Source organism: Athene noctua, chromosome 1 (assembly GCF_965140245.1).
Source record: "Athene noctua chromosome 1, bAthNoc1.hap1.1, whole genome shotgun sequence".
Classification (NCBI taxonomy): Eukaryota; Metazoa; Chordata; class Aves; order Strigiformes; family Strigidae; genus Athene; species Athene noctua.
The window spans coordinates 38412104-38473051 of record NC_134037.1 but is presented as its reverse complement, the minus strand read 5'-3'; the positions used below and the strand labels follow the sequence as shown (position 1 = coordinate 38473051).

Sequence of the window (60948 nt, the reverse complement as noted above, 5' to 3'; positions counted from 1 at the left end):
CAGAGCCTTCAAAACTTTAACTCCATTTAGTCTTTGAATTTCAAGTATACATACAGGTGTTCAGGCTGAGTAATGCTATACCCATCCATAATTAAAAAAGGAAGTCACCCTTCTGCAGCTAGGCTTTTCTTAGTGTTAGCTGTTGAGTGAAGGTTCTTAGGAACACATGTATTAGATTTAAAAGTTTCCAAATCCATTTTTCAAATAAGAATTACTAAAGGGAACTTACTGAAGTGTTCTCACTTACCTTTCCACTTTTTATGTAGTTGTATTTCAATATCAGCTGATATTACTCAACATTTAAGACTAGTATTTTCTGTCCTATTATAGCATAGCTATTCTGTACTTCATACACACTTTTAAGATCCCAGCAGAATCTGAAAAGGGATGGTTGTCTGCAAAGCAAAAAAACCAATAGGAATAGTCTGAGGGCCAGTTAAGTGGCAGCTATAAAGGTAGGCAGACATCTTGTGTCATTGAGGTAGGGAAGGAGTATAAATCAATTACTCATTTGCAATGGAAAATTTTTATTTCAAAGGGATGACTGATAACAACCCACTGCCTCTCATCAACAGTCCTCTTTCATAAGCTCCCTGTCAGTTCTTTAGCAGTCACGAAATAAGAGAAAGGATTGATAAACCATAGATTACAACAGAAAAAATAAGGCACATAGCACTGCTTCTCTGCATATTCCACACTAACAAGAGAAGCAAAACAGTGAAAGTTAACAATTATAACATTAAAGTAATTATGCAGAAAGATTTCAAGATCTCTAAACTAGACAAGTATCTGGGAGATATTTCAATAACAACTCTTTGTGAAAAGGTGTTTCTGCAGAGTAAAGATTTTCTTCACAAGTTTTCCTCTGAAGAGGCTGATACTTCTCTTCCCCCTCTCCAGTTTCCCCGTCTTTCAGTTCCCATGAGATATGCAGTCTCCCAAACTGTCTAGAATATGAAAGGTGCAGAACATTAACATTTTTTCTTCAGTAGCTTCAAGCTTTATAACCTTAACGTTTATTTAACAGACAAGTGAAGTACAGTTAGCATATGTACTCATTATTCTTGAAATACAACTTCTGCAGGAGTACTAAAGTCTGGGATTAAAAAAAAAAAAAAAAAAAAAAAGAACAGGACCATTACAGGGAACAAGTCTAACTTTTTGTCCCTAGAAATATGGGATAGCTGCCCCCTGTCCCCACAGATGTCTAATTGAGACTCCATAATCTGTTTCATACAATAACAACTAGATCAACAACAAAGTTATCATTCCAAGTTTGCCCGTACAAGGGAGATGTGCTGTTCCTGCGTGTGCCCCATCACTGCAGCGAGCACATGTTCTCTGCCCCCTGCTTCAGTCCTCCTCCCAGAACAGGCTGAGGGGAGAAGGGCTGGTATTGGGAGTAGTTCCCACTCCTAATCACTCTCTCTGTGTAATCCAGAGAATCACAGCTAATCTGAAACAAAGGAGGGCAGGTGTTGAACAGACACAGGAACACCACACCCCAGAATAATTAATGCTTTTTTACAAGCACTGGCTTTGTCACAGCAGGATAGTCCTAACTGGCATATGAAGGCAGTGAGGGTTTAGTGTTTTGAAACACAGACATTAAGCAGAAGCCTGATAAAATTACAAAAATACCATTCTTCATTAAATAACTTTTAAAATTAATTATTTGAAGAATTGTTTTGCTGCCTTAAATATGAGAGAATTAAGAGCAAAGTTCAGAAGAACAAGCCACCTATCAAGGGGTGCTTTTATTATATTACCAAACTCTGAAAACCTCATTTAAAAATCAAAGCTACTAAAGTTTGGGAAAAAACTCCAATACTTCTGATTTTCATGTATCATTTGACATCCAAGTGTGTACCTTTCTTCTCTCTTGTTGTTCAGTTTTTGTAAGGCTATAAGGTAATAAAAAAAATGATAAATCAATGGCTGGAAACAGTAAGAACACATTGAAATAAAGTCCTCCAATATTGCTGTTGCAATAGGTATTTACAACTATCTCTTCTCTTTGCTATTCAGATCAAGACATTATGATAGTGCTATGAGTGACACCAATTAAGTGTGCAAAGTATGGAAAAAGGTTATGTTGTGAGCTGAAGAATCATGCAAAGTACAGCTGCCATTCTGCATCTGGATCACTGCAGAAACAGCTGCATCTTCCAGGGATAAAAGATAAGAACAAGGATAAAAGTCGTCAACAAAGAGTAATCCCCTGTAAACACTAAGGGACAGTAGAATAGAGCATACAGTACAGTATGTCTATTCCTATAAGATAAGCTTACCTAGACAAAGGGAAGATAAAGGTATCTCAGCCTTGCTAATACAGATGGTAAAGGCAGTGGGAATTCCCCTTTTATAGGGTCAAACAAAATTCTCAAGAACAATATCTGCATCCTCAGAACAAACATGACTATCCAGTATTTCATGATCCTCAAAGTAATTTGTAAGAATTCTGTAGACTCCAGCTGCATCTTCAAGGCAGCAAGTAAGTCTCCAGCAGCAAGAATGACCAGTTGTTTTATCCCCCATGACAGCTGACCCAATCAACCTGCCAGATGGCATACAGACAAAAATGCTAAGAACATGCACCTCCACCAGAGACAGAAAGAACTTCTTATGCACTTGATTTGTGCTGCAGTGCCTGGATGCATAATCATACTTCCATCAGGTAGTAAAACCTGGCAGCTTAAAATAGGCTATCTCCCTTTGTCAGAGGCTTGATGGAGATCTCACAGTACTGACACAGGTCAAGTTAACAGGTAACCAGTAGCACTGTACCACTCAGATTTTTGATCCTCTAAACCTTTCACCAGTCATGGAAATAAAAGCTACAGATATCAACTGGTAGCGAGACATCAGTGAAACTTAATGTTCCAAAATCAAAAAGTAAAAACTTAAATCCTGTGAATCCAGGCACTGTGAAGAAAAAAAAAATACTCAAGAGGGAAAAAAATATTTAAATATATGCTTACAATGAAGTACAAACCTCTCTCAACTTGGGCCTTTATTATGACATTTTTTCCCAATAGGAGTTACACAAACAACACAAAATCTATCACAGAGACTAAAATGTTTCTATGCTCTTCTGAAGGGAAGAAAACATGAAGTCAGTAATCTAACATGCAGAAATTGTCAAGGAAAGCTTCCCTCCTGCTGACCTTCAACTTTTTCCATCACTGATCAAGCAATATGTCATACTTCTAATTCATGCAGATAAACAAGCGAAGAGTCACTTCAATAATGAAGTTGGGCTATTTGTACGCAGGGCTATTATGAAGGAAAGGGAAACAGTCTAATTCAAAATGCTTGATCAAGATAGAGAGCTGACAAGCTCCATGTTTTAGAAAGTATCCAAGGACAGCATGGCAGCTGTCATGAAACTGCAGGGAAGATTTTTTTTTTTTTATTTAGAATGATTAGATTTTAACATCTTTCAATTAAGTTTAAAATTCGTACGCTTGCACCAAAAATGTAACCCAGTGAAAACAAAACCTGATCCACTAACAAGCATGTAGAAAAAAAGTCCTGCTACATCCAATACATTTTAGAGAGGGCCAATATTAATGCTTTTCAAAATCCAAATTAGCAATTTCTGACCATCATGAATCTTGATAAGTTTTCTATTATTTTGGAATTTGAAGAGCATATTGGATTTATAGGAGCATTTCTTCTACAACAGGGTTACAACATTGGTGGATAAGTTAAGAATAACTGACATCATCTACCTGGACTTGTGCAAAGCATCTGACACTGTCCCACATGACACTCTTGTCTCTAAATTGGGAAGACATGGATCTGATGGATGGACCACTCAATGTGTAAGGAATTGGCTGGATGGCTGCACTTAGAGTTGTAGTTAATGGCTCAGTGTTCAAGTAGAGAACAGTGACAAGTGCTGTTCCTCAGGGGTCAGTATTGTGACTGGTGCTGTTTACCATCTTTGCCGGAGGCATGGACAGTGGGATTGAGCGCACCCTCAGCAAGTTAGCTTGGTGGTGTCGGCAATGTGGTGCAGTTGACACGCTGGAGGGAAGGGATGTCATCCAGAGGGACCTGGACAGGCTGGAGAGGTGGGTCTGTGCAAACCTCATGAAGTTCACCAAGGCCAAGTGCAAGGTCCTGCACATGGGTCAGGGCAATCCCAAGCACAAATACAGGCTGGGGGATGAGTGCATTGAGAGCAGCTCTGTGGAGGAAGACTTGGGGGTAACTGACCATGGAAAACTGACTCTGAGCCATCAGTGTGTGCTAGCAGCTCACAAAGCCAACAGTGTCCTGGGCTAGATCAAGAGAAGTGTGGCCAGCAAGTTGAAGGAGGTGATTCACGCCCCCTGCTATCACAAGACCCCACCTGAAGCATTGTGTTCAACTCTGGGGCCCCCAATGTAAGAAGGACATGGACCTACTCAAGCAGGTCCAGAGGAGGCCATGAAGATGATCAGGGCGCTGGAGCACCTCCCCTGTGAGGACAGGCTGAGAGAGTTGGGGTTGTTCAGCCTGGAGAAGAGTAGGCTCCAGTAAGACCTTCTAGCAGCCTTCCAGTAAAGGGGGCTACAGGATAGATGCAGAGGAACTCTTTTATCAGAGAGTCTAGCAATAGGATGGGGAAGTGGGGGGTGGGGGTGTGATGGTTTTAAATTAAAAGAGGGTAGATTTAGATTAGATATAAAGAAGAAATTCTTTACTGTGAGAGTGGTGAGACCCTGGAAATCATTGTCCAGAGCACTGGTGGCTGCCCCCTCCCTGGCAGTGTTCAAGGCCAGGTTGGACGGGGCTTTGAGCAACCTGGTCTAGTGGAAGGTGTCCCTGCCCATGGCAGGGGGTTGGAACTAGATGATCTTTAGGGTCCCTTCCAACCCAAACCATGATTCTATGATTTTTAACAGAACAAAAGCATTTTATTCATATAACTTCACAACAGTCCTGATGTTTCCACTTAACCACAGCAACAGCTCAAAAACTGCGTGACATTTATAGGTATCTTCTGGTAACATAAGCCCTCTGTTTATATGTGATCAGTTATTTCCTTAGTTATGATCAAAACCGGATACAAGAGGTATTTGTTGAAAAGGACTGAAGAGCACAATATGTCATAGGAGATATTTCAAGAGATATTTGCATGTTTTTCATGTACACCAATTAGCATTTTAAGATTTTTGCTTTAGCTTCAGGTGGATAGAAGAGCTTGAAGATTCTCATGAAAGTTTTTGTACTCCAGACACTATGGTTTTTGTTACTTAGGCACCACTACGATCACCAAATAGCAATTTTCATTGTTCAATCCAAGTGGTATGCAAAGAGTAAAACAGCCCACCATGAAAAGCATTCAATGAAATTCTTTTTAATGATCTGCAAAGCATTATCAGAAGACACAAAGAACATTTAAAAATGTGAACTTTATGCTGAATGTCCTTTTAAAAGCTAGCAGCACAAAATATTTTGAACAGACCAGACATCTGATGCATCCTGAACAGTAGTACATCATTTTGTTGTCCATGATTTTTGACTCCCAACTTTTGAAAATGCTGATACATCAAGACTTTTACCACTGTTGCACTGTTCATATAAAGTCTGAAAGTTAATAAAAACACAAGTATTCAGGTGAACACAGTTGTAGCACACATGGATTCAAACTATATTTTTATAACAAACGTCATCACATGAAAGAAGTCATGACATACTGAAATATTCCAAACTCCATACTAAAATTTCTGTCTCAAATCAGAAAATAAAGATACACTTAAGACAGCTTAGTTGTACCAGGAAAGAAAAGGCTAAAAAAAAAAAAATCAAGATTACTATAATCCTTTCAACCCTTCCTGTTCAGGATGTGGAGAGATTCTGCATGCTTGCAAACAAAAGCACTACAATGTATAATGGTTTTTTTCACCTGTGGTTAAAGCTTTGATGTATTTAACTTCAGCTTTCTCTACCAAACATTCTAACCTTTGTTTGCATGAACAGGTACTACTGTACAAAATAGAAAGTTTACTCACCCTAGCAGCTCTAGAAATAGAGTTGGGAGAATTCAAGCCAACCAGCTGGCCAAGGATACGTTTCATTTCCTCTGTTGTTCCTTTTGCATGTGGAACACCTGCATAATTTGTAATTAAGCATAATTTAGCATAATTTAAGCACAATTATTTTAGCAAAAGCATTATTTAGCATAATTTTTAATTATGCTAAAGTTGTATACAACTACATATAAATTACCAGCGCAGTTTGGAAGAAGTTTAATTAAAATACCTGTCTTTTCTGAAACATAGGCACCAAACAGAACAGATTGTTACACTAGCAAATAGGAAGTACATATAAAAATTTTCTGCTTTAACGGAATTATAAATATTAAATTAAAACATACTTTAAAATAAACCTACCTGTTTGACAGTGACTTTGAATTTGAACATAGGGATGTACCAGCAACTCCGAAACAGATATTCTTTGTTTAGGATTTCTTATTAAACAATGCTGCAAATGAAAAAAGAAGAATGCTTTGCCTATAAATTAAGAATTTTTCTAAGAATTAACAGCGAGGATCGCTATAAGACCCTGTAGATGCATGTCAGAACTTCTTACTGCCAAACTACATGTTCAGAAAGATTCAACTCACAATACAGTAACTGATTAACCTAACTGCCTTCATTAGCAATTATCTTAAGAGTAAAGTTTGGTAACCTGTTTTACTTAAGCAGCAATGTTGGAGGAGATGAAGAACAGAACCTATGATATCCTTTTATACCAAACGACACAAAATGAGACAGAGATTTGAAAGTTAGGGGGATAAGTGTTTCTGGGTTTCAGTTTGTTACCTGCTGAGCAACACGAGCTAGGGCTTGAGTAAAAGCACATGCCAAGTTTCAGAAAATGGCAAATATGTACGGTGAGGGAAATGGATGGCAAGTACAAAAGCTACTGTATTTACTTGGGATTGTTCAGGCAGAGGAGTTAAGCCAGACTGCTTTAAGTATTTATTTGCTACTGAGCTGAAAGTAGACTTTTATTATGGAAACTATATGAAGCAGCTCTAGCTTAAGTATTCTTTTGGAAGAAAGCCTGTACAAGTAGCAGTAAGCATTTATTTGTGAAACAAGTTTCTCAGGCACAACTCATTCAGTTTAAGAAAATATGCTTTAAATAAAGAATTTGTCATTATTTGACTAAAAATGAATCTTAAGGAGTAGTTACCTTTAGCACATCTTGAAGATCCTTCTCAGCAATATCTGGAAATTCTATTTCATAACTAGGATCAACAATAGCATGCAGTTTATTAATTGGATTTGTTATATGTTGAAATGGAGTCCTTCCATATGTCATACAGTACAAAATGCATCCCAATGACCACACATCACTTTTGGGACTTATCTAAATAAAAACATAAAAAACCATTACTCCTCACTTAAGGAACTGTCCCTTCAGTCAGTTTATCATATGATTGTACAGTCATTTCAACTTAACAGTGTATCTATTTTACATCAGGTAACAGACCTTAATAACTAATCACACAAAATCACCTGGACAGCATGCCATTATCTGCTAAGACAGTAACGTGGCTTCATTCACTAGTATTTTGTAACAAAGCTATTTTTATTAGTAATCTTTGAAAATCAACTTATTTTAACAACTAAAGATAGTCCTTAACAAGTTGAACAGCAGGATTCTAATTTTGGATTTATGAGTAAATACAATTGAAAACATACTAAACTAATTCAATCCAGAAACCAGTCAAACATTACAGCTAATGTCCCCAAAGCGAGAAGCCATAGTTCAGTTCCTCTGCATTTAAAGGATTCAGATCCAGACTTCAACCACCACACCTGGGCTGTTCCTTACAGGAAGACTTTCCACTTCTCCTGTTAAAGCTGAAGCACTTTAAAAAAGCACATAAGTTTGGGGGAGTAGGGGAGGAGGAGGAGGGTGGGTGAAGAGGCACATAGAAAGCCCATCTCCCAGCAGCAGTGGTTAGAGTTTTGCTTAGATGAGCAGAGCTCCAGAACAAGTCTGCACTTTGTATGTAATTTTTAAAAACGTAAAAAAAGGTTAAAAGTATCATCCTTAAAAGAAATCTATAAAACATTCTATTTGGTGTTTAGAAAGACCAGACTGTGTTTCACTAAATAGTAATACTTCAATTAAACTGTTAAAAAGTCACAGTCTTCGAGTATGTATATGCACGTACATATGAATATGGTTTGTTTGGGTTTTTTTAATACCCTTCCACAAAACTGTGTACCCCTTAACTGAAGTTTGACTGCCAATGTGAAATTCCTTCACATTGGCTTCCCTTCAGTACCTTCTTCACCGTTCACATTCCATTGCCCTGGTGAAGTTATAAAAAGTTCTACAACACACAGTACCCTGTAGCATAGAGAAATGAATAGGATACACAGAACTCATACATGTGTCCTCTAAAATACTACACTTCAATATATCAATTTATAAAAGACCTTATTAGGTATCACTCCTTTTTTGCAAAACCTGCCCCTCACTTAAAATTAAAAAATGACAATGACACAAGCATTATCATACCTTGCTTTTTAAGCAAACATACTATCAGTGGTTTACATCAGAAAGCAGATTTTCTTACTTTCAGAAAAGGATTTCTAAGCCAGGGTTATTTATGCAGAATGCTAATATGTAGCTGCGTAGCAGCTAGCAGTACCATAAGAGCCCCCATCAATTTTTGGCAGAACAAAAAGGGCATAAGCAGCACAACAGGCAACCAAGAAGGGACTGAGGAATGATTCTCTCACACGACTCCATGGAATATCCTCCCAGAAACACCCCCTAAAAGCTCTAGCCTGAAGTGATTTTAGTGCAAAAGAAGACTTGTCAGGGATGCAGAGAATGGTGGACCCTTAAGATGCTCAAAAGACTTTTGTAACATTAGTTATTAATACAGTCTCTGATATGTCTGTGAAAAGGGAGCTGGACTCAGTGATCCTTATGGGTCCCTTCCATCTTGAGATAGTCTGTGATTCTATGTGAAAGGCTGTATGCATTTCACTGTACTCTATACTGCTGTTCGATACCATTCACACTGATAACAGACTGGTTTATACAGCTCCATAAAATGGATTTTTAAAAATATTTTTGCATTTATTATCAGTTTAGCTTTCATCACTATATTATCAGTTTCTCCAACACCCAAACCTGTGCATCTGTTATGGTTTCAATTTTATTCATTAATTCAGCAGTTATATTTTTCTAAATACCATCTGCAAAGTGCTTTTAGGTAGTTGAAAAGAATAAACTCTGAAAGGAATAAATCTCTGCCCACTGTCATCATGGCACAATGGATTTCTTTATGTTCTAGTTTCAGCGGAAAGTTTTGAGAAAACTAAAATCTTAAGATATATGCCTGAATTACTTTCTTCTTAAGATGAAGGGAACAGGAAAAAAAGGATATGTTACCTTAGATCGAGAATTCCCATTTTCTCCATAGGAAGACATATCTTTTATTGCTTCGGGTGGCATATAATTCATTGTGCCAACCTAGCCATAAAAACATAAAGATATTCCTTTAGTGAAGTGATAAAAAGATTTTTTTGTCTCAAAACACTGAAAAGCATCTTGAAAATTTGTTTCTATGAAGGCTGAAGGCCACTGTTACTCCATTCAGTAAAAACATGTAAAATTTTGTTTCTATGGATACTTTTATGTATATAAAACCTTTCAACATAAAATTTCAGTATTCCTTTAACTTACGCTAATCAACATAACCAGCAAGTACTATAGCACTTCACAGAAAAGTGTACATAGATTTTCCCAAAGTATTTCACCTGAGAATCTTTAATGATGCTGGTCACATCTGGCTGCATTTGGTTTGCAATGCCGAAGTCAATTAGTTTTAACATCCCATCAACTATCAGAAAGTTTGCTGGTTTCAGATCACTGTGAATAATGCCTGCAAAATAGAGTCAATCCAGGTTTAGTCAATCTAAGTTACTACTATGGCTTTTTTTATTGCTCAACGCCCAGTAATCCTTGCAGAAAGAAGATGCAGATCAGATTCACCTGGCCCAAAACAAGTATTCTTTGCAAACTTCATAAAAGTGTTTCCGTTTCTTTTTAAACAGTTAAGACCTGCATGACTTTATAGCTTGAGTTGTCACTTTTTCAAATCTGCAGGCACCCCAAAATAGCTCCAAGAGACTTGAGCTGCACAGTATCTCTCAGTTAGGGACAGGCCCTCTAGCTCTATGTGCACACGGCCATACTGAACTGCTGTTTTGGAGCAATTCAATGGCTTGTCCCCTCCTGTAGCTTTCTTTTAAATAATCAGCTAAGCAGATACTTAAGAGAAATATATTTCTTAATCTGATGTTTCCTGCTTCCTGATGTGAAAGGTACCATTCACTGAGGATTACATACAAGTGACTTCCCACAAACCCTATTTACATGATTTATTATTCATTTTGGTTATTATCCATAAAAATGAACCAATCATCATATTTTGCAAAATTGTTTGTTTGAAGGACACATCACATAGCAAGTAGGCTGTGTTTTAATAGGTTTCACTGTCTTACTATATTATTGAATGTTCTAGTGTTCTTGTGCTGTAATGAGGTCATGCTCTCTGCTGTATGTATAGGTCTCCACTTTTTTTCTTAAATAGGAAAAGGATTCAAATCTTCTCTCTCCCTCATGTTATACAGGCAAACAGAATACAGATGCATGCATTTCAATTACATAGGTAAAGATGAAAGGAAGGCCTGAAGAACTATGAGAAAAAGCTGAAACACTATGTCAAAGTAAAGATGACAGAGCTGTGTAAGAGCTCTCATTAATGTCAAAGATTATTTGGAGACAATGAGTGGCTTCATTTGCACGTAATGGAGAACAAGCAGTACAGGGAGTATACAGTGTGGTCTAATACAGAAAAGACCATTTCCTGTCTGTTGCAAGGAAATAAAAAACATTATGAAATGGTTGATACTTGAAGATCCCTTTGAATTATAAAGACAGTCTATTGCTGCATCAAGACTTACTCATCTTTTGTTTCACTAAAACTTTTTTTACAGTACAGTAAATACCCATCTTTGAACATCACTAGGCTTACACCAAAACTAAGAGCAACACCACCTCCAAAACTTAAACATATTCATATTATCTCTGTCATATAACCTATAAGTATACCATATTCATGGATTGTGTGAACAGCTTCCAGCATGTTTTTCCAATAGCTCTTTCGTTCCAATGGATCAATGTTTTTTTTCTTTTTGAGCCAGCTATTAAGATCAATATTTCCACACTCCATTACCATGTAGATATGATGATCAGTAATTTCACTAGAAATAAATAAATATACTTATGTTAAAATTTAAGACACTTTATATAAAAAGACACTGTTTAATATAATTAGTGTTTACTCACTAGCCATAAAGACGGATGATCTTATCACTATGTTGCTGCAATTTACTCAAATGAGCAATTTCATTCTTATAGCTCTCAACAGTGTGTTGATCAGCTTCCTCTAGATTCACATATTTGACAGCATACAGCTGCTTCTTCTCATTCAGTACTTGAAAGACCTGCAAAACAGTATCAGTAACTTCATTCAATTCTAGTTCTGATTTACTATGGTCCTTCATGTCACCACAGCCAGAATTTCAAAGTGTACCTTTTCAAAAGGAAAAAGCAACACTAAATTTACAAAGAAGTTCATAGAAGTCAGCATGAAGAAAAATTAAGAAAGAAGCCACCAGTTACAACAAACAACGCTCTATCAGAAGCTATCTTGGTACCACATAATATTTCACTGGGTGTATGTCATCGCAAATCTGAAGTGATTAGCATGCAAAATAACACCTCCCACAAAGCTAAGGGTTTGTCCTGCCACTCCACATCCATTCTGTCACACCAAGATGATTTGGAGGTTAGACCACATGGCACATAAGAGGCTGAGAGCACTACGTCCATTCAGTCTTAAGACAAAAAGACTGCAGGGAAGCTTATTGCTATCTTAAGCTACTTAAAGAAAACATAAGAAAAAGACTCCTCTTGAACATCAGAGTATGAGAGGCAACAGGTATAGCTAACAAGAAGGAAAATTCCAATTAGATATAGGAAAATTTCTTTCGCCACCATGTAGCTAAAGAGGAGATCAGGTTGTCCAGAGAGGCTGTGAAATCTCCATCCCTTGTGATACTCTAAATTCAGTTGCAAAAGATGATAGCAACTTGCTCTATTTTGGCCTTGCTTTAAGCAGACCATTGGACCAAGTGACATGCAGAGATCCCTTCCACCCTACTTCATCCTATGACTGTACACTGCCAGCACAAGAAGCTTTTCTTCCTGGAGTTTCCTGCTGACTGGTAGTCAGCCAATGTTATTCCAACCTGAAAGATGGATCTGAGGGAAGACAATAAACTACAGACCTGTTAGCCTAACTTCAGTTCCCAGCAAAATTACAGAGATCATACTGGATGCTATTGAAAAGCATTTAAAGGACAACACAATCATCAGGCACAGTCAACATGGGTTCACAAAGGGAAAATCCTGTTTAACTAATTCGATATCCTTCTATGATAGAGTCACTCACCTAGTCAAGGGAAGGAATTAGATGTAGGTTTCTTGTATTTTAGTAAGGCTTTTTGTACTGTCCCTCACAACATCCTTCCAGACAAGCTCTCTGACTGTGGAATGAGTGGGTTCACAATGTGCTGGGTGAAGAACTAGCTCAATGGCAGAACTCAAGGGTTGTAGCGAATAGGGCTACATCTAGCTGGTGACCAGTCACCAAGCAGTGTTCCTTAGGGTTCAGTTCTAGGGCCATTTCTGTTCATTATATTTATCAATTATCTGGATGCAGAAGTTGAACGCACTGTTAACAAGTCTGTTGATGATACCAAACTGGGAGGTGCTGTTGACTCTCTTGAAGGACCCAAGGCCTTGCTGAGGGATCTAGATATATTGGAGCATTGAGTAATCATTAATGGCATGAAATTTAACAAGAACAAATGCTGGATTCTGCACCTGGGCAGGAGTCACCCCAGACATAAGTATAAACTGGGAGAGGACTTGCTGGAGAGCAGCCCTGCAGAAAGGGGTCTGGGGCCACTGGTTGGCAGCAGGCTCAATATGAGTCAGCAGTGTGCCCTGGCAGCCAAGAGGGCAGATCGCATCCTGGGGTGCATCAAACACAGCATAACCAGCCAGTCAGAGAGGTGACTATCCTGCTGTATTCAGCCTTGGTGCAGCCTCACCTTGAGTACTCTGTGCAGTTCTGGGCACCACGATGTAAGAAGGATGTGAAGGTCCTTGAATGCATCCAGAGGAGGGCAAAGCTGGTGAAAGGGTTGGAAGGAATGTCTTTTGAGGAGCAGCTAAGTACTCTGGGTTTGTCTAGTTTGGAGAAGAGGAGTCTGAAAGGCAACCTCATTGCTCTCTACAGCTTCTGCAGGAGGGGAAGTTGAAAGGGAGGTGCTGATCTCTTCTCCCTGGTATCCAGTGACAGGATGCACAGGAATGGTTCAAAACTGCACCATGGATGTTTAGACTTCACATCAGGAAGCATTTCTTTACTCACAGGGTGGTCAAACACTGGAACAGGCTTCTTAGATAGTCAATGCCCCAAGCCTGTCAGTGTTTAAGAGGCACTTGGCCAATGCCCTTAATAACACACTTTAACTTTTGGTGAGCCCTGAAGTGGCCAGGTAGTCGGACTAGATGACTACTGTAGGTCCCTTCCAACTGAAATATTCTATTGTCATTCTATTCTGTTATTCTTTTCAATTTACTACTTTCTGGATTAACAGACTGACCAATTTTTTGTCTGTCTTCACTGGCAACCTCTCTTCCCACACCTCTCAAATGGATGGACTGCAAGACAGGGACTGGGGGAGCAAAGTCCCTCCCACTGTAAGAGAAGATCAGGTTCGTGACCACCTGAGGTAAGTCTATGGAACCTGACAAGATGCATCCCAGAGATCTGAGGTAATTGGCTGATGTAGTTACCAAACCACCCTCCATGATATTTGAAAAGTCACAGCAGCCAGGAGAAGTCCCTGGTGACTGGAATAAGGGAAACATTGCACACATTTTTAAGAAGGGTAGAAAGGAGGACCCTGGGAACTACCCACCTGTCAGCTTCACCTCTGTGCCTGGGACGATCATGGAACAGACCCTCCTAGAAGCTGTGCTAAGGCACATGGAGGACAAGGAGGTGATTCAAGACTATCTTGACAAGCTTATTCAAGGGCAAGGGCTGCCTGACCAACCTAGCGGTCTTCTCTAATGAAGTGACTACCTCAGCAGACAAGGGAAGAGCTACTGATGTCATCTATCTGGACTTCTGTAAGGCCTTTGACATGGTCCCCCATGTCAACATCCTTCCCTCTAAATTGGAGAAATATGGGTTTGATGGGTGGGCTGTAGTGGATGAGGCATTGGTTGGATGGTCGCATCCAGAGGGCAGTGGTCAACAGCTCAATGTCCAGATGGAGATCAGTGACAAGTGGCGTCCCTCAGGGGTCTGTACTAGGACCAGTGCTGTTCAGTATCTTCAACAGTGACAGGGATTGAGTTCACTCAGCAAGTTTGCTGACAACACCAAGCTGAGTGGTGCAGTTGACATGCCTGAGGGACAGGATGCCATCCAGAGGGACCTAAACAAGCTTGAGAAATGGGCCCATGTGAACCTCATGAGGTTCAATGAGGCCAAGTGCAAGGTCCTGCACATGAGTTGGGGCAACCTCTGGTATCAATACAGGCTGTGGGATGAAGTGATTGAGGAAAGCCCTGCCAAGGAGGACTTGAGGGTACTGGTGGAAGAAAAGCTGAACATGACCCAGCAACGTGCACTCGCAGCCCAGAAAGCCAACCATATCCTGGGCGGCATAAAAAGAAGCATGACCAGCAGGTTGAGAGAGGCCATACTGTCCCTCTACTCCACTTTCATGAGACTCCATCTGGAGTACTGCATCCAGCTCTGGAGTCCTCAGCACAGGAAAGACATGGACCTGTTGGAGCAGGTCCAGAGGAGGGCCACGAAAATGATCTGAGGAATGGAACACCTCTCCTATGATGAAAGGCTGAGAGAATTGCAGGTCGTTCAGCCTGGAGAAGGCTCTGGGGAGACAGTATTGAAGCCTTTCAGTACTTAAAGGGGGCCCAAAGGAAAGATGGGGACAAATGTTTTAGCAGGGCCTGTTGCAATAGGACAAGGGGTTAATGGTTTTAAACTAAAAGAGGGTAGATTTACACTAGATGTAAAGAAGACATTTTTTACAATGAGGACAGTGAAACACTAGAACAGGTTGCCCACAGAAGTGGTAGATGCCCCAATCCCTGGAAACATTCAAGGTCAGGCCGGACAGAGCTCTGACCAACCTGGTCTAGTGGAAGGTGTCCCTGCTCACTGCAGGGGGATTTGGACTAGACTTTTAACAGTCCCTTCCAACTGAAACTATTTTATGATTTTAAGATATTGCAACATTTAAAACCAATTTCCTATCTCTTAAAACACACCGAGACTGTTTCTATCACTAGAAAGCACACAGCTTGACTGTTCAGTACTACTTTGGTTTTGTCAGTTCCTGCATATGCAAACATCAAACCAAAATAAAAAACTAGGCACAAAGCATCATGAATATAAGCCAGGTCTAAATGAATATGATTAAGTGTTAAAAATTTTGAAATCTAGACATATGGGGATTTCTGAACAAAATTCTAATGCTATAAAAAGACAAGTATTACATTTTCAGTTTAAAAAATTGAAAAGCTATACAACAAGGTCAATCTTAAATACCATCTCAGGCACCTAAAGCCAGTTTGGAAAAATACATGCTTTAAAACAAAACACCAGAAGATTTAGTGGAGTGAATTTAAGGATAAGATTAGAGATACTCACTTCTAAAACTGGCTCTAATCTTTCTAGGCAATTTTTGGGAAGTCAAAAGCACACTTTAAAAAAATGTTTATTAGAAATGCTATCATTTAACTTGACTATAACTTTAACTTATCCATAAATTTATATTGCACTGCATGCCTCAGATTAACTAAAAATAACCACTTCACTTTCCATGCACTGCAGACTAAGTTCTACATAGGCTGCTAATGAAGATTAACCGAATGCATGCATGTATCAAGCTTCCCTTACAGAAATTCTTAAGACTGTCCCCGTGACTAGTAATACAGTCTTCACACACAGAAGCTTACAGGTAAAGCAAAGGTGTGGGAGACAGAAGAAAGCAGACAGAAGATAAATTTGACTCACACAAAACTGTTTATGTTGGGTTTGCTAGAATTCTTTATCTTCTGAACAAGAGGTTTGCCAAAACTGTTTCCCAAGTACCTATGACCCCAAATCGCCTTATAAAGAGCAGTTCTCTCACCACTTCAGTCAGACTTAAACTCCACTTCTCACACATGTTACTGAAGTAGTAAGGGATGGTCTGTCCACTTCAGGAACTTCCAATCAACCTTACAAGCCATGCATTTCCCAACAATGCATTTACACTGTCTTAAACAGCTTCTCAAATTAAGATGTACAGTAATACTGCAGCACACCTCTTGGAAGAGCTGATTTTATTGGGAATTTTAATACCCCAGCATAGAAATTATCTTCAAGAGCATACACAATCTGCCTTCAAGCCTTCATGCAGAAGACAAAAGGAACAGGGCTCCCATCCCTGTTTACCGATTTAAGTGAGATTTATACACTCATGAGAGTTGGGTGATCACTTCTTCCTATTTCTGTAGCTTCTGTTCAGTATTCTGACCACATCTGTTCAGAGTTTCTGTTCACTGTTTATTCTTCACTTCAACATCCCCCCTTTATCTAGACACTGCTTTTACTTTTTCTCCACTAAAGTGAACAGTACTGTGCTTAACATCCTGTAATAACTGAAGTACCATTTTTGTATTAATAATAATAATAATATATTGAATCAGTTATTACTGCAGGCTATCTGAAGACTCAGATAAAACAGCACTGTACCAAATCTAATTTGTGCACTGTGTTTCTTCTGCATCCATGAGGGATAAAGTCTAAACATAACACTAAACCAACAAATTTCTACATTATCTGGGACACGAAACACTTTGTACATGGTAGTGCTAGGCACTCCTTACTAGATGACTTCAACATGTATGTTTATAATGCAACTACTAGTAGAACTATTAGAGCATAAAAGAGCACCTTACCTTACTTGAACCTCCACTACCTATCTGCTTCAATATTGTATAAACTCTTCCTTTGATGGCAAGACATTCATGTGAAGGTATAGAAGCTGGAACCTGTGTACACAGAGAAAAAGTTAAGAAAATAACTATTGCTATACATGCAGAAGAGCTTGTTAGAAGTTTAACTTCTTAAGTCAATATGCTTTAAGTTGTCTTGGTCTTTCTGAACAAAATAAGGGTACTACAGCTAAATTTTAGATATGTTTGTCTTGAAAGCTAAAGATCCTCATTGCAAAAGTATTTGTATAAAGATATCACTTGGCATGTAAATTCATTGTACCCTTATAAAAGATACCAATGCTCTTCACACTGCAAATCAAGAAAAGGGTTTTCTTTAATAAGGCTTCTCAGACCATTAGAGACACCTCCCTCCTTACAGATAATGTTGGAAACTAGACTAAGAGAATTCCAGTTACAACAGGCAACTATCTTAGAGCTGTACTCAAATCACCTCTTTTATTTGAAGCTAACTACTAGCTAGCAGACTTCAGTGCTGTGAAGCTGAAACAGCCTATATTGCCTGTACCTGCTACAGCAAGCTGTATAACAGCCACAAACTTCAAATATTAATCCTCCAGTAGGAAGCTTAACCCTATCCTCCGATTCTATCTACAACTGGTAAGAGTCCTATCTGAAAGTGCAATCCATCTAAGGTAATCCATTTTTACATGATTCCAGGCCACTACAAATGCGTCATAATTTGTGAAATCTAACAAAATGGAGAGGAATGTAATTCATTCTTTTACCTCCCTCAGACTCTTATGTTTTTTAAACACATGCTGCTTCTCTTTATGGGTCCTCCAATGTAGTGGGTAGTACCACTATAAAAGCACAGCAGAACAAAAATAATAACTCTAGTTCTTGCCTTTGACATGAAGCACAATCTGAAAAGGCTTAGAGATCTCACACAAAGGCTTCAGGATTTTGATACAAGTAAACTGATTTTTCAAGAGCTGACTTATTTTACCTGAATTCAGACATACATGAAGAAATATTATTTTGAGAATAAGCAATACAAACTATTTTCCACTACTCATCCAGAAAGATGAACAGCAACTTTAGATTAGAAAAAAATATATACATACATGTATATATTTAACTTAGTCTGCAATGGAAAAGCATACTGAAAAATGGCAGAAGATAACCTGAAGTTGTTACCTGCAAGCCAACTTGGTTTTGAAATGGAGTCACTGGAGTATGTGATAGGAAATATGGCAGCTGGCTGTAGGGAGTAGAAATTTGACATCCTGGTAGAAAGTCATTCTTTACAACTGGCGTTCTGAAACTAAATTATGCATAATATCTGCATTTAGTTGTGTTTCTAGGATTATTCTACCAAAAGTTGAAATATTCAGTGCTTCTTTAAAACACTATTGACTAGCAAAAGCCCAAGCCTCAGTGACATTCAATAATTAGCATTAATACTTGAACTTCTTGACTTAGAAGCCCTTTAAAAGTACACTTAAGAAATATTTCTTATGTACATTATAGCTTAAAACAGTAACTAGTATCTGAAGATGGGGATTTAATTAGCTGGCACTCCCCACAAACTGGAAAATGAAAGCACCATTTAATTAGAAGAGCTGACCATAAGACAGCAAAATAGTCTGAGCCACAGTTAATTTTCTTCAGCTTATTGTTCTTCATTCAAAACCTTTTTAAATGGAAACTTTTTTTTTAACTAGGCATATTGAGACAAACAACTTCAAGGCAATCATGAGAAATTTTTTCTTTAAAAGTTTTAGCTACACTGTATATGAGCATGTGTTTAAGAAAACTAAAAATAGTAAGAAATCCTTTGGTTTTTTATTTGTTCTCTTGATGTGTCTACCATATATTTAGTTACATTACCAAATACACTTTTCTTACACAGTATTTACATAAAATGATGCTAAAATCAGAACTGAAAAGAATTTATATGCCTAGGATTTTTTCAGTAGAGAATAAAATGTCAAAAAAGCTTGAAAAAACATTCAAAACCAGTCAAAAGCATGGTTCTCATTGAACACAGAAGCACTCAATTCTGCATATTTACCATGTGCCATACATACTGTAATGAGTATTTAATTTTTGAAAGTGTTTTTATTATCAAAGTTTGAAAGAAGCAAGAACAGAATCTACTCAAGGACTACTCATACCAAGTTCCATCATGAAATAATGTGCTTCATTCACTACATATATTCTAAATTCTACAACTAGAGTCAGAGACCCTACCAACAGGGACAGTGCTTACTCATCATACAGGCTTGACCTATATAACTGATCCTAGAGACCCACGAGAATAGTAAGTCATCATATAATTGGAAAGATTTATCAACACATGCACACAGAGGTTTATGCCTAAGCACGGGGGTTTATGCCTAATTTAAGACTGCATGGATAAACAAATGCTAGCATGTCCAAACTTGAGTGCTCAATTCTGCAAGCCTCTAGATTCCTTACACTATTTTAGAAAAAAATACCCACAGACACTTGCATCATGGGAACCAGAGTGATATAGAGTTATCAATCTAAAAAGCCTGTCAGCCACAAAAAAAAAAACAAACAGGCATTGAAAAGAAAGTGTAATGCATCAAGTATCAGAGAAAGAGATAAATGATGTAACATGGACTTATTGTTTTGATGACATACTTCCAAATACTGAAAAGCTGACAGGGAAGTGGAGATAGGACCTCATTGCCCTCTACAACTATTTGGGAGTAGGAGGGTGCAGAGAGGTGGGGATGAGACTCTTGAACCAAGGAACAAGAGACAGGACAAGGGGGAATAGCCTCGAGCTGTGCCAGGGCAGGGTTAGACTGGCTTTTAGGAAGTATCTCTTTCCAGAAGGGGTTGTTGGGCATTGGAATGGGCTGCCCAGGGCAGGGGTGGAGTCCCCATCCCTAGAGGGGTTGAAGAGTCAGGTTGACCCAGCACTGAGGGATCTGGTGGAGTTGGGAATGGTCAGTGTGAGGTTAATGGTTGGACTGGGTGACCTTCAAGGTCTTTTCCAACCTTGATGATTCTGTGCTTCTGTGAAGACAGTTCTCTAAATGCAGCCTGAATCTTAAAGTCAGGCACTTGACATCAAGTGTTGGAAGCATTCTGAAACTTTGTTTGGTTTCTGAACAGAAAAGCTTAAGAAAACCTGTTAAAAACTGATAGTGTTTCCAGAGATCAACTACTATTCATGAGCATGCAGCTCAAAGAAGTGGCTTACCAGTCCATATAGTCATTATACGTGGTGCTTGGTGTTCTACAAACATATGATAGATCACTTTTCTTAGAAACAGCATCTGGCGGTGATACTCCTTTTGAAACAGGATGACCAGATTTTTCAAGGCTTGATTGTTTTCCCTACAGAGGGCAAAGCAAAATATTATTCCATACAAGGAGCCATAATTATCAACACTGAAATCCATTTTTTAGCATGTGAATGCTGCCTGCAGCTAGAAAACCACTAATTCCTGTTACTTTACCTCTCTAAGGCAGCTTTTCTGTGTCACTTCTTGAACCGGCCACTTTTTTCTGCTGCTAACACAGTTTAGTTTAATCTGATCCAACTGCTTTCTACAGCTTTCATCAGAACTAGATTGTTGCTGTTGACTTTCCAGACTCCTTAGCTCTGGTACCTTCAGCTCCTGATGCTGAACTTTATTTTCTGAAAATATCAGATTATTAAAAAGACAATATTTAGAACGTGAAACAGTTTCTGGAAGATTTATCTCAAGAGTTTCTAGAAAAAAAATTATATATCAGAATAAATGAACACAGCTGACTTGCTGGAATCAGGCATTAAAAGGCATTAATGTAATCTTCAGGATTCATATTCAGTTCAGTGTAGTAACACAGCAACTTCTTCAAAATCTTACTATAACAGTAACAGAGATCCGACTGTTCCCTTCAACACACAGAACAAGATCCTGTTCATAATTTGTAGTACATCCTGAGACACTGATCAGGTTTATAAAGCACTGAAGGTAAGCTTATCGAAATACTTCAAATTAGAGGTCTGCTGTCTGTGACAAAATCAACCTATAATGCAGTGTAATGATTGAAGCCAGAGGCATAAAGGGGCAAGGCATGATCCATCTCATGATTCCTTCTGCATAGATAACGGGACATTGAATTGGTGGAAGACTGCAGAGCAGGCTGCAAATAGCACAGCCTACAAGTGTTCCTTCACATGCTTGTTCACTTTAATTTTCAAAGGACTCGAAAGCAGTATCCCATGCTAAGCAGAAGTTGAGTGCAATTCAGCTACTGAAGGACTGAGCCACTACAACTACCATCTCATCTGTAAGCTTGCATGAAGCAAACGGGGAAAGCATGACCTGAAACCCAAACTGTTCCCAATGCAAGTCAATGGGAAAGGTTTCGTTGGGGGGTTGAGGGGACACTGAAGTTGAGAAAAACCACCATTTCCCAAATGAAATCTTGTACTTTCCCACAATAGGGTAAGTATTATATAATACTAAATCCAACTCTTGCAATATTATTAGACATTTTCACCTAATGTCTTCAACTGGAAGAGAAATCAGAAAGCTGGCTAGGGAACTATATTTCTGATGAAACACAAAAGTGGCAAGTAACTGTAAAAGATTAGTACGTGTATTCCATATTCCACAGTGTTGGTGCTAAGTCACTAGTAGTAAGTTTCTAAATTTTACCTGCCCTGAAATACTTGCTATAAATCCAAGTTATTTGTAACATTTCCCAGGAAGAAAACAACATTAGGTGGTCTCGCACCACTCCAATACTTCTGTGTCATGAGGTGACTTCACACAAACTCTATGCATTAGATAAATACTTAAGTAGAGCTTAGATTATTTCTGGAATACACCAAAAATGTCTGTTTCTAAAATAAGTTAAAAATTATTCCCAAAAAGTATGTTAATAATGCAATAACTAATCTCAGCCGTTCAAATGATAGCAAATCTTAGATTTCTTTAAAAAATAAGATTTCTAACAATTACAATACAGTTAAGGCTGAAACACCATGTTGCTTAAAGCAAGAACATTTACAGCAATCAAAAGTGTAACAATGCATTTGATCAACACTGAAATTTAATAAGCTTCTGAAGAGTACACATTTATTTAGTACAAGTTCATAAACTGGACTGCACTGAGTATATGGAAAGAATGGTGAAAATAATTCCAGCTCTTTTGCAGAACATTGGAAAAAAAAGGCAAACAATTTGCCTTTTGACAAAGTGTTTTCGTACTTTTGGAAAACCTCCCAAGAGAGTAACTAAGACACTAAAGAAACTTACTTATTCTATACTTTGCCCAAAGATTAAGCAGCATGCATATACCATGGTAAAACTCAAGCGAAGAAAACACTATATTACAACAAGAAATGCCCAGTGACGAATTTAACATTTAGAAATAAATGTTAATGTAGTAGTTGGCAGTGAAGCTGACCAAAGACAACAGATACTTAACAGATCAAACCAAGAAAGGCAAGAGAAATCTTACTGAAGTAAAAGCAAATAATTCAGATATGCAAACAACCCTAACATAAGAAATAGTTTCTAATATGTAAACAGCAGCAGAAAAAGCCACTTAGTTTCACGTACTAATGCATAAACAGGTTAGAAAGCAGTGCTGAAAGCAACAGATGACACAGGTGTGTGTTCTGCATTCAGACAACTGCAGGAGCTTTGCACTTTTTTCAAGTGAAAGACAATGTCATGGTTTCACCTTTTTCGGCTTACTTCAGCCAAATCACAGATTACAGTTCCAACAAAAGAAATTAGAATTATGGCATCTCTAGGGTAAACTAGGAACATATACAAGGAAAATCACAGGAGAAGCAAACTACTACAATTTGAGTCTGTCTCAAAAAAACGTAAACAGACTATCCCTCAAGAACATTATAATTCTTAGTTCGAATTCTCTCAGCCAACATCCACTTTTTTTTTGTATAAACTAGCACTACTATCCAACACTGACAACAGTTTTTCTACACTCAAACTGGCAAATCTTAATCTCAAACCTTACGTTGTTGCTATTTCAATGCCTGTTTATGTTACACGTATTGTTAAGAGCTAAAGACATAATGAATTAACACTATACACTAGCATTTTACTTCAAGCCCAGCACCCTGCACTTATGGACAGTGAGGATTTCTGTGGTTGGGGGTTTTTGGTTTGGTTTGTATGGTGTTTTGTTTTTTAAATTATTTTCACAGGTACCACTCCAAAGCAAACTTTAATTAAATGTCCCTCAATTCCAAGCAGACCAGCTTTGTAACTTTCTGAAGAGTATTTTATTGAGCAACCCTTTTTTTTAAAACATACAGAAATGTAAATTTTCAATGTCTATTCTATTTCAAGCCACTAAAATATCACATTAACAGTTACCTTCTCTTTTCATCACAAGACTTGTATCCATTTTGGTTTTGAGAGTTACAGTTGAATTGGCAGCCGTTTCTAAGCTGTTCTCATCCAGCATCTGCAACCATAAATTTTTTTTTTCTTGTAAGGACTAAAGAAAGCAAAAAGTATCTTAAAAAGAATCAAAGGAAATCCCAAGAATAGTGTCCAAAAAACTATTTCCTTATGGTATTTAATGACCAACACACCACAAAGCAAATATGCTTCAGAAAACAGTGCAAGGTACACAGACAAGTATTACCGACACCATTTTTAAAACTCCATCACCACTCTGAATTTCCATCATACATATAGCTTCTATAACAAAGACCAAAATACTTTCTATTCTTGAATTTTCTTTCGAGGGACAGGGACACAGACAAAAATGCAAGGCACAGCTCAAAATTAATCTCTCATCAAAAAAACATAGTTTACAGATCCATAGAGCACTTAATGAAGACCTAAAATGGACTTCATTGACTAGAGTAATTCCCATGATAAAACTCATTACTACAGTTGAAAGCTCCTGTAGTCAAGATTAAATGCTTATCTGTTCATAAGTCATATAAAACGTCTTTAACATCCCCCCATTTCTCCTGTCAGATGTAATGTTCAGAGAAAGCTCTTTCTTAAAAGCCTGATTATGCATAACAATTTTCAAATTTAAAAGCCACAACAAATGTTTTGATTCATAACTGATTAACGTAAAGGAGAATTCTACCTTATTTCTTTCTTGAATTGATTTAGGACAGCCAGGTAGAGTTCCCTATATCTATTTTAAGAAGATTTAAGTTACCTTTAAGTCTCCCAGGTCATATGAATCACCCCCACTAGATTTTGGTTCTGGTGGTGGAAAAGGTGAAACGAAGGCTGTACATTTGGAGCTGGATACTTGCCTATTGAAATAACATTGTTAGTTACATCACATGCCAACATATAATCTAGTGATCACCTTTTGTGATGAAAAAGGCAGTTGCATGAAGGTTTTTGACTACAAGTTCCAAATATACAGAACAGCAGGTCCACTGACAGCCAAGTGAGAAACAATACAAAAAAAATATGTAACAATGCCACCATCATTCTAAGAAACAACAGATGACTTAATTGGTTGTCTTCCATAGAAAATGGTAATAATCTATGGCTAGGATCCTAAACCCCAATGGTGTGTTCCAAAGTGAATTTTTAAATACTATTACATGAAATACCTTATCCCACTACTTTCACAGATTCAGAATACTGAATCTGAGAGGCTAAGTATGCAGTTTTCACTCTGGTTACGCATTTCTGACCACAGTTCCTATTTCTGCATTAATTTAACCACACATAAGAGAGGAATGAAGTTAGCATAACAGATTTGATTGGGGTGGGGGGGAAGCTTTCTCCTCTGTTTGCTTTCAAGCTATGTTACAGTCAGGTAACATGTAGCAAAGGGCTATTTTAATTGGTGGATTCTTCTACTGCTTAACAGTTATTACAATAAAATAAGCATAACCACTTAATACAATCATTGTATGGATTATGTTAAAAATAAAGATTTATTTTTAGTTTGAGAAACTGGAATACACAAAATTATTTTTAACAAACTTTTTTTCTTAGTCTCCATTTCTTTAGAGCCTACTGACTAGCTAGAATAAGAAATTGATCTTTGCATGTTTTCATACAAAGAATCTAAGTAGTAAAATAGCAAGTAGGTTATTGCAATACTTACTGCAGCTATAATGACTACTTGTCAATAATCTTTAGATCAGTTTTAACACTCTTAACACCTGACATTTCCTTTATCCAGTAAAAACACTATTGAAAAGGGTTATTATAATCTGTTGTGCTGTAGCAAACCCAATAACCATACCTTTTCAAAACACTAGCTGTAAGTGGGACATCTGTCATCTTCACATCATCACCCGCATCAGTTACTAGTTTAACAGGAACCCTCCCAAAGGGGCAGGCCTAAGAAAAGTGAAAGTTAACAGATGTGTAAAACAGAATGAAAAGTTTAAGATTTAAAAGTTTAAGATTTTGAAGCAAAATGTTACACGTTCTACCTGGTTTGATTTGCTTAGTGGTCTTAATGGATTGGGGTAACTAACAAGAGCATCAGCTTCCTGTGACTTCTCTTCCCTGAAAGCAAGAAAAAAAAAACACAATACTGTAGTGTATATTTGGTTTTAGTTCAAATGATGTTTCAAGAAATTAAATAAGAAATCAAGCCATTACCCAAGCAAAAGTCTGGTAACAGTAGAAGAACTTTCACCAGATTCGTTCCTTTTCATGCTTCTCTGATTTCCAACTATGCTCTGAAGTCCAGACTCTTGTGTACTTGACACTGTGGGCAAATTGGAATTATTCAGATAGTACTGTAGATTGTGTTTGTTTCAAAAGAAAAAAAAATGTTTTCATAAGTGAAACAAAAATACATACATTTGCAGTAATCCAGTATCAGTGACATACCGCTATTTTCTACTGACCTAGACAGACATTTTATATAATTATATAAAACATAATTCAGATGAATAGAGAAAAACCCCAAACACAGACTTACAGCCAGAAGCAGCTTTCCAGGATAAGCACAAAATGGCCTGTAACCCTTGTTAAATATATTAGCTACTTGTTTTCTACACAGCTATAGTTGTAAACTGTATTTAAACACATAAAAGGGAGATTCAAGGTAACAAAAGACTATCCAAGCAATTTAACATAATTGAAAAACCTCACTGTTAATCTTATCCTACATGCAGAAGGAGGAATACAAGCACTAAAAACATTGGTTTAAATAGTATCTTGGGTGAGCGAGGAAGATACCTATGCTTTCAGAGCAAGCTAATCACATCTACATTCTGAGATTAAACCTCCATTCCAAAATGGCATCATCTGAAGGAAGCTTGCTCCACAAGGACTCCTCAGGAGATTTAAAACTGCTTACATTTGTATTCTTTCATTGTTCATTCCAATTATTTATCAGCACACATGATGAGGATACCCACACCTAAATAACTGTAATAAATCCTAAATTAAACATCAAAACCCAGCTTATTTCAAAGGTAGTATCTCAAAGATACAACTGTAAATCCTTACAAACAACTTGCTACTGCAGAGACGGGGGATATTATCAATATTTTGGAACTGCCCTGTTCTCCTGTCCAACACTCGCTTTTCGGCTTGGACTTCATTTATGTGGTATTTTGATACAATGTTTTTGTGCTACCTCAGTTATGTTTCTGTAAATCCATCTGGAATTAAAACATTTAATGGGTGCCTGCAATTGCAAAGGCATGCAGCCTTTTCAGTTCTAGTGAAAATTATAAAGCAGCAGCAATCATAACTTAAGTAAATATTTCACAGGCATACCCTCTCCTTCAAGTTTTTCAGTACAATTTCTGGAAGGCCACATACTAAATCCCTAGGACTACCTACTACGTCAGAAGTAGAAGACGGGAATCAGGACATTAAAAATATCTATCGCCAATTAAACACTTGTTTTTCTCTCTCAGATTCTCCTTTCCCCCCCTCTCAGAAAGAGGGATACTTTAAACACAGACAGTTTTAGTCACTAAAATTCTAAGAAGCTTCACAACTTCAGTTACTGAACATGGTTTTCATACTGACAAATACTAGGCTGAAAGAAATTTCAAGGTCACCTCCAACCCTCCTGACAGGAGTTAGGTCACTGGCACATTCCCTTCTAGTCAACTCTACTAGCCAGGTGAAGAATTTACTAGCTCAGTGACTTGTTACCAAAGACCTTTTGCCAGTCCCTCCACATCACTGACCTGCCAATACAGCACTTAATGAGAGTAATCACTAAATCGTATCAGGTAAATTCAAATGAATTAGTCTAAACAATTAGTTCACTGATAGCAAATCTGAGAGTGGTCTTATAAACTGTGATCTAGTGCCAGGTCAGGGAAGATCAAGCAGGCAATAGCAAACAGCTCATTCACCAACCCCATCTAAATCCAGTAGAGAATCTTGCTCGGTTATTGAAGAGTTATATGAAGTTGTATTTTAATCTTAAATTGAAGTGTCAAGTCAACTCCCAGTCACATTATTAATGAGCTTTGTGAAAATATATATTTCGGATGCATTTTTAAGCAGAACAAGAAATCAAGTTATTTGAAAAGTCATTCTAGAACCTCAAACCCACAAATAAACAGCTCAGAACATGCTCATCATTCAAAATAATTTTGCCTAGAGGTGAAGGGAACATAATTTCTCAGAGGTGAACAAATGACCACAAGAAGTCAGAACACACCACTGCAAATACATCAACACTGCCCATGAGCACATTGTGTTTGTGTGTTACAATACAGAAAATTCTTCCTTTAGGGAACATTGTGGAGTGTGAGCTATTGTAAGAGCCTTCAGATATACACTAATCTCTTAAATACAGTTGTTTTCCTGACAAACCCTTTTTAAAATTGGAATTAATATCTGATTATTCAGACAGAATTATTCCACAAGATATTTTTTAAAAGACAATCAGACATCAAGGAACATGTATTTAAAAAAAAAAATAAAAGAGACAACTAAGAACCTATAAAATATGATCTTCTACATCACGTAAGCCTTGTTTTCCATCATATTTGCTTGACCAATAAACAGAAGAATTCATGGCTATCCACAGCCTCTCAAGAAATCAGTTTAAGGAATATACCATCTCCTAACATTTTAAAATTCTGGATCAGTTCATTAAAATTAATTTGATTTTTATTTTTAGTTTTCCCATGTCCACCTTCTACCTTCAGCCAGCAGAAGCCAGACTTCTGGCAGATGAACACTGCCCTATTAGCTACTTCTAGTCCTTAATTTTTTTTATAAACTACTTATGCCAATAGACTAAACTATCCAGTTAAATAAAAAGACAAGTGCCTCAATGTATGTAGTTCTAAGTTTAGGTTTACATAACCCTGACACTGAACATAGTTTTGAATTAGCAGTTTACCAATACAGTACCATGACCACCTCACACACCTCCCATCCTTTAATTTTTTTCCATACACACACAAATATTTTTTGCCCAAGCTTACCACTGGATTCTCACATTAAATTGGTGATCTATAATACTTTTATCCCTTCACAGTTTGAGATAGCCTATCTGCCCCTCATTCTGTTCATGACTATGGTTGGACTCTATGATCTTAAGGGTCTTTTGCAACCTAAATGATTCTAAAATGATTCTATGACCTACGTTTTTTTAAGTACTATTTTTCCCAACTAAACATGTTTTATTCTACCTGATACGTCAAATACTTTACATTGCTGTGCATGAAAGAGGGGAAAAAGAAATTTGACCAAAGGCTTCTAAATTTGTGGCACTACACTGTAACTGCATATAATTCTTGCCAAAAGCTTTCTGAACAATCTTTTGAAGCTGTGAAGAAATGCATTTACATATACAGCATTTCTGTTTTCAGGTAAAAAGGTTTCAAAAGCAGCTCTTTCAGTGGAAATAAAAAACAGATAAGACTTAAATGCCTATATATTGAAACAGTCTATTGCTCCAGGAAGACCATACAAATCCACTTAAAGCCAGCGATTTAGGCCACGTATATCCCTGAGTTGGAGATATTTCAAGTCTAGTGTTATTTGCCTTTTAAACTTGTATCTTTGAATAGCTGAATTAATACTTAGCATTTTCCAAATACCTAATGGTACAAGTTGATATAAATGAAAAGTGAAATGAGCCTACTCTCCCCGCAAATGGCAGACAGGCTTTTGCCATGTATTCTCTCACTGTTACTCCCTTGGCTTTGCAACAAGTAAAGCCAATAATATCATCTAGAACTTGTACAATCCATGAAGAATATTCCACAGGTTTTTCTCCTCTGGCACAGTATAACAGCTGTGGCACTTACAATGTCTGTATCTGAGTAATGACAAACGGAATAGGGCCAAAAATTAAAGTTTATTAAATACCATAACTGAGTATTATTACAGTTGTTGCCAAATGTTTGGGTTCCCCACCCCCACAACTAGTGTTTCACACAAAGGTTGATTCAGTAGAAGCCAGCCAAATCTCAAATCACATTCCTGAAGACATATCCTTAAGCAAATTAAATCAAACATATTTTGAACTAATTCCGTCTTTATAGAAATCAAAAATATGTGTTAGACACCACTCTTGGAAGAGTTATTTTGCATGCACTTCAATATTTAAGTTGAACCATGTTTATTGCTTAATTCCACTCCAAATTTATCTCTTGAAAACTTCATAACTGCTCCCTTATTGAAATTATATACCCAATCAGTATCAGTTATGTTTTATGATATAGCTAAGCACTTCAGTTTTGTACTGAGAAATAAGTGGGGTTTGTCCATTTGTAAAATAAAGTTGAAATGGATATTTTTCCATAGATTTGACTTTACTGAAATGACTTGACTTCACTAGCCTGTTAAAGATACACCTCAAAGTTCCCTGTATGTTTCAGTTCTAATTCTTCTCTACCACCAGCAGTTCTTACTTCACACTTCAGCTCTAAGTCCATTGCAAAGTACATATACCTAATGACAGAGAAACACACTCTGCAGAAGTAGAGAATCTACCATCCTATGGCTCCTGCAAACTACAGTCGCTGCATTCAAGATGGAACCAAGTACTGAAGGAATAAGATAATAAGAACAAATATGACTGTTTTAGACAACAGCAGATTATGAGTTCATATCTAGAAGGCACACGCATTAGACTTTTTTCTATCAAGAATTACATCACACAAATTCAATCAACATTTTAAGAAACTGAGTTACCGGCTAAGTTCTCCTTTTCCTCATTTGAAAGCAACTGCTTTTTTTGTGAATGGAAGTTTTGCAGAGCAGTTTCCAACATTTCTGGTGGAACAGCAGAGCACTCCACAGCTTTCTGAAGGAGCTGCTTACACTTCTTCACATTTCCTAAATAGCAAGGAACACAGATTTAGAAATCAAGGAAATAAAGAACAGTTACACTGGGGCAACATGGGGTTTTTTGTATAATTCCTTGAAGCCGTTAATCATTAGGCACTTCCCCACCTTAGGTATCTACTTTAAGCATACTGCCTGGAACTAGTTGCAACTGAATCACGTAAGCCAACTTTTCATATGAAGCTGAACAGCAAGTGACAAAATATGCTTTATGAACTCACAAAATTGCATTATCAGGTTTTGTTTAGTGTTATAGGAACTGTAAGGAAATACATCACAAATTCTAAAATGTAGAGGTTTTTCTGTAGTATCAGCAAGCAAAGATGACCTTTATGGACTTTCATTTAGATCTGTCCAGATACAAACCTTATTATGTATGCCATCATAAAACATCGTTAGTGCACTTAATAGAAACCAAAGTTAAAAGCAGCTGTTAAATCAAACATCACTATTCCAGACAGCACTACAGTTAGGAAAAGAGAAGTGAAAAGGAAGGATGTTGTTTCATTAGTTTTATGCATAACTAAATGACATAATCAGAGACTGAAGAGAACTGTGGGGCAAAAGGGGATGTTTTTAACAAAATATTGCAAGCAGTCAGTTTACACATACACCTATAAAAAAAAATACAAGAGTCAAGTAAGGAAAGTAGAGTTCTGCAGCCAAAAAAAAGAAATCTTTTTCTTGGTTTAGAAAGCATCAGGGCAAAAATGATGCAATGTTTTGTTACAGCTGTTAACACCCCTGAAGTCCCAAATGCCCTTCTTCCTCAGTTCCAAAGCAGCAAGATATAAACCACTTTGTTCTTAGAGGTGCCACAAACACATATAATTATTTCTTATACTATGTAATAGCATATTTCAGAGCTACACGATGTCTCCAGCACTCAAAAAGTCCACTGATAACTGAAGTTAGATGTCAATGTTGCCTGAAGTTCAGACTGGGGGGAGGGGGGTGTACGCATTAGGAACTTCTGCTTAAGTAATTTTAAGAACATTAAATGAGTGATGTTGGACACTGAAGCAAGGAAACGCCAGAGTAAGTTTAGCTATGATTGAACTTAAAGCTATTTTGTGCATATATGTTACGACTTGGTTTTTAACCATATAATCAAATACTATATTTCTCCCAAATCCTTAGTAAGTGGATAGGTTTAGTATTTCTTTTTAAGAATGATTAATCAGCATTCTACCTTTGGCTACATTTAGTAACCACACATTCCTTCAACAAGACCTGCTACTCAAAAGCAACTCCTAGTACTATGTACATCACTAAGAAACAACATGACACCAAAACACCTATGTGAAAAATTAACTGCTCCATCCCCCTTAACAGATGAGAAACCAAGGCACAAAAGTAAATCCAGCACTACCTGTGAGTTTCAATCAGTCCACTTCAATGCATACAAAAAGTCCAAATGATTCACCTAGCACAACATTTTATATACCTAGAAGTAGTTTTATTTATGGTCATGAGTTCCAAGCAATTCACAGCAAGTCTTGCTTCAAGTACACCACCCAAGGCACACCAAAATTAAGGAGGAGACAGCTCCTCACCTGACCTATTTAAGTGAAGTTGTATTCAGCATTTCAATAAAATCAAAATGGTACCTTTGTTGTGTCAGCCCATTTTCAGGTCATGAATATTCAATTTATAAGGAAATCAGTATCAATTTGCCAACCATAATTTCAGAATTTTGACTTGAGCTATAGCTCACAATTTTGCTCAAGATGGGGAAGTGAACATATAATTAACTTTCTTCTTAATGTAAAGGGAAATCACATTAATCCAGAAGCAATTGGCAAGTGCACCAAAGCACTGCTGAAATCACCAGGATAAGGAGGTAACAGGGCACTACCCTCATCCTCCTTCCTTCCCTCTAGCCTAAACTGGACACACACAGTGAAAGAGGAACAGCACTCAAAATAACGATGTGCAACTCACACGTTACATTAATCCTCTGTGAAGCACCCAGCAGGTACACCATAGTGTCATACACTACCAAATGTCAAATAGAGCAGCTCAAGCATAACTGATACAAATCAGAGAACACAGTGGAGATAAAACAAAGGCAGTCATAAATGGTTTATTCCTTTGGGATTAGGAATTCATTTTAGGTTGACTACTTGCTGTCAAAGGGAACCTACTGCATGAACACATCCCACAGCTATGGGATAATTAAATTTACAACTGACTGTGCAAGAAGGATGAATTTAGTCATTGATAACCAGTAGGAACATTTCTACACTTAAATTACACACCTGGGGTTTTTTTATTACAATTATTTGACAGTATCTTTTATTGCAGTATTACCATTTTATTATCTTTTTTAATAAGCATACAATGTTCACTTAAATTACTATCTGCTTTTTGCCACTGTTTATAAATTCAATACCACTTTATATAAGAACAAGAACAGTCAAATAATTGACTCATCTGAAACAGAAAAACCATGGAATTTCAAGTCACAAATACACAGACTTTTGTCTTCTCCCCCATCCTGCGGAGAAGTCATATTCAGCATCCTTCCTCAATCCATTATTTACATGGCATGTATTTCTGAGAGGGATTTCCACATCCTGTCCTACTCCATTACAAATAAACTTACTAGTTAAGAAGAGCTGGGAAATCTGAGAAGACAAATGCTTATTTACTTATTGATTTTAATAAAATGGCTCTGCTTCATAGGACATAGAGTTAAATGGGAAATACAGTTAAAAGCAAGTACTGGACCAAGTCTTTTTTCCACTTGCAGTGGTTTTGTCTATAAACAGAAGTAAACATAAGGAGAAGTATCTAGTAAAATGTATTCACAGTCCAGAGTGTAGAATAGACAGTTTAGTCTCCTTTACTTATTTACAGTAGTTAGTTTGGGGGAGAATTTCTCATACTAGGCAGTATACTACAACTTGCATACTGACAAAAGCCATGAAGAAAAACAAACCACAAAAAACTCAGTATATTCACCAAGGCTGCTTCTTTCAAAGAAGGAAACAGCTTTAATTGAATGTGCTTGTATTTCTAGATAGAGCAAGCTGTTAAAGGGAACAGATAAATAGGGTAACAGATTACTGCTCAAATCACCCACAGAAAGATGATTTAAAACAGACACCCAAAAATATCAGTCTGTGGGTTGGCAGCACTACCCTGCTACCAAGTACCAGAGCCACCTTCCCTACATACCATAGGAAAGAATTGACGTAAGCCCAGGTGAACTTTGTGGACTACTGGCCTGAATTATTGAAGACCTATTGTTCTAGATATATTAAAGCATAATCTGTATAGTCTATAATAGTCTAAAGGGAGAACTGGAAGAACAAAAGAAAAAAATTCAAAGAGTTTAATAAGTGAAAGAAAAAGGGAAAAAAAAAAGTGATGCCAAGGCAATCATTTCATCATCTCCCACCAGCAGACCAATGCCCAGCCAGTCTCCAAGCATCTGCTACTTTGGAAAGGCAGTTTTTGATGCTGTGCATGATGCTATATGGCATGGAATATCCCTTTGGCCAATTCAGGTCAGCTGTCCCAGCTGTGTCCCCTGCAAACCTCTTGCCCACCCCCAGCCTTTGTGTAGAGGAGAGGCCAAGCAAGAAACAGAAGTCCTTGACACTGTGCAAGCACTGTTCAGCAGCAGCTAAAACACAGGTATGTTATAACTATTGTAGTCACAGATCTAAACCACAGCATCCTATGAGCTATTAAGTTAACCCCACCCATACCAGATCCAGTATACCAAGGAACAGGATAAAGACAAGAATCTTAAAGAAGAAAACCAGAATTTAAGAGACATCATGACTTTCATATCAGAATGGCTTGCCTAAAACACTGCTGTATGGCACCATATGATGAAGACTACCGTTTTATTTTGAATACTGAAACTACAGTTACTGTTTGGAAGGAGCCAGAATTTCTTCCACAAGCAAGCTGAAAATATCTAGAAGGAGATTACCACTCAAATTTGAGCATAACTTTTCAACACAGCAAGAGCCTTACTCATACCACCCACTGTAAGATCTAAGCTTAAAAAAACCCAGAAATCACTGCCACTTATCTTGTTTGAAAGTTATTTCTAAAAAGGAAGAAGCCTATTAAGAACTGTGCACATATGTTCATTAAAAGTGAACCATGTTCTTGTTAAATTTCAGTCAAAAAAGAAAATCCATCTTTTCTGCCAATTTAATATTTACCATTTTCTTTGCAAATTATGCAACATAGCAGAAGTTTAGAACAATAAAACCTAGAACAACACAGAACAGCAACATCAAACAAGTTTTTCTACACACCTTGTGATAGCTCAAACTGTGCAAAAGCCACATGCACAAAAGCAAATTTCTTGCAGTTCAGTCTGGCCAGATGAAACTGGTCCCGTGCCTCCTCTGGATCTTGAAGACTGTAAAGACAGCATATCAGTAGTTACACAAAGGTGAAAAACCTAAGTAACAAGGTTGAAGTTCCACGTGCTGGGGGATGGCTTTAGATAATCTGGAAAAGCAATCCATCTATTGCTGAAGTTTTTTCACTTCCTTAGAGACATCAGTGAAGTATAAACAAGAAAAGAGTCTTAAAAAGCCAGTAACTGAAAGATATCAAGCTGACCCTTTCAAAAAAAACAGAATGTGCTCAAACCTGAAGGTAAAGATTGAGGACTTGTTCTTTGTCACTGCTGATATTATTCCTCAATATACATAGATTTTTTTTTTCCTAAAAGCTGTACAGAACACCCACCTGTAGCCCTTCTAGGCTACATGCTGACACTATCCAGAGAAAACTCTCCGTTCTTCTAGATGCATCCACTCCAATACTACAGGGGTTGCAAGGCAAGAGGACAAGGAGATTGCTTTAGAAACACCAAGTGTAGAAAAATGTATTCATATTAATCATCAGAAGAAAGGTATAAACTATTAGTTACATCCTGCAGCAACATTGTCACAAACTTTCTAGTTCATTACATTAAAGCAATACTGAACTCCAAAATTTTGCTGGAGGTTATGAGCTTTTCTACCTTGAAGAACTTCTGCAACTGCATCCAAACTATCAGATTCCCTCAGAGATGCAGGTCACTGAAGGAAGTTGTTTCTGTTGGTACATCTAAGAAACGATACCTATAGAAAACTAGGGCACAAGAGCATTTATCCAATAGCTACCTCTACCAAGGCTTCCATGGGAACATCAGCTCCTTACAAGATGTAGGGAGTTAATTCCATTTTCCCCATACACAGGAGAAATTTGGTAGCACAAGGTAGATTTAAGTCTGTTTTCTGCAGACACACTAGAATCAGCAATGGCAAACATGGTATACTTCAAAAATGTAGAGGTTGTGCCACCCAGTCCAGACAAGGTAATTTAATAGTTTCTTTTACTAAATTTTAATCCTAGTTTTAGATTCAGCCATACATTAGGTAGGCCAACAGAGATGCCTGCACACAATACATCAACATTTAAATATTCTGCAGCTTAAGTAAATACTGGTCAAGATAGAAAAGGCCCAAATCTATATCACTATGACATATTAATCTTACATTTCAATGCCCCCCCCCCTTTAATATTAAAAAAGATGAGTTCTCTTAACACTTTTATTAGCAAAATACACAATCAAGAAATAAAGGAATTTCTTTCAAAATTCCACCCTGGCTCAACAGGTAAGCAAAGTTAGTATAGAAGTAGAGATGATGAAAAAATTATGACAATGGCTTAAAAAAAATAAGTACGGAAAAATCAACACAGAAAGCTAAAGTGAACATACTTCCATTAGAATTTTGTGGAATTAAGAATGAGAAAAGTCTATCATAGTTTAGGCATGTTACTGGACTCCAGAAAGTTTAATAAACTCAGCTCTGATCATCAAAAGCAATAGGACAGTCACAGAGTAACTCATCTGCAGGCAAAGTCAGAGTAACAGGAATTAAGATGTAACTTGAATTACATTAGCTTTCAAAAAGCATGCTAAAACGTAAGTTTGTAAAAAGCAGCAACAGCTTGTATAGCAGTATGCAGAACAAGACCTAACATTAGCAACAGGCATCAAGTGCCACACACTTGGTGGCACTGTGCTACAGCCAGAAGCATTACACAAAAGCAGGCCTGGCATGGTTAATGCCACACAGATAACCACTGATGCAGCCGACTGTTCACCTGTGCCTGTTTCAGAGTACATCCAAGGGTTCTTCAAACATCCTCAGAATCATAATAGGTCAAAAGGTTTTGGCATAAACTGCAGCTAGATAAGATACCAGGACAACACAAGTGCAGTGCCAAGAATGGAATAATCCAGCTTTGATCAGAAGAAAACCAGTGTTGATGTCAATAGACAGATCTCAAGCCACTGTCACTGCTGCTGAGGTTTGTGATGCTCTGACTTGCTTTTCCTGTTAGGTGGAACATTTAGGAGAAAAGCAAACAGAACTCTACTAAAGAGCACCTTTCTTCTCCCAGTAAAGGCAATACAATCTGAGCACCTCTGTATCAAAGGGTTATTTTACTTGCAATAGCTAAAAAAAATAAAATCAGAAGCACTGTAGGAAGTGATAAGATTTTCTTTAACAGAAGCTACAACTGAGTAGAGACAAAATAGATAGTACTAGACAAAATGACAGCCAGGAGCAGAGGTGGTGAGTATGAAACATCAGGAAAATCTTGAACACCAAGAAAATTAAAAGAAGTTAATGAACATGCCAAACAAAAGACCCAGATAACCACTCACTGATTAACTTCACATTTATCTCCAAAAACTACAGACAAGCAACATTTTGGGTTTTAGATCTGATCCAAAGCAATTTCATGGTCTGGTGTGATTACATATGTAGTTCATTAATATCATTTATTTATATGAAACTACATCTTTTTGCCACTCTGAATGAGAAAGTATTATCTTATAATAAACAATTAAGAATTGGCTAATCTCTGAAAGTAGTTTTCAAACAAGATCCCATCATTTAGGGAGATACTTATAGCAAAGTTCCATTGGGATGGATCCTATGCCAGACTTTGGCAGGTACATTTTTTTAGAGAGGGGTTTGGGAGTGGATTGTTCATCTTTTTTAAAAAATAATTTTTATTCTCAAGTCAGGAAAGATATGACTGATGGTATTTGCCAGTTAAAAATATGAAGAAAAAACAAAGAGAGTAGATCTGAAGTACCCAGTGAGCTAAGTAGATCCTACAGTAATGCTAGCTACCAAAACAGAAGGTATTTCAGTATAGCTATACTGACAGTGCCCTCAGTTTTACTTTCTACAATTCAACATACAATACTGAACATAGTTCTAATATCCATTTTGAAAGTATCCCTTAAAACCATGTCTTAAAGATCAAATGGAAATAGGTCCAGAAGCTTTTAAGTGATTAAGGTAGGAAATACTCTTTCTGAACTTAAGACTATTACTGCATATAATGAAATAACAGATGAGACTTGATAATAGCATCCAATCACCATTCTGGAAGGGAAATTCCAGAAAGTATGAGCTTGAAGCCTACGGTATACAATTTCTGTTCTGAGGAAAAGCAACAAGAACACCATCTCTCAATATCTTTAAAGACAGGAGGTCTTTCTGGAAGATATGTTTTACTCCACTTACACAAAAAGACCTTACCTCTTCAAGAGACTAAGGATTCATAGCAGGTCATTATTCACTCATGCTTATTTCTCAATGTAGATTCAACAGATTACTAAAAGCATACAATGGAAGTAAAGACTAATGCAGCAAGATCCATGCAAATGACAGTACAGAAAGAAGTATACAATATCATACTGCAACATCAAGTCACCTGCCAAAAAGCCAAATACAAGGACATAGAAGAAACAGAGACACTAACTATAATCACTAGAAAACAACCTGCTCAGCTCTAATCGTTAAGGATTGCTGCAATGTTATGTTCCAAAAATGGAGCTCTTCATCCAAATGTTTCCTGTAATGGTATTTCAAGCGACAGAAGAACTCCTTAAGAACAAAATCAAATTATAACCCTGACTCAAATCATCCGAACAACCACACTGCTCAAATTTGGACTGAATAAAGCCATAAATGACCACAGTCAAAACTAATTTCAAAAAGTATGAAAGCACAGAATGGTATTCTGAGACATGCTTCCTACCCTAAGGTAGCTAATTCAATGTAGCTGGGATGAGTCTTTCGTAGTAAGGGAGAAAGCAGACAAGGGTAGACCACTATCGTTTGCCTAGATGGCTTAGATAATAGCAAATTGTCTACCTCACAGCTAAATCAGTTATAGAAGACCACAGAGAAATTAATCCTCACAACACACAGTTTAACACACAGATTATAGTTACCCCAAATTTTATCAGATTTCACCCACACAGCTGCTTTTGAGCTGAAAAAAAAAAAAAAAGGGTCTTATGCTATTTCTCCCCATACTTTACACATAGAACCCAGAAGTGCGTTAACATCTCTAAATAAAATAGCTGTGAACAATCATGTTTATTAGCATATACAAAAAAATGCAAGTACTGTGGAGACAACAGAAACTGGCCAGAAGTGCTCAGAGTTTCAAGTTGATATGAAATCATCCACACTCAACAAGATAATTTGTTGTAGAAGCCACTAATGTTATTTTTATCATCATTAGTAAGAATACTGCATTTAAATAAGTTCTTATATTGAAAAATTTATACTTACGCTTTCAACTCGGCAAATCTCACAAGGATGCGAGCATAGCTCTCATCTTGACTATGCTTTTCTGCAGGTAGTGCAGTCACCGCTTGACTGTAACGACCAATGAGTCTATTCAGTAGGCTAACATCCATTTGAGGAATACCCTTTTTCTCTAGCCTAAGCAAAAAACATAGCCAATCCTCCGGGTTATTTGTTGTCATCATAATTTGATTAAGAGTTCCAGAGTTATCTGACAGAAAAATAACAAAAGAGATTGATTAAAACTGAAGCAAATATGAATAGAAGACAATACTTTCTATAAGCTTTCATGTGAGATAACTAGTGATTTTTTTTTAACAAGATGACAGTTAACTAAAGAAATAAGGAGAGATGTGATGTACTTTGCAGTCATTAATACTGAGAAATGCTAACCCTTAAATCCTTTCAGTTAATGGTTCTTTCACTCAGCTTACATTAAAAACTGTTGGATAAGTGACAACAGAGTAACAAAAACACATACCTGTTGTATCAGCTGAGATTTTAGTACAGTTAAGCTCATCTGTGATATTGTCTTCATTTCTGTATTTGTTTTTCAAGTCTCTAACTCTGTTCATAATTGAAGCAATTTGTGGCAATCCTCTTTCACTTAGGTCCTCCTCCTCCATCTGAAGACACAAGGTCAAAAACCTGTGAAGTTACTGAGAAACCCTGCTGTAGCTCACATTAACTGGAAATACCATGGAAAAGCCTTTCAGGTATATTTTGCAGCTTGAAACTCAACCACATTATGTACCAAATGTTCTATTAAGTTTTTATCAATGTAGCTATACAAGTAAACTTCCTAGCAGAAGACAACAGTGACATGCAAAAGGAATTGGTACATAACTGATCTGCACAAATACTAGTCCATGCTTCACAGTAGCTCCTTCCAATAAGGTGTATTCAGTGTTTGAATTAAATGGGGGGTATGAAATTTTGCCTGAATAGCTGTGAATTTGTTTTAAATCACATTCTGAACGCATAGATTAGAATAGCCAAGAGTCCTCCTCCTAGCCATACACTCCTACCACTTCTCTTGAATTTACAGTAATAGAACAAGCATTTGTCTAACTTCATGGTGACCTGGCTCAGGGACAAATTCCAACATAAAACTGTATAAAAAAAGGGCAGAGAGATTTTATCTTTTTGTTTTATGTTTTTCCTGCTCTCTCAACTGTGTTACCATATGGGCAAGGGAACGGAAAGACAGGAAGGAGAGACTTCTGTCAGATGCCACCTATAAGGCTGGGTTAGACTACCTTAGATGTGTCACCCTTCACACACACACCTCCCTTAAACATTTTTCATTTGGAAAGAAAACTTGATTCTATAAGCTTGACGTTTTAACAATATCAATTTTTTCCATCACGGGTATAACTTGCAGTAAAAATAATAAGTTTTAAGACCTAGGAGATACTTAAAACATATTTTAGCATTATTTCCTCTCTAATAGGCATATTTTTTAACATACGTGTAGTTGGACAGTTGTGCTCTGAAAGTATCAGTTTATTCTTGTTATGCCTCAATTTTATCATTATCCTTCCCCAAAGCAGCACTTAATTGAAATGCTGTGTACTTATTTATACCACAAAGATTCTACATCAAACATTTTTAAGTAGTCCCTTGTCCTAGTTCTCCTTAGCTTTTGCTGTTCCAAAATTTTACCACCATGTCTATCCAAAAGGAATAATTCTGGGAGCTTACACAAATAAAGACAAACCACTGAATACAGGTGAACCAGTAAGGAATATGTAACTAATTACTATACTACATTGTTGTAACAAGTAATATTCAACTTCTGTATTAATTCCTGGCTGGAATGACTGCTTTATTAAGGAATACAACCCGACACTGAAACTGAAAACTGATGTTGGAGGGGAGCACTAGCCCAGAGACACTAGTCAGAAGACTCAGAAAGTTCACACACGAAACACCAAAGACATAACTGCACAGAATTTCACAGCCTATATGCAGGCTGGGAGAACCCTACAGCAAATTTATGCACTTTGTCAGCTACTATGAATTATGTCCACATAACTGGAGTAATTTGAAGTTTACAAAAGTAAATATTAGGAACATTATTAAGACAAAACTATGTAAGTTTAACCCTTCTATAGTCTCTCTGTTCAGGAAGGGCAAACTCTTGTGCATATTTCCAAGGAAGAAGCCATATTGCTCTTACAAAGGATGTGATAAGAATCACTGATGTAGGTAGCAGCTTACTAAAAAAAGACGGTTTTCTTCACTCAGAGGTATGCTATACAGACCTCTGTATGCCTACATTTGACTCTAACACCTTGCAGACTCATTCACTATAATTCAGTCTGAAAACTAAATTACAAAGCTTCATTGTAACTAACATCACATTGGAAGTGTGAACAAAATTGGCTGGAAAGGGGCAAAGCCATAGATAAAAACTCTAAACCTCTGCACTCATGGTTAGCAGTGAAGACAGGGAAACAGGTGAAAATTGCTACTGCTTTTACATATAAACTAAACCAAACTATGAATAACTCTGATGAAAACTTAGCAGAATTAAGGCTGTAACGAGACAGGGGTGAACTACACATATGTGCCTGAAGAGAGTTCAGGAGAAGTGAATGATATCAGTAAGAAAAAACATATACCTTAAAAGATACACTATGCATCTACAGCATTATTTTGCAGTTTGTGACATATGAGGACGCAGGGATCTTCTCACCACAAGGGGAGATAAACATAATCTTGCAAGTTTGCTAGACATAGAGGTGTGAAAAGACATTACGGGTGAAAAGTCCAGCAGAGAAGAGATCCTTTCTAAAGAACAAGCTAACTACGTAAGGGCTTACAAGTTCCTACCTAAGTACAAATCAGGGAAGAGTGCACGCAGGTTTGTTAGAGTATGTTGAAAGGGAAGAAAGAATGAATGTAGGGAAAAATGTAAAAACACAATTATGGTAAAAGGGAGTATCACTGAACTTGGTATTTTGTAAAAGCTAAGATTTTTCACATCTTTTATAACAGTAGCTTAGCCATTAAATACTATATGTGTTTTCAATCATTTATTAAACCAGTAATTTAAATCTAGGTTTGCTGTTGATAACATCTAAATAAATGTAATAAGTGTTATGCCCCTCAAGTCTCAATATATCATAGCACACTGGTACTCAAAACTGACCTGTTGACTGTAAGGGTCTAACTTGCAGATCAACACAGACTAGCAAAGACACAGCAAATGAAATTACACTGAAATTATAACTGTCCAACACTTCATTAGAAGACTTAAGAGCTCCAATCAATAAGTGCTGAAAACCACTACTATAATGGAATGTTGTTGAAGATACAGAGAAAGCTTGGCGGTTTTTTCTAGCAGAGCTAGTAAAAGAACATACATATACAGTCTGTAATTTCAACAGATGCAGCACAGGAAAGCACTTGTGAAAAAATGGCATTTTTTCCCCCTCTTATTTGACATTTTCATATTTCAGCTACCTTTCCAGTTCACATCCCCTTCCCATCACAATAATCTACCAATATTCTAAAAGCCATTAACATAAGTTTCCATATTCCTTACTGTACATGCACATCTGGCAACCTATTAGAGAAATGTAGTTAATTCCTACATTATGTAGCCAAACCTGTACACCAAAAGCAAACAAACTTCTGTATCCTCTCTGTGTAGCACAAACTTATACCGTCCTGATGATCCCCTCCCTCCAAGAGATTCCCCTACTGTTTTAACAAGTGGTACATGCCCAATATACAGCAAGTAGCCAAAACTCAGACCGTAAGAAAAGCCAGGGCCTCAAATTCCAACAGCTCCAGGACAAAAAGTCTCACTGAAAAAGAGGTCCTTGTAGCTTTAACTCCCACAAAAATTAGTCTCTTCCTTTCCACAAGTCCTGTCCCTCCACAGGAGTTGCTACAGGCAATTCACAAAAAGGGGAAAGACTTAAAATGAGAAGTGTTCTGCATGTATATATCCATAAAGCCAACAGGAGCTATGATCCCATTACCATCCTTCTTTTATTCTGCCTGAAAGTTTAGCACACGACGTTGATCTAAACTCCGTGCCACAGGTTACAGCAATTAGTTTTCACAGTGGGTAAGCAGGAAAGAATTCACGTGCTCCTTTGTTCAAATGGGTATTACAAAAGTGACACATTTTTAAATTTCTAAAAGGATATGGATTTAGAGGCTTGAAGATTTTTTTTTAAACGAACTTATGCCAAATCCTTGATGCTGTATCAGTTTATTAACAGCTGAAATATAATACATGAATATAGCTGAGAGAAGAACCTAGACAATCTGAGCAAAGCAAGAATGATAAAATAAACTGAAGAAAAGCTGATGATTTTTTGCCTACAACAAAAATCTTTTACATTTTCATGAAACACACTGATCACAGCTTTTCTCACATTATTCATATTCTGTGCATTTAACAAACAAAACAATTTTAATATTAAGAATTGTAAGAGGATTTTAATATTAAGAATCCAGGGGATTTGACTTCCCAATTACTGTGAAGTTGGTCCCAGAAACAGGGAAAGTAATGCACTCTGGACAGATAAAATAGGTTCAAAGAAAAGTCTAAGTTCATTTTTATAGTGAATCGTTGGTCTTTGTTCCTCTTGTAACAAGTCAATGAAAAGTTGCTGGAAGGCCCTGAGAGATTAGATTTATTTCAGATGAATTATTGATAGAGATGTCATTGAATGGGATAAGTAAGGTCATCCACCTCTAAGTCCACTATCTAAAAATAAACTTGGCACCACTTTCAGGAAGTCTCACAATTATTTTTTAGAGCATTAGTCATCGCAAGTTTGCATTTCTTCAAAAGCAGCAGTCACAGCTTTCCCCAAGCAGAGACCATAAACCAAAGAGACTCATGTTTACAGAGCTTGCTTATACAGCAGAAGTACACATATTTCATGTTCTTCCTGTACTAGAAATGTCCCACCAAGAAAAGTCATGTCTACATAAAAGTATAGTTTTAGTAGGTTGAAAACACAGGGGTTTTGTGTAAACTCCAAGATCTAGTCTGGCAAAAGCACCATTTACATTACAACTATCAAGAGGTCTTAGCATCACTTTAACAACTCTTGGAGTCTGGTGAGAAGTTCAGGACATGGCTTTAGAATATCTTTGCAGAAAAACAAACAAAAAAAAGCATTAAGTAATGAAAATGGTTCCTTCCTTCATAAACTGAAATGTTTTCAGCGGTCTGAGAAAAGGAGAAGCAAGCATCACTCAAACAGAGCTGTAAACGAGACCTATACAGAACAAAAATTATGAAAACTAGAGGCAGCATGCTAAATCAGTGCTATCTGAAATACAATTTTCATTTCACTGAACCAAGACTTATTTTCCTTCCAAAAACTATATTGAACAAATTCTAATTTCAGGCTCATCTGGAACTTGCTTTAATACCTCTTTATCCCTAAAGAGCATAAAGAAAAATCAACTTAGGCAGTTCTGAAACCGGCTCTGTAAACCACCCCCCATCTTTTGGAGATCATGTTGCTAAAAATTACATAGCAAAGGTGGTTCACATGTCATTATGATGATACTTATTTACTTCATAGGGAAAAAAAAAATTGTCTCTTCATAGGGAAGATTTTGATACACGTTGCAGTTTTGCCTTTTATAAATACAGTAGAGCAGGCTACAGGAACTCAAGATACTCCAAAACTCCTACATACAGGTGAGAATATCCTTAAAGGCCTGCCTTTAAGCTGTACCCAATTCCCCTCAAAGTACAGATCAAGTCAGCTTCTACAGAAACTGAAGCACCAAGAAGATCAAAAGAAGTTTATCTCATGTTTAGTAATACCATAGCCTCTCATTACAACTGTAATCGCTAACAATTTCCAGTTGGATTTTATTTTTTAAACACTATATTTATATTTTCCTCACGAATATACAAGATCCATTATTCTTTTTGCAGTGATAGCTTCCCAAATGTAGTAGACCAAAACCATAATTTTCTGCTTAAATTTGAACTTAACTCTCATCAATACACATCAAACTTACATTTCTGGTGTGCTGCTTAAGTGTTCAAGGTTCAACGTGTACTATATGGAGAAAACCTCTCCTGAAGAATGGATATGCCTTGTCAAAAACATAACAGGAGACTATCTCAGATGATCCCAAGAATCCAACAAAGGTAAGAAACGTAGCTCTCCATCCTGAAGAAGTTCCTGCCTATCAAAAACAGAACAGTTAGACATCTAAAATTACATTAATATCAGTATCTCCTCTAAGCTTGCCTAATCTTCATGATACCCCAGAAATATAGCTTTCGTTAAATCAGTGAAACTATTCCTAGCTAGTAGTATAACAGAACAAAAAAGCTTAAACATTACTCTTGAACTGAGAGCAAGCACTTCCAGATGTGTCAGCTTGTTACAACATTTACAGATACAAAAATACACTAATGGCACATTATTCACCTGTGTATTGTCATGATTTGCAACTAATCTTTCTACTCATGCCAAAGTTCAGCCATAAGCAAGTGTTGGGAGTCTCATTTTGGCTTAATCTGCTGCATGATTACTTTTAAAGAAAGCATTTGCTGTGAACTTCTGTGAGAAGTGCATTCAAAATCTAACAAGACAGCGAAAACCTAAAATAGCAACATGCACTCAATAGGAACTGAGCTTCTAATTGCAACGGCTACATCCAAGATGTAGAAATCCATACAGGAAAAGAGGTCAGAGACAGGGAAACAAGGAACAGTGAGGACATGTATGCAGAGATCAGGAAGATCTACGACTACCTCCAAAAAAGCATAGTAGCTTAAGTAATCTCACCCCCTCATACAGACTCACTAAGTAAGAAGCCAAGGGACATAGATGAAAGAGCAGTATATGCTGTAAATGAAGTGGCAATACAAGTTAATTGTAGGATTTCACGTGTAATACACCCAAAAGGATTTATTGATAATAGAGAAATGATGACATCCAGTCTTGAAATACTGTATTTGCTGTCTTACACTACTTGCTCAGTTTCTGGAGCCCAACGCAGTTTTTCCACAAATGCAAGCTTTGAGAAAGTATGAAAATATGTTTTAATTATCAAACAAAAAGGTACAATCTTCCTACCCCTCGAAATCTAGTGATATTATGCATCTGTCTATCCAAGGAGATGCAGAAGGCTGCAAAAGTTTTAAGCCAGTGCCCAACAGCTTGCCCAGCTTTATTCCTCCAAGGGAATTTATCAATCTAGTCAAAGAAATTAATGTTATCCTATTACCTATATTTCCCTTATACCCCCACATCCTTGTGGCCACACTGTTAACTTAAATAATTGTTTAGCTCTGTTCCTATGGCCTGATTAAAGCATCTGCATCTACTAATGTCAAGAGACTATATGTTGAAAAAACTTAAGCCCTCTGTGCAGATGAGGTAAAACACCACCTACTCCTCTCAGTCAGGAACTTTATCCACGCATATGTTTTCTGACATTTCCTCCCACCCAGTATTTAAGACATCCTTCTCTTCCTATGCAGAAGGATCACACACAAGAGGGGAAAACTAACTGTAACTGACACCCTCTACAGCGTTTGCGTTATTCTGTTCATGTGTTCAGTACAATAGTGCTCACCATTTAAGCAGATGCACATGCTTGCATGGAATACAGAAAATGCTGTCAGTTACAAGAAATAGAACTATCTCCAAGTGCAGTTACATCAACATTGGTAGTATGGTAGTGTGTTTAAGCAAAGACCCTTCCTGAATTCTAGGATCTATTACATGGACATTTAGGTGTTTAAAAGTTCCTGCCCTTAGGATCTTGCTGTCTTGGTTCAAGGCAAGTAAGAATGGAAAGGTGATAACACACAACGATCTTCAGAAACACATGGCATTATCTGTCATTCATCCAGTTATCAATCAGTGTTCTGTAGATATTACAGCAGAAGGTAGTTTTTATTACTGCTTTGAAGGAACAGCTACGTTTCACACCGCTGAGTTTCTTCAAAACCCATGGGAAGTCATGAAAGCAAAAGACCTCCTTGTTAAAAGATACAAAGCTTTCAGGGTAAAGTCTAAAGAGCAATTGCAATGGTAGAATGTGAAAGAAATCCTGCAACTTTTGCTTACTCCAGACAGATGTTTAAAAGATGTTTTCTAGAAAGAGTCAGCCTAAATTCTTCTGTAAGCAGTCACCAAAATCTGAATTCAGATGAGTGGCAAAGCCCTCCAACTCCTCTCCAATTTCAGGTCCCTTCAAATCCCACATAACACCCTGATTACAGGACTACAAGATTATTAAAATAGCTTTCTAACTACAGACTTGATAACTCACTTCTAATCTGTTCCCTACTGCAGCCACTAAGTCTCTCCTTTATCCAGCCACTATTTACCAAAATACATAGAAATGTCATGGTTTTGAAGCCTCTAGCCAGGCTTTAAAAAAAACGCCTACATGTGCATAATCTTTGCTTGGTTTTGTTTACAAGACCTACAGGCTAAATCGGGATTTTCTTAAAGAGAAACAAAACCACCCAAGACTCAAAAAAATTCATTAAAAAAACCTAGCAACATTAACTATGAAAAGTAATAGGAAAATCTGAAATTCTAGTCTTATCTACAAAACGGGGCTAATCAGAAAAAGGTTCAACAGCAGAGAAGCAGGTGAGCAACTGTAGCGTAAACAAACCAGAGGCTGTACCACAGTCTAAGAGTTACCAAGAGGCAGTGGAGAACAGAGCAGCACACAAAACCACCTAGATACAGTTTTAAGTTCTGAAGGCTTAAGGATATAGCCAAGCAGTAACAAGGGACATAACTGAGAGGAGTTTTAACTTAGGGTATCATTTCAGGAATTTAAACTGCTTTATCACCTGCGATAGCCAGAGCTGAATGGGCACGCATTCAAAGATGTCTCTCTCCTCTTCCCTCTCCTTGCCAAAATTCACCTTCCTGTTTCCAAAACAATTTGCGTAAATTAATTTCAAACATAATTCTGCCTTATATTTCTTTCTTGAGAGTGCTACTCTTCAGCCTAATTGAAGATAACCTGCACAATGGATTGATATCCTCACCCAATTATATCTTCTTATAAGCTGTCAACTCTGCAACTGTAGCTGTATTATCTAGGACTTCTTTTTCGTTTAGTTTCATAATAGACCAAACTTAAATAAGAAAAAAAAAAAAAAAACAAACCAAAAACCACAACACCACTCTCCAAAGCCCTCACAAAATTCAGATAAAGAATTCGTGGCAAGAGAAACGCAGTGACAAAAGGTGGTGAGGGGCTGTGAGGAGAGAAAGAGACACCAGGTTTCCTGACCCGCAGGGGCGGCAGCCCAGAGGAGCCCCACGCCCCTCTGCACCAAGCGCCCGACCGCAGCCCACTCCACACGCCGCCGCCCCACACGCCGCCCCGTTCCCGCAAGCGCGCGCCGGGCCGCGGGTCAGCGCCGGCCTCCCGGCCGCGGCGGGGAGCGGAGGGCGGGGCCGGTGGGAAGCGAGACCCATGGGCTCCGCCGCCAGCGCCCCTCGGCAGCTTCGCCGCTAACCGCGCACCGTCACGGCCCCCCGCCCGCACTCCCCCTCACCGCCCGCACTCCCCCTCACCGCCCGCTGCGGCGGCGGCGGCAGCAGCTTCAGGGCCGGGACCCCGGGCTTCAGCCAGAGGAGCACGCGCGCCGCTCTCGGTTTGAATATCACGGGCGCCCAAAGAGGCCGCTTCCCATTGGCCAGAACGGCTCACGGGCGGAGGAGGAAGCGAGCGCTGATTGGCCGGAGGAGGGAAAAACAGTAGGGCCCGCTTGGCTATTGGCGGGTTGTCGCGGCCGCGCGCTCTCCACAACAGCCGGGGCTCCTTCCTGCCCGCCTCCCCCGCAGCCTCGGGGGGGCCCCCTCGCGCTCGCGCCGCAGCCCCGGAGCGGGCGGGGGCTCGTGCGCAGGCGCAGTGCGGCGGGCGGGCGGGCGGGCGCTGTGGCCGGTGGAGCGGCCCGGGCGCTGAGGCGGCGGGCGGCTGCGCCGTGCCTGCCGGGCCCGGTGGCCCCTGCCCCCGGAGCTGAGAGGAGCGATGCCTCGCCGTCCAGCCGGAGTACCGGGAGCGCGGGAGGGGCTTCCCTCGGCGGTGGCGGGCTTCTCCCGGCGGGCTGGCTCGCCGCAGGCCTCCCTTCCCTGAGGGTCTTTGCGGAGGGGAGGGGAAGGTCCTGACAGAACGCTGGTCGGGGCGGCCGAAGCAGCGGCTGGTTGCCGGCCGCCAGGAGCGCTGTCGTGGCCGCGGTCGTTATTCCCGATTCCCACAGGGAGGGAAAGGAAAGTATGAGTTGCCAGGGTTCGGTTCTCGATTACCAGGTGCTGAGCACAGACACGAGATAATGCGTATCTGAAAATATTTTCTTCTTCAAGCGATGACTAAATACTTTTTGAAGCTTCATTTAGCTGTAACAGAACAGGACTGTGTGTCCTGACCAGCTCTTTATGATTATGCCTTTTCCTTTTTCTCAGACGGACTCTTCATAAGCTGATCCCATATCTCTAGTGTGCCTAAGGCTGCTAAAAGCAGCTCTTTCTCTGAGCTGTCCCTTTCTTCTTGGAGTTGGATTATAGTAATGCAAATGCACTAAGTAGAGCGGTTCAGCCTCTCGGTTTACATTCTGACTGTACTAATTAATTACGCTGTTCTTCGTAGTGGTGTGGTTCTGATGCTTACAATGTTTTCAACACACTATAAAAACATAATAACACACTATAAAAAGCAGTGACATGTATATATGTGCCTTATTAATCTGATAAATTACTAATCATTACCTTTCAACAGACACAGCTCATGATGTGTTAATAATATGATACTTACACTGGTCTTTCATTGAAATTTATTTTACTCATCTTTATTCATTTAGAATACAAGTATCTCGTCTAATCTAGTGACACAAGTTCACTCTACAGTCAAGGAAAAGAGGCATTTCAAGAGAGAAATTCAGTCCACCTAATTTGGAACGTAATGGGTGATCCCATGGAGATGCCTGTGTTTCCCTACTAACTATAGAGCAATTATAACTTTCAGCTAAGATTAAGTGAGATTTTTTTTTCTATGCTGCCTTACTCCTCTTGCATGTACACATTTTTGGTGGGTTTGACGGTTTTGTTCTGTTGGAGCTGTCATGTTACACCAGAATGCAAATCTAGTGTAAATTTAAAGAGGCAGCACAAGTGGCATGAATCTGGTCTGCATCTGTCTTCACTTGAGGAACACAGGCATAGGTTATTTTATTAGCAGGAGTTTTGATGGTGTCAAAGGAGAAGAAAGTTGTATTGTTCTAGTGAATGAATAATGCTGCAAGGAGTTGTCATTTAATTTCTGTAGCTGTGATGAGCAATCAGGATACCATATAGCATCCTGGCAAAAACAAAAGGAATGGAAAAAAGAAGACAGAGTTAGACCTCTGTAAAAAGCAGCAAATAGAGAGAAAAGGGTCAGAGAAAGAAATGCTCTAATACAGAAAAAATAAAGAAGCCTACATTTAGTATTCTTCAACAAAATAGAAAATATATGTGGTGTTTGGATTGTTGATAGAACCATCATTTATTTTCTTATAAATATTTATGCTGGCTATTTTATTCATTATAAAGTTACGGATGTATAGGGAATTTAAGATGTGAACCAACTGAAGTCTCCACCTAAAGGTGATTCCAGTTTGAATGACACAAGTGATGTGTGAATTGCAAAAGCAAGGACCAGTCTGGATGACAAACAAGAGAGAGGTCGGTCTTTTGAAATGAGTTGCCATCAGGGGAATCCTGTTTCATTATTTTACATGCCTCATCCTACGGTAAGATTTTGTATCAGTTTGGATAGTGGTATTGCAAATCTGAAGGTAGCAAAAGTACAGGCAAGTCATGAAGGATTTTTCAAATGTTGATAAAATCTTTATCTCACATTATCGTGTTTTCTGCAAATGGATATAAGCGAAAGGCCTTCCTCTTCCAGTTGAAAATTTGGCAGACACTAACCCATCCTCTCGACTTGGTATTTGAGGTTTAATGTTTCTGATACAAAGGGTTGATCTAAAAGAAAAGAGATGGTAGCTCATTGGTTATAATTAATGACAGACATTCAGTGTAGTTGATTTGGTGGAAAGTGCATTTGGAGAAAGCTCTGCACAGTATTTCACGGACACCATTTATTGAGAGCATCTGGATTGTTACAGACTGCTGGTGCATTGCTACAACCTACAGATGTCCACAAGAAGCAGCAAACAGACATTCTAGATGGCAGAGTCACTTCAGCAAGTAGAAAGTTGCTCTGAAAATAGTAAGTGGGTAATTAACAAACTATTAAGATTTTCAGCAGCAAGAATAATCATCAGATGTCTAGTATTCCCCCTTCTCTTAGGTGTTATGTTTCCATAACATACTAGTTGTTTGTCACTACTGACTACTCTGAGGTTTAGGTGTATTTTTTTGTTGTTGTTTTTAATGAAGAGAAATAGAGAACAATAGTTATTTGTATCAGTGGATCTTGTCCCATGGTGTTCCTTCATTTACAGATCTGATGCATGCTTTGTGTCTGGACTTGGAAAATAACTTTTTTTTCCATATTGATGGACACATTCAATCACTAAAATAATGAAAACCATTGTACCTGGGCTTCTTTGTGTTGTCTGATATACCATTTTTTTGCTGAAAGTCTGTAAAATTCACAGATGTGCACACACACAAAATACTGATTTAGAAACTGGCTAATCAACAGATCCCAAAAAGAAAGTGTCAATAAGAAGTGTTGAAGCTGTTCATTTGAGAAGGATACCTCAGGGATTGGCTCTGTGATGTACTTTGAGTATTGGATTGGTGATATAAAATGGCTGCTGATAAACTTGATACAAAGATAGTGTTATGGGTGCAGGAAATGCTTGGGCTGTTGACTACGTCCTGACCAGTTAAGCTGACTGAGGGGACATGGAATGGGATGAGAAATTGCTGAACATAACATTGTGAGAAGTTGGTGAAAGCTACAGATCACACTGTGAAAGGAGGCTAGATCTCACATGGGTATGAGGCAGTTATGTGAGGAGTATCCAAAATTCACAGGTATTTGAAGTGAAATATTTTGAAAAGGGCATCTTTTGTGGAGTATGATTGTAAAACACCAAGAGCACCTACATAACCACATCAAGAATACCAACCACTGCATAAGTATGAGATCACTTTGGTAATGGTGCCAGCCATACCAGATTTGACTATAGGGTTATCAAAACTGGGACCAGTGGAGAAAAAGGAATTAAGAGACAGGTTCTGTATTTGGGAGCAGACTGGGAGGTGTAAGGGCAGTGAAAAAGAGCTGAGGAAGGATTTTATAAGCTCTGGAGAGAAATGCATACATTTTCTTGCTTTTCACAGTTAAGCTAAGGCTTGTAGTAGCACGTGTTATGTTTAGCATAACTTACTCTGATCATTAGTAGAGCTACTACATGAAAATTTCTAAACTGTGCTAAGAAGAGATCAGGCTGGATAATCCAATGGTCCTTTCCACCTTGAACTCTGTGAATCCACAAGACTCAGGGGAGACATATCCTTGCCGTTCAAGAAATGATCAGCATTCTTTATCACTTGGAAAGTATGGGTCTCATCTTACAAAGTTTCTTTCAGTCAGATTTGTTCCTTCACAGCATCTGCTTCCTGGGGAATCAGAGAAATAATTTCTGATGAATCTGTTCACCCCCTGTATAAATCTTATGTTTCTTGTTCTCCCACTTTCTTTTCTTTTTCTTTCTTTGTTCTTCTCTTTCTGCTTTGCTGCCTAAGGAATACTGGTCTCGAATAATATTAAACGTCTGTCAAACAGGAGTTGCTTAATCTGGATATAAACCTCTGCTATTTTCCAAAAACCAGTTAGCAGTTGCACAAGAGAGTTATGGAGAAGATAGGGTTGATTATACTTCTTTTATAATAAGGACACATCTTTAATCATATGGTTGTGCAATGCCTTATTGTTCATTATTACAATTTGAGATAATTGCTAGCATTAAGCTTTTTGCTACTATTGAAAAAAATCAAAACAGGCGGGTAGGGTTAATTTTTCCTCTTCAGCTATCTGAAAGGTAGATAGCCAAAGCTAGTGATCTATGTTCCCCTTGCAGCCAGTGCGCAGGGGAGGCTGTCTAATCCTACCTTCTTTCAGACCACAGATGAGGTGAGGGACTCTGGAGGTGTCTTTCTTCCTCTCAGCTGACTGTTGAGGGAATGTCTGCCAGCTATCTTCATCTAAATGTGTAAATTGCACTCAAATAAGGTGGAGTGACTTCTTTGTGAACTGCTTCCTTCCACAAGCAATACCATTTCTCCTCATCCTGTCCTCTGCTACATCTCCTAACCTACTTTGTTACTAGCTTCTTGCCTTCATGGATATACTTTTTCACTGGATGATCTGTATTTTTTTAAGTTAAAAACTGAATGGCTTTAATTCAGCTGATCGCTCACTTTCCAGATTTTAACTTGGAAGTAACAAGGCAGCCTGTATATTTCAATGATGAATTGCTATACAGTCCAAACATCCATTTTCATCCTGTCAGTGCCTTTTCATTTTCACATGCTTTTCTGTGCATTGTAGTCTCATCAGAATACCTTGAATATACTTGAGAATTTTGTTTTCAGCACCCATGTAAGACTGAGAAGTATTATTCACATCTTATATTGGAAAACTAAGACATGGGAAAGTGAGCAGCATACCTTAAGTCATACAGGATGCCCAAAACAGATCTAGAAATCAACCCCCAAGATCCAGATAACAATTCCAGCACATTAAGAACTTTCTCATTTGTGTATTTCTTTGGCACTCAATAGCTGTGCTAATCTTTGAGGAAAAGTATATTATTATATATACCCACTTCAAACGGTGATAATTGTAGACCTATTACAGCGTTAGCCTCTATGGGTTGGCACTGAATACAACAAACAGTAGGTGATTGCATACCCGCATACTGGATAATTAGTAATCTGCTGTGGATGACTTTTCAACCGGAGTTCTGTGTTTTGTTCTGTTATCTGGCCAGTACGATGTATGTGTGAAGCCACACAGGAAATCCGTGGTGATGTGAGAGTTGTGGTACCTTCAGTAGGAGGATAATACCCTCCTGTACATACCGATTTCATCAGATCCAGCTGGTGCTGTTCAGCAGCTTACTTCATATATGGCCAAACGGAGTTACAGATTCATGTGGGCTGGAAACAACTAGAAAAGAACAGAGTTGAGAAATCATGTGAACACTCAGTTGTGCAGGTTCACAACTTCGGGTCATGATGGATCCATAGATTCTGTTGGATGTCCATGTAAAAAGAAAATAAAACATATTTTTTATATATACCTGTTGGAAATTTCCTTAGGTGTCCATCTTACAGAGGCTAACTGTGGTACAGTTGCCATGTTTACTGCAGTACATTTTATATATGTGCATTCTTGAATATTTCTAAAAGTGTCAGATAATACATATTAACTGCAATAAAACCTATCAAACTTGATACACTGGCTGCTAATCAGTTCCTTAGTGAAGTTTTAAATCTGAGGTTTGACCTGTAAAACCGTAGATGATACTGGCTACTACTTCTGTGATTAAATGTTTGGCAGAAGTGGTCAGTTAAGGGCAATTAGTCATATAGCTACACGCTGCAATCTTTTCTGCCCATATTCTGATCCAGTTGGACATGGACAGCATCCAGTTCTGAAAAGACACAGTTGTACTGGGACAGTCCTCTGAAACCTGCCTGAGAAGCAGCACACGCTAGTTAGTGCATAGTATTCCTCTGTACAGCCCTTAGACTGCATGTGGTTTCTAAGTGATTAGCTTAAGCTTGGGCAGAGAAACTTGAATCTGTTTTTACCTCTCGCTTAGAAAGCCCTGAGAGAGTGCAATTTACTTTTTAATGAAAATAAGGGGTGTGGGCAGAGGGACTGTGGGCATCATCTGTGAGTGCCTTCCAATCGAAGAAATATGAGACCTGAGTTTGTTCAACATCTGTTTTTGACATCTTTCCTCATAAATGACTGACCTGAGACTTTGCTATTGTTAGGTTTTGGAGAAAATACTTAGACTGTCAGAAGTAACCAAGTAAAAGTAGTTTTACTTGGGCAGCTCAAAGAAGTAAATTTAAGAATGTGCATGGGTGAAAGATGCACTTGTTCGCTATACCAGATCAGACCTAAAGTTATTACAACATGTTACCATTGTTCACTATATTATTAGAGTATTTCAAAGAGTAGGTGGCCATAACGCAATAATGTGCATCAGTCATTTTAACATATACCTTTCAAAAGAGGTGTAACAGACATCTAAACAGCAATCACCATTATCACTGCAATATGACATACAGCTATGGTATCAGACACTTCTCGTTTCAGTGTCAAAAAAAAAAAAAAAGATAAATACCAAACCACATTTGTTTATTCTCAGACCATAGAACCCTGCAGAGAAAATAAGATACAGATTTGTTTCTGCTAATTTACCAGCCTGTGTGACTGTGTGTGGCATCTTTAGAAGGTTGGGAGATTTATAAAATGTTGGGCATGTTGCTCCACAGACTGTGTAACTGTTGAGACCATTGCAATTGTTAAACTCTGCTTTGATGGCTCCTTTACCACAACCAGGGAAAGCAAGAAAAGATGCCACATATAATTGTGAATTTGGTCCTGAAATAGTGATGGCAAGATCTAGATGTGGGTAATCTAAATGATACTCTTAATCAGAAGAACATGAAGTGACTTTTAAATATTTAACCAGGAAGTCAGTTCTTATCAGTCTGGTTTCATATGCAGCTTTTTTAAGCCCATGTAACTATGATATTTAGTAACAGAAAAAAAACAATAGATGGGTTAATTTTCCAGAAATCATCTGCTGGGAAAAAGAGTAGACCTAGAGTGACAGAAAGTCTTTGAGGATGACTACATCCAGGAAGGCTCAATCAGGGTCCGACAGGCCTGGACAGGCTCAGGCCCTCAAGCACTAAATCCAACAGATAGAAACACTTTCTCTGCCCCTCACGAGTAAGTACGACCCCATATTTATGCCACCTCTTACTTGCCAGCTACCTTTTTCCCAGCATCCCTTTTCAACTATTTTATAAAAACTGAGCTGATGAAAAGATAATAGGGAAAAGGCCTGTGTTTTCTTTTCTTGCTGACAGGTAGCTAAGGTTTAGGGCCTTGCTTTTTTTCTTCTTCTTTATGTATGAAAAATGGTAGTAATGGATTTGTAATCATTGCAGTTCCTCATGTGTAAGATACTATTATAAGTGGATAAATGCAGTTATTGTTATTATTACATAAATAAGAACATATTTGTACTGGAATGAAGGTCCCCTCATGGCTAGAAGTAGGGTTCAAAATTTATTTATGTAGCCAATCATTAATACTCCACCCTTTGATTTATCAATGCATCCAAACAATGTATTACTATGCCACAGAGATTGCACTTCTGACCCATCTTTATTTCTGACCTTAAGTAGGAAGTAAATAAAATATTAGTGAAATTGATCATCAGTAAATGAGAGAAGTTGGAATAGGAGTGAATAACATATAACAACCTCAGGAGAATACAGAAAACAAAATTACAAAAAACCCCTCAAGCATTCAAAACGAGTAAGTGGGCAATCAGTAATGCTGCAAGGAAGTATAGATGATGTTACACAAGGACATAAGTATGTCATAACTGCTTCCAAAAGCAATTGCCACTTTAAGCAATTAAGAACTCTGACAGAGTTCTCATGTATCTTGCTTTTCACCCCTTACCTGTTTTCTTCCTCTTTTATTGGAGGTCTCTACTTCCATAAAGCAGATAAAGAACACATTGTACTTCTTTAATCCCAGTGAAAGCAGGATGCTTGACTGAAATGGTGAAGCTCAAAGATGCATTTCTTTTGATGCACTCTGCTACCGGGAAAGTAGCCTCAGGCAGTGGGATGAGGGGAGTCTCTCAAACTGCTTCACTTTTGTCTCAGCAGTATAATCCAAACATTCAGGCCAAGTACTCTCAAAATCATCTCCTGCCCCTGGAAGTGGATAAATTCATTTCTGCCTTGAAAGTTCTCACTGTTTTTGCAGATGATAATAATGAGAAAGCAGCTCAAATGTTAACAACATGCAGTGTTTGACATTTGTCTCACATTTGGCATTAGTGGAAGACTCCAGCAACAAGAAGCATTCATCTGCTTATTTCAACAGGAGATTTTCATGTGGTAGATGAACTGTGAGCATGCACAAACCACAACTCTACAACAAATTAATGATCCAGTAACAAAGAAGCCTGTCATTTCATCCTGGATGGCAGGGACATGAATTCAAACACCTTTGCTGCCAGAATTAGCATAGAGATCAGATTCAGACTTTCCTATCTTCTTTTTCTTAACTGCCCTGGACAGACTGCATCAAAAGCATCACTGCCGCTCCCTCTAATGATTATTACATTATCATAAAGTTATTACATTATCACAGTGTTATTTACAAATTGGAAAAAGTTCAGAAAAACTTTTTAAAATTAAGGCAGTTGGTAAAAAGTGACATGGGGACAAAATTGAAAGAATTTTATTTGTGAAGCCAGACAAGAGGTAGCATTCTATAATATTCAGTTGGGCCAAAGCAACAGATTCTAGTATCACTCTGATAGGTCAGCTTTGTGTTGCAACATCTTGATGTTAAGGCCTTGAGCACTCTTTAGAGGTACACTGTAATTACTGTTCATCAGTATTGTTGAGAAAGTGGACCCTGTTATTTCTAATCATATAGGAAACAGGGATTAATCAGACCTTGCCAGAGAGAAAGATAGAACCTGAGATACAAATTGTTTGTTGCAGTCTCAGAAAAATTGCCTGCTTGTGGATATTGTTTAAAATGAAGTTATGGAGATTTAATTACCAAACAGTCAAATAATCCCATCAACATTCTCCACAAAGTGCAGAGTGTAGAAACTGTTTTCTTTCATTTTCTCTGCTGTGAAATTATTTTTCTTCAAAATAGTCAGCAGTTTCCTTGAGTTGAAGTTCATGGTTTGATTTTTAATGTTTCAAGAAAATGATAAGTATTTTCTCCTCAAGTTTTTAGAGTGTGATAGATTTTAAATTAAGGCTTCGTTTCCTACATCTTTTTAATGAAAAAAAACCCCTTTGGTCAACTGAAGAATAAGCATTTAAGGAAATGGAATGTTTCTTTGGCTAGTTTTGGGATACCTCCCAGTAGGAAGTAAAGAGCTTTTGTTTTCATAATATGAGACCATGTGAAGAATAGTAAGATTTGAGATATCAGGGATTGTTACCATTGCTGAAATAAAAAAATAGATTTTAAAATTAACAAAAGAGAAGGAAACTGAAATTTTAGAATAGACACAAAATTGATTGAAATGCTCTTTCTGTAAAGCTTGAAGGAAATTGAAGCTGAAGGAAAATGTCTGGTCCCCCGTACTAAATTATTTTAAAAGGCTAAAATAATTATACTGGATGACGTTTTCCCACAAAAAGAAATGAATTTTCCAGCCAAAAATGTGATTCAAGATGACACAATGAAGGGAAGGTAGCGGAAGCTATTACTAGGCAGATTGCCCAGAACGGAGCCTCAGGAGACATTCTGAAGAAAAAATTGATCTAAGCTTGCCAAACATGAGGTGCACTTTAAGATCTTATTACTAGAAATAAATATGTAACTGATTTTTATCAGCTGTAAATAGCACCATGAGAGCCAGAAGATCCACCTCAGGACATCTTTGTTATAGCTCTTAATTTTAGCTCATCTTAAATGAGCTAACCTGGTTATTGAAAGCAGTCCAAGGGCAGCAACAGAGAGCAACGTGGGCTCCCATACGCTGCTGAGAACTGTTGAGCTGAGATGCCGTGCTCTATCCTGAATGCTTCTCCATGCTCTCCCTCTTGCATTTTTTAAGGAATACGTAGAATATATAGATCGGTACAGACCACTGCCTGATAGGAATTATTACTTGCTCCACAAGAATCTGACTGTAACTTAAGAGACAATTGTGATCTTGTACAGAGCCATTTCCTCTATTCTGTCCTGACTGGTTTGCAAGAAAGTTGATAATGGAAAGTCAGGTTAGTTCCTTGGGAATCAGGTCTTGCATGCTGAGCTGCACATTTCTCTAATTGATGGGGTATGAAAGAAGCAGAAAATTAGGAAAGGAACCATGGGGTAGCAAACTATACTTGTGTTAACTCATTGCAGCAACACCTCCTCCCAAATTTCTCAAGGAAGGAGGTTACTCAAAAAGGAACCCATAGACTAATGGCATGAAGGAACCAACCACCAAGAGTGATTTAATCAAAGGTATGAGAGTCGAAATTAGCAATTAGCAAATGTCCAGACACACAATACTGATAAAAAGAGATTAGAAGGCTTTGTCCACCCTGCTTTCCATTGGGTGAGCAGCATGAATAGACTTTCACAAATTAGCTCTAATCCAGTAAACAAAGGTAACATAGCAGTCAAGACATGGCAGCACAGTGTGAGCCAGTAACCAGTGTATTCTTTATTCGTTATATAGCCCTGGGTACTGTTGATGTTATGATTATCAGTGCTGTGGTTAACTGAGCTAGCCGGATTACAGCCCAAATAGTGGTACTTACCAGTGCTGCTGCTGTGCATCCCATTTGTAGGTGAACATGTGGAGAGGCTAGTGGAGACAGTGGGGTATACTACCCAGAGGGCTCAACTTGCCAAGACATCTCCAGGCTCCTTGAAAGGACAGATGTGCTTGCTGTAGTGTTGCAGTAACACTTGTTTTCACTGTGTGTGAAATAGGTACCCAGAGGTAAGACAAAACAAAACTTCTTTTTAAAAGCAAAGACATGAGAATAACCAGTTATTCCATACTTTGAGTGCATCACAAGACAGCTTGTCCCCGGGGAGAAAAAGACAAGGATAAAGGAAAGGGAGTCATCATGGCAGTGCACATTTCTGATGCTGCCTAGGGGAAAAACCACACCAGTTGTCCAGTTTATTACCTGATATCCTGGAAAAGTTGAAATTCAAAGATTATGACACCTTAGAGGACCCTAAGTCTTAAGTGAACAAATGATCTTAACAGTGCTGATACTAAATTCTTCAGAACTGAAGTACAGTCACAGGTAGGTAAAGTTGTAGACATTTTGACCCTACTTGTGCTGGCCATTTCATACATAGTAGGAAAATGTTATTATTTGCTACGCTAATCACTTAGTACGACATTGGCATTTAGCCTCATTCTCGGTGGAGAGGTTCCTTATGCGGATATAGCCAGAGGGTGCTCCAGTGTATGCTTATGTAGGCTCTGCATGAAAACTAGTTTGAAAAACTTGTGCCTATTATCAGTAGCAAAAAGAATTTAATTATGACAAAATGAAATATCTTGATTGTCAAAAAGGAAGATCCTGTATGACCAAGAAAGTACTGCAAGGGCTGCCTTCCAAATAGAAAAACCTGTCAGGAATCCTTCAGACTTAACACTGTTTGAAGAATTATGTTGGGAACTTCAAGACGTTAATATCTGAAATCCCGGTGGATGTTTAAAAATTACTGAACCCACTGAAGATGGTCTGAGTGTTGAACAAGGTAGCAGCAAAGATCAAGGACTGAGCTAGTGTAGAGGAAAAGTGTGCAGAGAAGATTACTGGGATATGTTTGAATTAGCAATTAATCTGACCTAGCAATGAGTGATGTAAAAGAAAACTACCCTACAGATGTTGAAAGTGGTTTCAGCAGAAGATGTCTATCATTTCTGTAGAGAGAACACAGATAAAGCTTATATCCTGAGTGGTTACACATACTCCTACTTTCCCAGTCACTAACCAATACAGGCATGTCTCATGCCTCAGTACCAGCTCTTTCATACAAAAATGTAAACTAATACTTTCAAGATTCCTTAGAAAAACAGATTACAAATAAAA

General features: G+C 38.0%; 1 protein-coding gene across 2 annotated transcripts; it reads right to left on the bottom strand.

Moving 5' to 3' along the window:
* Nucleotides 1-556: 556 nt before the first annotated feature.
* TTK (TTK protein kinase) lies at nucleotides 557-48751 on the bottom strand. 2 transcript variants are annotated; one of them, XM_074922664.1, is made up of 25 exons: nucleotides 48652-48751; nucleotides 47916-47994; nucleotides 45104-45274; nucleotides 39573-39717; nucleotides 39077-39302; nucleotides 34727-34833; nucleotides 30291-30434; nucleotides 25764-25872; nucleotides 25592-25667; nucleotides 25399-25496; nucleotides 24346-24445; nucleotides 23538-23628; nucleotides 20652-20833; nucleotides 20393-20529; nucleotides 18352-18478; nucleotides 17155-17247; nucleotides 11383-11540; nucleotides 11146-11297; nucleotides 9789-9913; nucleotides 9421-9501; nucleotides 7195-7371; nucleotides 6387-6477; nucleotides 6006-6103; nucleotides 5459-5580; nucleotides 557-947 (listed from the first exon to the last, which is right to left on the bottom strand). In XM_074922664.1, exons 4-24 carry the CDS (start codon nucleotides 39715-39717, stop codon nucleotides 5491-5493), a joined length of 2607 nt encoding a protein of 868 aa, XP_074778765.1. In that variant the 5' UTR covers nucleotides 45104-45274; nucleotides 47916-47994; nucleotides 48652-48751; the 3' UTR covers nucleotides 557-947; nucleotides 5459-5490. The 2 variants fall into 2 exon arrangements, with proteins under 2 accessions (XP_074778765.1, XP_074778774.1); XM_074922673.1 differs by having other exon boundaries at nucleotides 18352-18415.
* Nucleotides 48752-60948: the final 12197 nt, after the last annotated feature.

Bases quoted from the DNA above. Each gene is read 5' to 3' on its own strand.
- TTK (XM_074922664.1), bottom strand. From the start codon at position 39,717: ATGGAGGAGGAGGACCTAAGTGAAAGAGGATTGCCACAAATTGCTTCA. The intron at 25,873-30,290 runs GTAACTCAGTTT...ATTTGCCCACAG, and splicing joins GGAAAAGGAGAACTTAGCCG to TGTCAAGTACACAAGAGTCT. The intron at 11,298-11,382 runs GTGAGTAAACAC...ATTTATTTCTAG, and splicing joins ATCATCCGTCTTTATGGCTA to TGAAATTACTGATCATCATA.